The sequence below is a fragment of the Ziziphus jujuba genome, chromosome 12 (assembly GCF_031755915.1).
Source record: "Ziziphus jujuba cultivar Dongzao chromosome 12, ASM3175591v1".
Taxonomy (NCBI): Eukaryota; Viridiplantae; Streptophyta; class Magnoliopsida; order Rosales; family Rhamnaceae; genus Ziziphus; species Ziziphus jujuba.
Window position 1 is genome coordinate 14,530,918 of NC_083390.1, and position 72,089 is coordinate 14,603,006.

General features: G+C 31.5%; 2 protein-coding genes across 2 annotated transcripts; one reads left to right on the top strand and one right to left on the bottom strand.

Moving 5' to 3' along the window:
* The first annotated feature begins 26,952 nt into the window (after positions 1-26,952).
* Positions 26,953-28,441, top strand: LOC107407075 (uncharacterized). The gene has a single exon (XM_016014305.4). It carries the CDS (start codon positions 27,201-27,203, stop codon positions 28,227-28,229), a length of 1,029 nt encoding a protein of 342 aa, XP_015869791.2. The 5' UTR covers positions 26,953-27,200; the 3' UTR covers positions 28,230-28,441.
* A 1,639-nt stretch (positions 28,442-30,080) lies between these two features.
* On the bottom strand, positions 30,081-36,459 carry LOC107407081 (probable protein S-acyltransferase 22). The gene is made up of 9 exons (XM_016014313.4): positions 35,725-36,459; positions 35,519-35,632; positions 33,914-34,318; positions 33,473-33,541; positions 33,318-33,389; positions 32,384-32,512; positions 32,142-32,222; positions 31,600-31,788; positions 30,081-31,205 (listed from the first exon to the last, which is right to left on the bottom strand). Exons 1-9 carry the CDS (start codon positions 35,764-35,766, stop codon positions 30,426-30,428), a joined length of 1,881 nt encoding a protein of 626 aa, XP_015869799.3. The 5' UTR covers positions 35,767-36,459; the 3' UTR covers positions 30,081-30,425.
* Between the last annotated feature and the right edge of the window lie 35,630 nt (positions 36,460-72,089).

Genomic DNA, 72,089 nt, shown 5'->3' on the forward strand with positions numbered 1-72,089 from the left:
GCCTCCCACTGGTTGACCTTCCTTGGAGTGCAAAAATATCATCAAACTCCTCCTCTAGATTGTCTCCAAACTTACCTTCCTTAAATCCTACCCTACAACGTCCACGGCCTCCTCGACCTTGTCCTTGGCCTCCATTGAAATCCACCCTAGGATTTGGCCCACCTTAAGAGTTTTCAAATCTGTTCATTCTTTGATCTAGGTGATCAAAATGAGCATTCATCCTTTGTAGTTTTTCTAAAATCACCATCATGTCGGTCGGTTCACCTCTACTTCCCGTTGCTCGAGAATCGCCCTTGAACCTTACGGATTCCTCTTCATTAATTCTTGATGAGCCATCTCCTCTTCTCATTCTTGAATGTTCCATATTAGTATAAATAACATAAAAATTCTTACCAATATCACTCCCTCACATGTTTCACTCAAATAAGGTTTCGACACTGGTGTTTGCATACTAGTTTCAGCTTTTAACCATCTTTTAAGCTCACACTCTCTTGCATTTTCCCACTCAAAGAATTATCTCAAAGTTATAATTAAAACACACATAAAATAGAAACTAGATCACAAGTATACTTGATTAAACTTATCAACAAAATAGCAACCAAAACAAACAAATACCGAGTGAATTGACAAAACCTAGTCTCAACCTAACTAACCAAAAATAAGGTAAATTAACAAGCAATTTTTGAAATTAATAAGGAACAGGCTAGAATATCAAGGAATCAAAAATTCAAGGATAAAATTTAGTAAAGAAATTCAAACAACGAACAAGAACAATTAAAAACCAAAATAAAATATAGTTTCCTAAAACAAAAAGTCAAACCCAAATTAGAAAATTAGTTAACTAGTTGACAACTAAGCTGTTTTTATCAAATCTCCAGCTAGTTTAGGTGCAAATCAGCTCCCATATGCCATGTAGGATGCCAAATAGGATTAATAATGATTCCCATGCGTTGACCCATGATTAGAATAAGTCAACTTGATTGATCAATAAAAGAAGTCAAACCCAGCAACAAAATGAGCAATTTCAGCCAACAAATGAAGTCGTGCAAGAAGGTGGAATTTAAATACTTTTGCTTCTATCTTGATATGATTCCATGGCCTCTTGATGATATCAATTGAGTTCACAAAGTGTTGAATCCATTCCTTACTGTCCAGAGCAAATAGAAGCACCAAAACAACTTGCCGGGTCCATTTCGACCTTCATAACTTAGATGCACAAAGTGGGCTTCAGATCTTCAGGTATTGTCATGCCCTCTTTTGATTGAATCATTCTTTTGATGAAGCTAACCAAATTGTCCTTTAATCTCTTAGCTTGTGCCCTAGTGATTAGCCCTGTCTTCAATTGTACAGTATCAGCACCACAGTGGGTAGTCGGCTGTAATGGCACGGGCGGATTCTCATCAGTGATGGGTATTTTGATAAAGAATTGGAGAATGTTCAATTGGAAGATTCTATTACTCAAGAGACTTGAGTGTGTTCTCCTTTTGTTACACCTGAAGCACTAGAAAATTTGGCTACAAATAAAGTTATTGTGGTTCAAACCTTTAGCTATTATGGACACTTCAATGCTTCATGATTGTGAGGGAAACTAGATAATGGTTAAAAACTGCAAGTCGAAGAAGAGTAAAGAACAATAGAAAACTTGGAAGAAAGGCAAAATCTCACATGCTAAACAGAATATTCATAATCAGAAGCTTTTAGAGGAAGGATTTTCTAAACTTGTCACTTAAGCTTTTCTTAAACTTCAGGAATAATAGTTCTTTAATTGCAGAGGTCTAGGGAATAGTAAGTCATCGCATGTTCTGTTTAATTTTTATGAGACCTATAAACCAGATTTTATTGCTTTAGAAGAGCCTTTAATTGTTCATGATTCTATTGCTTTGCATTATTGGAATTTGTTCAATGTTAGGTTGCTTTCTATTAACACTAGTAATTTGGTGGTACCTACTTTATTGGTTTTGGTGTCTACTTTGATGTATTTAGTTTCAGTGGTGGATGTTTTATACCAATAAATTTTAGTTTTGGTTTTTCTAGTGCAATCTTAGTTTATGATTACTTTTATTTTATGCTATTATGTTCTATGTTTCTCATTGTTTTCTTTGGAATTCTTTATCTAAGATAGTAGATTCTTTTGATATTCATTGGCTGGTGTTAGGTGATTTTGACGCTGTTTTGGAAGCTAATGAAAAAACTGGGATTCCTTCATATAGGATTGTTTATTTAGAGGTTAGGGAAGATTTAGATCGGCTCATCTTGTTCATGCTCAAGCTCAAAGGGCCGAGTTCACTTGGGTTCATATGGGAATGAATTCTTATGTTCAAAGTAAATTGGGCGGGGCTCTTTGTAATGCTATATATCTGGATTTTTAGGACTAAGTGTGTCGTATTGTTTTATCGAAACGTCAACATGCTTACCATCCGCTCTTGGTGAACACGACTTATGATAGGTTCTTTAGACCTAGCCTTTCCATTTTAAAATGTTTTGGGTTTCTCGTCCCAATTTCCTGACTCTAGTGAAGGATATTTGGATTGCTTCTACCCTAAGGAATGCTCTAGCTAAAGTGATGGTGAAATTGAAGCATGTTAAGTTGGCTTTATGAGATTTGAATAAAGTTCATTTTGGTTCTTTAAATGTGAAGATTAAGCAAGCTCGCAGTAATTTGGAAAAGATTTAGCTTCAGTTGTACTCTGATGATTTTTCTAATGATTTGTTTCAATCGAAGGTTAATATGCATTCAATTTTACATAGTTTGTTATTGAAATAGGAGCAAATTTTAAAAGACAAGTATCGTTTTAATTGGCTTGATAATGGGGATAGGAACACTTCTTTCTTTCTTACTACTCTTTGCCTAGGAAGTCCAGCAAGGTGATTGATTCCTTGACAATTGACGGAAAGGTTATTATGGATAAATCATTATTAAGAATCATTTGGTTTTCTATTTTGAAAAATTGTTTTCCAAGAATAATTTGGACCTATCCGCTTTGGATGGTTTCAATGACTTTATCCATTCATCGGTTTTTGACCTAGAGAAAGTGCTATTTTTGCTATGAATCCAACTAGATCCCTAGGTCTGGATGGTTTTTCTGGTATTTTCTATTAGCACTGCTAGGATATTACTAATGCTGATATGGTTAAAGTAGTTCGCTACCTCATCTAGACTAGTATCCTCATTCCAGGTTTAAATTCCAATTTTTTAATTTTGATTCTTAAGACTCCTAAAGCTATTTCTATGGATCAAAATCGGCCTATTGTTTTGGACAATTTTCTTTATAAAGTCACTGCTAAGGTGTTATCTGTTTGTTTGGCTGAGATTGCTTCTAGAATTGTTCTGTTAAATCAATTTCGGTTTATCAAAGGTTGTCATATCGAGGATTGTATTATTGGTGCCTTGGAAATTGTTAATTTATTGAATCATAAGTGTTTTGGAAATAATCATGCTCTTAAAATTGATATTAGGAAAGCCTTTGATTTAATAAGATGGCCTTTTATGATTCGGGTGCTGGAAATATTTGGAGTTTCAGCTTGTTTTTGTTCTTGTATTTAGGCTATTTTTAATTTAACTAGAATTTCAATTTTATTTTATGGCTCTCTGGAAGGTTACTTTCACTATTCAAGGGGAGTGTGGCAAGGTGATCCCCTGTCTCTTTTACTTTTTGGAATTGCTGACGAATATCTTACTCATCTTCTTTCCAGCATGGATATCAATAAGAAGATTGTTCCTATTACTGCTTGTCGAGGTGTGGCTACCCCTTCTCATTACTTTTATGCTAATGATGTACTCATTTTTAACGAAGGTTTTAACTTCTAATGTGGATATGATTGTCAGGGCTTTTGTTGATTATGGTAAATTTTCTAGGGAAGAAGATAATTGGAATAAGTATTTTGTGTATCTTGGAAATTTGATGCCTTTAGCCAAAAGAACTATTATTGCCGATGGTCTTCAAGTTCTTGTTAGTGGTTTTCCTTTATCCTATTTGGAAGTTCCTCTTTTTCATGGTTGCCCTTCCATTAAGCATCTTCTTCCTTTGGCTGATAAAATTTTGTATCATTTTTTCTCTTGGCAAGGTAAAACTCATTCTTTAGTGGGAAGAGTTTGTCTTGTTAATTCGATCATTTCTTCGATGTTCATTCACTCTTTTGCTATTTAACAATTGCCTAAAATTCTTTTAAAGGAGCTTAATAAGGCGATTAGGAAATTTATTTAGATAGGATCCATTGTTATGACTAAGTTGGCTGTGGTTTCTTGTTCCGATTATTGTATTGTGGTTAAACTGGGGGTCTTGGTATTCAGATTTATCATGCTCTTAATTTTGCTTTACTAGGGAAATTTGTAATGGAACAAGCTAATTAGAGGGTTCTCTTCTTATATGAGTTCTTCTTTTTGGAGTTTTCTTAGGCATAGCCTAAATGGAATTATGGTTCATAGCCATTGGTTGGTGGGTAAGAATTCTAAAGTTAGATTTTGATAAGACAACTAGTTGGGTTCTCTGATTGTTGATTTAATTGGTGACTCTTCTCTTATTTGGGCCCTTAATGTTAAAGTGGCTTCTTTTTTAGATGGCAATGGACATTGGCAGTTGCTTTTTGACTTTCAGCCCTCTTATCTACATATACCCTCTCTCATTGAAGATGTGGCGGTTTCTCCCCATTCTAATAAATTAATTTTGATGCACTCTTCTTCAAGTATGGTTTCTTGCAAGGACTATCATAATTTTTTTATTAATTTGCAAATTACTGAATCTTTTTAGGCTCCTTTCATATGGAAAAAGTTTGTTGCTCCTTCAAGATCTATTATCTGCTTATGGATTTTTCATAATAAGATACCGACAGATGATAGGTTTCGGACAATTGGTTTTTCTTTAGCTTCATTCTTCTCTCTTTATTGGTCGGCTTGTGAAAATGCTTCCCATTTGTTTCTTCATTATCCATTTGCAAGGAGTTTATGGAATTGTTTTGCTGGTATTTTTGAAATCATTTGCTGCTGGTCAGAGCTATGTCTTTTGTCTAGGTTTCCATTAGAGAGGCTGCTTCATTTAAGATGGGTTTCATGTGTGGTTTTGGATTTAATGGTTTTGAAATGCTTAAAGGTGGTTGGGATTCCTTCAAAGGCTCCTGAAATCATTTTAGTTCCTTAGCTTGCCTCAAAGCCTGGCTAATACGGATGGTGCTGCGTTGAGTTGTCCTGGAATTGCAAGATATGGTGAAGTCTTCCATACTTCGCATGGGTTTTTTAAAGGTTGTTTCATCAAGCCTATGGGAGTTGCATTTACTCATGAAGCCAAATTACTGGTGATTAGAAGGTTCTCTTTCAGTTTGCCTTCAGATTGTATTTCAGCTCATTCTAGTTATATGTAAGGGGACAGGAATTTAGATTTCATTAAGGGTACTCTTTTTCTTTCTTGAGGTATTTTTACACAAAAAGGTTTTAATGAGGCCTGTTATGGTGGTTTTTGATTTTATATTTATTTATTTTTTTGTCTTCTACTGTACTCTTGTTTTTATTTTATTCATAATAAATTTGTTTAGGTTGGTCTCAATAATTATAGGGGTACCTACATAGTGGGGATGTCTGCTGCTATTATTCTACCTAGTCAGCTTTTTCTTATCATCATCATCATTTGCATGATTATTGTATTTATTCGAATTGATGACTTTATAGATTTGGAAGTATGTGTGTAACATTATAAAGTAGTGGAAAAATTCTTATAGTACCAGTATTAGAAATCCAAAGTTAGCATTCAGACAAGTGTATCAGCTTTCAGACAAATATTTTAGCCTTTGGATAGGTGTATCTGAAAGAATCTAGGTCGACTTGCTCCTAAACCCATATTAAATTAGCCCGGATTAAAATTAAGTTTAGATTCTAATGGCCATCTTGACCCCTAATCAACTTATGATTAAAAATCGTGGTATATGTTGAAGATGCCACAATAGGTTATGCAATGTCCTATTGATAAGTCAACCTAGAACACTAGTTTTCTAATTGGAATTTCATGTGTTCTAAGAAAACAAAGTGAAATCTTTCTCACAAGTAATTTTCTATTTGAATAATTATTTGAATATTATTGAGAAAATAAACCTTTAAATAGGTTTGAGTCACAAAAATAAAACCCTAAAGTAACTAAGTCAAATTCGGCCAACAAGGCAAAATAATAGGTAATTGCCAAATTCCCAAGTCTTTTCCTAAACTAATTTGGATTAATTAATTCCTTAATTTAGGAATTAACTAATTTACAATCAAAATATTAAAATATCAACCTTCCTAAAAAAACTTTTCCAGCAAATAATTAAATAAAAACTAAAAATAAAAGATTATTTCCTAAAACAAATGTCAAATTTCATATTTGAAAACTAGTTAACTGGTTTTCCAAATGAGCTATCTTTGTCTAATCACTCGCTAGTTTAGACTCCAAATCAGATCCAATATACCATGTAGAATGCCTAGTAGGATTAGAATTGGTCTCCACATGTTTCCATTGATTGGAATGGTCAAAGCTTGCTTGGATTACAAGATAACTCATTTCTAAGGCCAAACATGCTCGATTCGGCCAATATGGAAGCTTGGACACAAACAATGAACTTGGACGCCCTTGCTTCTATCTTGGCTTGATTCCATGGTCCCTTGGTAAGCTCAATCACCTTCATGAGCTAACAAACCCATCCCTTGCTGCACAGAGTCCTCAAATGCACCAAAACAGCTTCCTAGGTCTATTTCTACCTTTACAAATTGGATGTTCAACACGGGGCTTAGAATTTCTTTTGCCATTATGCCCTCTTGAGATTTAATAACCCCTTGTATGAAGCTAACAATATTTTTCTTAAACCTATTAGTTTGAGCTCTAGTAATTAGCTCTGTCTTCAGTTGCACAGGATTAGCATCCTAGTGTGTTGTTGGTATGGATATGGGAGGGTTATCATCATTCTCCTCCTCGTGAAAATGATTCATCCTCAAATTGAAGTCACCACCTGCAAAAAAAGGAGATAAATCAGCAACATTAAAGGTAGCACTCACGTTATACTCACCTGTCAAATCAAGCTTGTAGGCATTTTCAGTAACCCTCTACAAAACTTGAAAAGGTCCATCTTCTCGAGGCATAAGCTTTGACTTGCGTTGTTCAGGAAACCTCTCTTTTATCAAATGCAACCAAAACAATCTCCTGGTTCAAACACTACATTGATTCAGCCTTGATTAGTGACTTTAGCATATTGCTCAGTCTTTAATGTTTGCTTTATCCTTTTCATGAATCTACTTAACAAACTTAGCTTTTTGTTTTCCATCTAGATTAGCATGTTCACTTAAAGGAAAAGGTGTTAAATCTAATGGAGTTCAAGGATTAAAACCATAAACAATTTCAAATGGTAAATATTTAGTAGCAGAATGTATGGTTCTATTGTAAACAAATTTAACATGTGGTAAACATTCCTTCCAAGTTCTCAAATTTTTCCTAATTAATGCTTTCAACTATGCAGATAAAGTTCTATTCACTAGTTTGGTTTGAATATCAGTTTGTGGATGACAAGTAGTAGAAAATAAAAGTTTAGTGCCTATCTTAGCCCACAATGTTTTCCAAATATAACTTAAGAACTTAGCATCCCTATCAAAAACAATAGTCCTAGGCATACCATGAAATGTTACCACTTCCCTAAAGAACAAATTAACTACATAAGATGCATCATCAGTTTTTTACATGCAATGAAATGTGTCATCTTAGAAAATATATCAACAACTACAAAAATTGAATCCTTACCCATCCTAGACCTAGGTAAACCAAGTACAAAATCCATAAATAAATCAACCCACAGATGAAAAAGAATAGCTAGATGATTTAAATAAGCATCTCTAAACACCATGACCAGCATTAGTTTCTTACTTAAAAATGCCCTTTTAATCTCACCTTAACTAAGATAAAAAAATTTCTTTTCTTCTCTCCATATTTTCTTCTCACTCTCTAGTTTAGAACACTTACCTTGGTGATTAGGCTCGGCTTTGCCTTCTTGTATGCATGTTGAAGCCGTGGGTGGCATAATGGATTTCTCCCTTTGTCGTTCAGCCTCCTTCTTTTGTTACATTTGCATTTAATCTCTAAACACTTCTCTTAGTGTTAATAGCTCGAGTTTAATCTTTTTATCTTTAAAACGGAACACAATGGAATTTTCTCTACCATAATACATAGTATTTTTATCAAATTTTTATAGCCTCCCTAACAAAATATGTCTTGAAAATATAGGTACAACATCACACAAAACCTCATCTACATAATTATCAATTCTAAACTTTACCTTGGCTTGTTTGCGTACCTTCATCTCTCCACTCATATTAAGTCATTTAAGTCTATATGGTTGGGTATGTTTAATTGTTGTTAAACCTAATTTTTCCACAACAACATTGCTAATAACATTGGAACAACTTCCACTATCTATAATCATACTACAAATGTTACCTTGAATATCACATCGAGTATGGAAGATGTTTTCCCTTTGCACTTGATCTTCTTCTTTATACATGGTCAAATCATTTCATGCCACTAAGCTTAATTAGGCTCTTGAAGCTTTTTGAGTCATGGATTCCTCTTGTTCTTCATCTTCGGACTCTCCCACATCAAGCTCAATTTTGGCTTTAGCTTAATCACTATCGGATTTCAACTCTCCATTGTCCTTTATTACCATAATTCTTCTATTTGAACATTGGTTGGCAATGTGTTTTCAGCCCTAACACTTAAAACACACTATATCACAAGTTTTAAATGGTTTAGGATCAGCTTTACCTTTGGATTTTGTGTGTGTGTGTGTGTGTGTGTGTGTGTGTGTAGGTTTGGTCCTTGTGTCCTTCCTTGGCCGATTGGAGCTCCCTTCTTCCAGCTTCGATTTTGTCCTTGGTTCGAATGCTGGATTGCTTCTCCAATTTGATTAATTTTTCCTCCAACTATTTGAAACTCCCTCAAGCCGTGCATTTCCACCACCCCCCCCCCCCTTAAATTGGTTCCCAATTTTGATGGCAACATGCAACATCTCTTCCAATTCTACCTATTATTGTAATTCCACTTGGTTGGCAATCTCTTAGTTTAATCCTCCAAAAAACCTAGCCATTATTGTCTCACAGTCTTCATTCATGCTCAACCTCATCATGAGCATCTCCATCTCCTTATAGTAATCCTCTATTGACGTACTTCATTGTGATAAAGATTGTAATCTTTGATGCAACATCCTATGGTAATGGCTTGGTACAAATCTCTTCCTTATGGCTCCTTTCATCTGTGTCCAAGTGGTTATTAATTCATTACCTATTCTTCTTCAAGTACTTTGCTCATTATTCCACCATTGTAATGCATAATATCTAAATTCTAAAGCAACCAACTTAACATTTTTAGCTTCCGAATAGTTATGACAATCAAAGATCATCTCCATCCGTTCTTCCCATTCCAAGTAAGCCTCTGGATCACTTTTTCCTTAAAATGGTGGTATGTTGACCTTAACACTTCCAAGATCATCATCTTCTTCTTTGGTTTGTCTACCATGAGTTTGCCTTCCTTGGAGTGCAAAAATATCTCTATGCTTCTCCTCAAAATTATCTCCAAAGTCACCTTCTTTAAATTCCTCCCTAAAACATCTACAGCCTCCTCTACTCGACCACGTCCTCTTTGTGGTTCCATCCTTTGGTTTGATCTTCCTTGTGAGTTCTCAAACCTGTCCAAATTTTTATTAAATCAAGCATTCATCCTTTGCAATTGCTCCAACACCGCTTGCATGTCCGTAGGTGCCGATATACTTCCCGATGCCCTTGATTCTCCTTTGAATCCCATGAAATCCTCTCCCTTCTTTCTTATTGAGTCATCTCCTCTTCTTATTCTTGAATCTATCATGTTAATGAAATAATGCAAGAAAATCTCACCAAGTTCACTCCCTCATGTGTTTCACTCAAACAAAGTGAGCTGCTGAAGAATTTTCCAGTAAATTTGGTTTGGTGTTTCTTTTAGTTTTCAAATAGAAAACTAAGGTATTTTTCCAAGAATCAATCTGCATAATTTATTGAAGTGTTAGTACATATATAGCATGCAAAAGTGGTGTGAAAGCACACCATGATCGGTCCTATGCACAAATTTTGTTCAAGTTCTTCATGGTGAAGTAAGCACATGTGTAAAGATAACTTCATGGCATGCTTCGTAAGGTGACAAGTGTTGTTGCTTTATTGAGTACTTTATGTTGAAGTAGTCCTCATGCATGATGCTACATGTCTTCACATGTATTGGAGGAGAAGGAGGCCGAATGGTTAAGCTCCATGTCATCAAGCAGCTATCCATGTCATCATCCTTGTCACCAAGGTGCTTCCATGTCATCAAGGTGCTTAGGTTTCTTTAAACCCTAATTTGGCTAATACACATTAATTAACACATTTTGGTATCTTTGTACACCAACTTAACTAGCCTAGATTACACAAAAATTTGGCTTAAACGAAATACAAAAACAAGCTTAGAAAGCAATCTTTCGACCAAAACACCTTACTCTCGGGTTTGCTTATGTGTCATGATTATCTAACATTCCTTCTTGGTAATGTTAGGCATGATATGTAGAAGACTCCTAAGCTTTTGGAGTCTTTCTTTTGGCAATGGTTTTGTGAGAATGTTAGCCAATTGATCTTGAGTTAAGCAATGCACCAAGGTTGTTTGCTTGTTTCTTTCAGCCTCTTGGATGCTATGGTACTTCATAGGAATGTGCTTTATTCTTCTATGTTGTACTGGATTTTTGGTAATGGAAATGGCTGAAGTGTTGTCACAATAAATGGTGGTTGCATTTATTTGATTGCAACCTAAGTTAATGCTGTTGCCGCTGAAATGTATTCGGCTTCTACTATTGATTATGCCATGGTTCCTTGTTTGTGTGAACTCCATGAAAATGGACCTGAATCAAACATGAGCAAGTAGCCAAAGGTACTCTTCATGTCTTCCAGGCTACCTGCCAAATCACTATCATAATAGCCAACTAGCTCATAAATGTTTCCATTCTTGTATAGAATTCCATAATTGGACATGCCTTTCACATATCTTAGGACTCTCTTTATAGCTTGGTAATGGTTCTGAGATGGAGCACCCGTGAACCTTGATAACACACTTACAACATACATAATATCAGGTCTTTCAGCACACAAATAAAGCAAGCTTTCTATCAAACTTCTATAAACCGAACGATTCACTTTTTCACTTCCACCATTTAGTTCGAACTTGGCATTTTGAATCATTGGTGTTTCAACAAACTTGGCATTTTCTACTTGAAACTTATCAAGCAAGTTTAATCATATCTTTCTTGAAATAGAAATATAATTTTATTTGTTTGCTTGATCTTCAAACCAATGACATAATTCACTAAGCCAAAATTGGATATCTCAAAGGTTTGCTTCACTTTGTCTTTGAACTTTTGGATGGCTTCGGTATTGCAACCTGTTAAGAGCAAATCATCAACATAAAGAGAGATTACAATTTTATCTTCATGTATGTTGGCTTTCATGTAGAGGGTAGGCTCATTTTCACTTCTTGAAAAACCTTCATGAGTTAGAAAATCATCAATTCTTGCATACCAAGTTCATGGAGCTTGTTTAAGCCCGTACACAACTTTATGAAGCTTGTACACTTTCTCCTCCTTTCCCTCTTTAACAAAGCCTTTAGTTTGCTCAACATAGATTTCTTCTTCCAATATACCATTTTGAAATGTTGATTCCACATCCAAATGGTATATTATCTAGAAGTAGCCAAACAGTTTCATGTCTTGCTACCTTGCAAAAGTCTCCACGTAGTCTACTCCATATTGTTAAAAATATCCTTTCATAAACCATCTTGCTTTATGCTTTTTTAAGGCTCTATTGGGGTTTAGCTTGGTTCTAAAAACCCATTAAGCACCTATAACATGCCCATCACTAGGTTTCGGCACTAAATTCCATGTTTTGTTCTTTTCTATTATGTAAAGCTTTCCCTTCATGGTAGCTTGCCATTCTTTCTGTTGTACAGCCTCACTGTATGTTGCTAGATCAGATGTTGCCATCCTTGCTCTTTCATAAAGTTCAGTAATTGATTTTGTGCCTCTCTTCCCAACATAGTCTTCATTGGCTAGATCATCATCTTCATCATCCTTGACAATATCAAGGTCACTTTAATCCATGGAAGGAGTTCTTGATTGAATATAGGTGTTTATTTCCACTTTATACTCTTTCCAACTCCAATATAAGTTCTCATCTATGACAACATCTCTAGAGACAACAACTTGCATCTTTGACACATCATATATCCTATAGCCCTTTGAAACCAAGTTGTAGCCAACAATAATATCAATATTTGCCTTCTTGTTAGCTTGGACCTCTTGGTGTCCTGTACATGCATATAACAAATACTTCCAAAGACTTTTAAATGAGCAATTAAGGGTTTAAAGTCATACCACAATTCATTTGGAGTTTTGGAATTAATTGCCTTACATGGAAGTCAATTTAGAAGGTATACACCTTTGTTGGCAGGTTTGGTCCAAAATTTCTTTGGTAAACTCTTTCGAACAGCAACCATCTTGACATTTCTATAATGGTTCTATTCTTTCTTTCACTAACTCCATTTATGGAGTAAATGGAGTTGTAAGTTGATGTATGATGCCACTTTGCTTGCAAATATATTTGAAAGTCTTTGAAATGTACTCACCTCCATTATAGCTTTGGATTACTTTAATAGTTGTTTGAGCTTGGTTCTCCACAAGTGTTTTGAATTCTTCAAAGTGGCTACTACCTCTAATTTTTTTTATTTTTTAAGGAAGTAAATCCAAAATTTTCTTGAATAAACATCAATAAAGATGACAAAATACCTCCTCCCGGTATGAGTTATTTCATTCATCGGTCCACACAAATCCGAATGCACTAATTGTAGCTTTTCTTTTGCCTTATCGAGAGTTGTCAAAGGAAAGGGTTATCTTTTAAGCTTGGCAAGTTGACAAGTTTGCCATACAGCTTAAACTTCTTGGATTTGGTACTCATGGCCAATTGATTTTGTTAATTAAAATCAATCACAATGCTATTATCCTTCATATGGACAAGTAATACAACTTTTCCATCCTTAGATATTTCACAACATGTATCTAAGAATTTCAAAGTGTATCCTTACTTCATAAGTTATGGCACACTTAAAAAAAATTCTCAGATCAATTTAGTACATACAAAATGTTTGTGATTAGTATTGTAACTTTTGGTGTTGTAATCACCAAATCTTATTTTCCTTGTGCCTCCATCATTTGTCCATTTGCTGCCTTGATTTTTGTTGCAATTCTTGTATTGAACCTCACAAATAGGTCACAGTTGTTGCACATGTGATTAGTACAACCGCTGTCCAAAATCGAAGAATCTTTGGTTGTGCTTGCTAAGTTGCAGGTGCTGTGAAGGTATGTTCATGCTCTTCTCTTGATTCTTTGGGTTCTTGAGCTTTTCTTGCCTCTTTCCTCTAGTTCCTTTGCTTGCAAACTTTCTCCATGTGACAAATTGTTTGCAAATTTTGCACTGAGCATTCTGTCTCCACTAGCACAGCTTGGCCGTGTGTCCTTGCTTCTTGCATATTGTGAAACGACCATAGGTCATCTTGTTACCTCTTTGGTTGGTGGTCTCCTTGCCTCTATTTTTCTTTTGAACAGGCTTTGGTTTCTAGATTGATTTTCCTTCATTATTTTCTGCAAGGGTTGCTTCACTAGAGCTAGATTCCCCTTGAAGTCAAAGACTCTTTCTTTGTTCCGTGGCTTGCAAAGCATTGATCAATTCAGCAATTGTAATCTGTGAAAGATCTTTTATTTCTTCCAAAGTTGAAATCTTTGCTTCATACTTCTCTAGAAGACGTATGAGGATCTTTTCAATAATCCTTTGATACGGAGAATTTGGTTCACAATCTTCATGACTTTGTTGGTGAACTCCGTTTCATGTTCCAGAATCTTCAAATTTTTAAAATCTCTTCTAAAATTTAGCAGCTGCATTTGTTTTTCCTTGTGCTTCCTTGAAACTCTTCTTGAAGCCTTTCCCAAGCTTCTCTAGGGGTTTTACAAAGTCATAATCCTTGTAAAAATTTCATCGGTTACAGCAGCTTGTATTGCTACGAGAGTCTTGTAAGGTCTTCCATTTTCTTCACGATGAAGATTAATTTAGTTTGCTGAAGCTCCTGCCTTTAATGGTTCTACTTCATAATCAACTTCAACCAACTCCCAAAGATCATAGGCTTGAAGATAGGCTTTCATTTTGATTGCCCAAACCGCATAGTTTTGGCCATCAAACATAGGAGGTGAAGGTGCTGAAAAATGTGTATAGGCCATTGAAACAGGTTGGTGTTCTCTGAATTCTCACTTGTTCTTAGCAAAGATTGAAGAAATGAGGCTCTGATACCAATTTGAAAGATTAGGGCAAGGTATATGTTTGTTTGAAATTGATTTAGGAATTGATATACTAGGCTTAGCGTTTGAAATAGCTGCTGAAAACTTTTCCAGCAAAGCCGGTTTGGTGTTTCTTTTTGTTTTCAAATAGAAAACTAAGGTATTTTTCCAAGAATCAATCTGCATAATACAATGAAGTGTTATTATATATATAGCATACAAAATTGGTGTGAAAGCATACCATGGCCGGTCCTATGCACCAATGTTTTTTCAAGTTCTTCATGATGAAGTAAGCATATGTATAAAGGTAACTTCATGACATGCTTCATAAGGTGTTGACATATGTTGCTACTTTATTAAGTACTTCATGGTGAAGCAGTTCTCATGCATGATATCACATGTCTTCACATGTATTGAAGGAGAGGGAGATCGAATGGTTAAGCACCATGTCATCAAGCAGCTATCCATGTCATCATCCTCGTCACCAAGGTGCTTCCATGTCATCAAGGTGCTTAGGTTTCTTTAAACCTTAATTTGGCTAATACAGATTAATTAACACATTTTGGTGTCTTTGTACACCAACTTAACTAGCCTAGATTACACAAAAATTTGGCTTAAACAAAATACAAAAACAAGCTTAGAAAGCAATCCTTCGGCTAAAACACCTTACTCTTAGGTTTGCTTATGTTTTATGGCTAACAATGCCATGATTTTCTAATAGTTTTGGCTTTTCAACCCTATTATAAGCTCACACTTTCTTGCTTTTTTCTACTCAAAGATTATCTCAAATTTTTAATAAACACACTTAAAACCAGCAATTACATCACAGGTATATCCTAATTAAACGTATCAATAAAACAAAAACAAGTAGCAAGCAAATTCTGAGTGAATGATAAATCCTAGTCTCAACTTTACTAACTAAGAAAAAGAGAAAAAATAACAAAGCAATTTTTGGATTCAATAAAGGAATATACAGAATATTAAGAGACCAAAAATTCAAGGCTAAATTTAGAGAAGGATTCAACAATTAACAAGAACTCAATTCGAACAAAATTTCTCATAATTTAAGTCTATGTCACAAATCCTTAAACCAATTTTAATCCAATCAATTAACACCAATATTCAAATATCCAGCAACCAAATTTGAATGAGCAAACAACAACTTCAGCAAACATAATTGAATTTCCACACCAAACAAACTCAATTTTTCAACTCTCTCAACCCCGGCTTTAGCGTAATATTTTTTTTTTTTAATTCAGCCTTTTTTATTTTTTTTTTTTATCAAAAATTACAATAATATCAATACAAATTCCAGCAGCACAATTACCACTAAAAATCACAATTCCAATGCCAAACAACTTATCAAACCCGATTCTAATTTCAAGCAAAAAAAAATTGCACAAATTTAGGATTTGCAATATGTTTTCTTAAATTCCTTTCTTTTTTTTCTTTTCTTTTTTGAAAATATGAGTGCAACTAATTAATATTAAAACAAAAATAAAAATCAACAATAAACCACATTACTAAGAACTAATATGCAAACCAACTAACAACCTAGAAAGCAAAATTTTGACTAACAAAAAGGAAACATAATTTGGCTATGAAATTTTTTATGCAGAACATGTATGAGTAGAGAACAATGTTAACCTAATGTTAAAATTTTAGAATAACACAAAAATAAAGTAAATCAAATAAGATAGATCAAACCTGAACAGAATTCGGCTCTGATACCAAATGCTACTAACCTAGGTCGACTTGCTCCTAAACCCATATTAAATTAGCCCAGATCAAAATTAAGTTCAGATTCTAATGGCCACCTTGACCCCTAATCGACTTTTGATTAGAAACCTTGGTATATGATGAAGATGCCACAATAGGTTATGGAATATCCTATTGATAAGTCAAGCTAGAACACTAGTTCACTAATTGAAGTTCTACGTGTTCTAGGAAAACAAAGAAAAATTTTTCTCACAAGTAATTTTCTATTTCAATAATGATCCAAATATTATTGAGAAAATAAACCTTTAAATATGTTTGAGTGACAAAAATAAAATCCTAAAGTAACTAGGTCAAATTCGGCCAACTTAGCAAAATAATAGGTAATTGCCGAATTTCCAAGTCTTTCCTAAGCTAATTTGGATTAATTAATTCCTTAATTTTAAAATAGGAATTACTTAATTTTCAATCAAAATATTAAAATATCAACCTTCCTAAAGAAATTTGTCCAACAAATAATTAAATAAAAGCTAAAAATAAAAGATTATTTCCTAAAACAAAAGTCAAATTTTAGATTTGAAAAGTAGTTAACTGAATTTCTAAATAAGCTGTCTTGTCCAATCACCAGCTAGTTTAAGCTCCAAATCAGATTCAATATTCCATATAGGATTAGAACTAGTCCATACACGTTGCCATTGATTAGAATGATCAAAGCTTTCTTGGATTACAAGATAACTCCTTCCCAGCGCCAAACATGTTTAATTCGGCCAATGTGGAAGCTTGGATGCAAACGATGAACTTGGAAATACTTGCTTCTATCTTGGCTTGATTCCATTGTCCCTTGTTAAGCTCAATCACCTTCATGAGCTAACAAACCCATCCCTTACTGTATGGAGTCCTCAAATGCACCAAAACAGCTTCCCAGGTCCATTTATGCCTTTACAACTTGGATGCTCAACATGGGCTTAGGATCTTCTATCACCATTATGCCTTCTTGAGATTTAATAACTACTTATATGAAGCTAACAAGATTGTCCTTAAATATCTTAACTTGAGCTCTAGTAATTGGTCTGGTCTTCAATTGCACAGGATCAGCACTCCAACGTGTTGTTGATACGGATACGGGCAGGTTCTTATCAGTATCAGCCTACTAGCAGGTGATTCAGAACTTTTGAGGGACTATATATAACCATATTTATGTGTATATATAAATATATATATATATATATGTATGTACAAGGGTTTTGAATAATAAAGATGTTATTGGAATTATTGTTATTATTATTATTATCATTATTATGATTGTATCATTATCACTAATAGTATTATGGGTCCAGGATGATGCACATTATTTTTATATTTATATTTAGGTGTGTGAGCTGTAGTGGTATTTAATCCTATAATAGATGTGTAAGCATTATAGCCATGTCTAGTTGCACATGAAAATATATTGTAGCATGTGAGTGTTAAGATAATTGCAATCACTCTATGTAGGAACACACTTTTCGAGAGACAGTACTCTGGTTAGAGAGAGAGAGTGAGTTGTTCTTCAATAAAAGTGCATGTGGCTCTCTAATTAAAAGCAGAAGTTTGTTCTTAAGAAATCAAACGACTAGTTGTGTAAACAGAGATATGTTCTTTAGAAACTAGATGACTGGTTATGAGCTTTAACCTTCTTTCCTTTAATAAATCTATTTTTTTCTTTCGCTGGCCTGTGGATATGGGTTGTCTCTTTAATGACTGAACCACGTTATATCTAGTGTTCTTTGTATATCTTTCTCACCTATTTTTCTCATTTGTTCTAGTATGCTTGCATCGATTTTCTAGCTCATATCTAATGGTACTTACTGCTAATTATTTGATGTGTTCCTAGTTGGTTATTTAAGCAACCAAAAGTTAAACTTCTATAAGTATTAGATAGTTTGGAAATCCTCTTCAATGTAGAAAGTGGAAGGTGTAGGCAACTACAAATATGTAGAAGTGTGTTTTCTGTGTAGGATTGAATTTGGGGAAATTCACCTTACACGAGAGATATTGTCGGATTTTCTGTAGAATTTTCGATGAGGTTTCCCCTAAACAGGATCTTCCTAGAGTTCGGGGTAAGGACCATTAGAAGAGGTCTTGACAATTCAAATTATATAATCCATTTGTCTTTTAAAAATGATTGTCTATTCATCCCCACCATTTTGTATTTAAGTCCCATTTGAAAAGTGTCATTCTTTGTGTGAAATTAAGATTCCTTGCAAAAATTATTTTTTCCTACGCTTGAGTAATTTTCAAATGGTGGAAAATATGAGCTTCTGAAAATCTAATTCTTAGGATTTAAGAAAAAAAGGTGGAAATTAATTCCCAGCAAAAAGTTATAATTCTCAAATTCTCTAGAAAACATACTTTATATAGTTTATTAAAAATAAATTTATCCTTAATTTTAAAACAAAAATGAATTTAATTATTTACATGTCCTAAATTTTCTCTTACTAACTAACAAGAACATTTTTAGTATACAAAATAATTATTCCTTAAAAAATAAGAATAATTATTTATGCAAATAAAAAAGAAAAAAGGAATAATTATTCTTGCTTATATATTTGGTAAAAATATTTAATTAGAATCAAGGTTAATTAGTCTATATAAATAGCATTTTTACCAAATAATTCAAATTTTGTATACAAATTTTGGGTATATGATCTAGAAATGTTTTGGCTACATATACTTTTCATCAAGATCTCTGCTCTACACAATCTAAAAACTATTCACAAATTGATTAATGAGTTTTTGTAGACATACAATTTTTTTCCTTCCCCTGTTTTTAATATATTTTCTTAATTACCAATATAATCTCTTAATCTGATTTTCTAACCTTACTATGAAAAAAATTATTAGAAATTCAAGTTAAGCATTTTTCAATTTAAAAATTATAAATTATAAAAAACAAGATTAAACATGTTAAAATTTACATATTGGATAAATGAGAAAATTTTCATTTTTCATATTTGATTCTATATATTATCAAAATTATACATTATTTTATCAAAATCCAAATAAACGAGTGAAATTTAAAAAATTAGTAAAAAGATAGCTATGTGGTAGGATGTAAATGAATTATTTTCTTTTCAATTCATTCCACTTTATATACAAAATAATAATTGAATATTTTTTTTTTAATTATTAATATTACATAGAAGAAGGCAATGACCACTAGATAATCTTGGAGTACTAAAGTTTTTCTCCAGTTAGGAGAACGAGGCGCTACAAAAATGGCTTACAAGATTAATTCAATTGAAATTATTTCAAAAGTCTTCAAAAGTTTGGAGGTAAATAGGTGAAGAATTTTTTAAGGAATTGTTTTCAATTTTTATTTAAAAGTCAATGAAAGTCTAGAATTTTGAAAGTCAATAAAAGTCATAGACATTTTGAACATCACATGACTTTTATAGACTTTTAAAAGGTTTTAATTGAATATTTCTTTTATAGACTTTTAAAAAATATTTTAAAATTTATATTGAATATCCCAAACATTTTTAAAGTCTTTTAAAAGTTTGTATTGAATATATTCCAAAGTTTTAAATTTCAAAAATTTATATAAAAATATTTTAAAATTCTAATTGAATATGCCTCCTATAAAGGTATATCTATTTTCAAAACATACCAAATATAGAAAAACTAAATCTATATAATAGCTATTTTATTTTTTCATTTATATATATATATATATATATTAAATATGCCCTAACAAAATAAATTTCACCAATTCTTGATAAACTCATTTCCAAGAAAATCCTTCAAAACTTTGAGAGTTACAACGGGACTTTAATGTCCAAACTTTAACCAATAATTTAAAACCTTTTTCTTTCTTTTTTCTTTTTTCCTTTTTTTATTGATTCGTTGCCTCCCTCGTGTTATTATTAATAATATATTATTAACATTATTCGCTTCAGTTTTGGAATTGCTTGCTTCTTTAAAAATAATCTTTTAAGCTTTCATGAAAACAGCCATTAATTTCTTAAAATAAAAAGAATCAACAACAACCATTAATTTCTTAAAATAACTCAAAAAGAATATGAGAAGTGAAGGAGTGATTGATAGAATACAAATAGTTGAATAAAGAGATAAAGATAGATTTTTTTTTTTTTTTCGGGTAATAAAAGATCGATGATAGAGAAAGGAAAGAAAAAAGTAGTGCGCAATGGCTGGTTGGAAACCATAACCAATTTGGAGGAAAGGTTGTGGGAGAAACAATGATGTAAAAGTAAAAAACAGAAAATGCAAAAATTGCTTTTGGGAGAGGAAGAAAAGGAAAAAAATGAAAAAACAAACAAAAAAACGTGTTTTGTGTTTTTCAACTTGTCCGCGTCAAGAATTTTTTAAAATGATTTTAAAATAGTTAAAATCATTTTTAAAAAGATAAAAAGAATATTTGATAAAAAAAAATGTGCATTAAATTTTTAGTGATTTTGTAAGAGGAAGATATGAAAAAAAAAAAATGTCTTGTGTTTTTCAACTTGTCCGAGTCAAGAATTTTTTTAAAATGATTTAAGAATAGTTAAAATCAGTTTTAAAAAAGATTTAAAAATATATATAAATATATATATATATATATAGATATACAGTCCATTTATGGTGCGGACGGTTCTTATACGGACCACAGTATTGGTGACAGTTTTTCATAGTATTAGTGACGATTTTCTAAAAAACCGTCGTTAATACTATGAAAAATCATCACTAATACTGCGGTCCTCATGCGGACCGTCCTCACCATAGAATTTCCATATAGATATATATATATATATATATAGTTGACAAAAAAATGTGCATTATGTTTTTACTGATACAGATTTTGAAAAATCACATAAAGAATCACCTATTGTATAGTTGTTGAAAAACAAAATTTTAAAATGAGTAATTTCTTGAATCAATGTCAGGACTCCATCTCAAACGTACTCTTAACCCATAGTTTATGTCACGATCCCACTTCTTGGAGTATGCAAAGTGGAACGTGTGGTGTTTACTAATTCTTCGTTGGTAGTAAGCCAACCGTTAGTATTCCTCACAAGCAAACAACACACACAATATTAATATTGTGCAAGCATTAAGCAAGCAATAAAGCAAATAACAATAATCGATAGTAAAAAAGCAAGCACAAAAGGCAACAATGAAATTGAATGAAATGCACTCGTTTTATTGGGTCTCGATGGAGAGAATAGCAAAGAAGTTACAAGCACACTATTAAAAGTTCTCACCTATGTTGGTAGTCTAGCCCAACACCTCGCCGACTAGTCATCCCCTCTAAAGAGCTTATTTAACTATTTTCATCCTGATAAGAATATACATCAAAATACACAAAGAATCATAATGGCACTATTTCTTACAATGCAAAAATATAAATCTAAGCAAGTGACCATGGGTTTGACTGATGACCAATGGATGAACTTAACTTGGTGATTACAACCAAAATACAAAGGTACCTATGACTCGCACATCCTCCCCCACTCAATAAGTCGACGTCCTCGACAACACTACCACTTTAAATTCTTCAATCATTTGCTTATAGAATGTTAATTTGTCCTCTTTCTCCCAGCTGGTCTCTTCATCTCCCAGTCCCTTCCACTTGACGAAGTACTCTTGTACTGGATGTCAATGGACATATTTGACTCTGTCAGCTAGGATCTCCTCTGCTTCTTTTACCTCTTCGGTAGCTTGATGTTGACGTCAGCTCTTGCTAGGTCGTTGCATGCTGAATCTTCATTGTCTGGGAAATATGGCATGAGGCTATTGACATCAAATACTAGTTGGACCTTCATCCACTCTGGAGTCACCACCTTATACAAGGCTCTCCCAACTTTGGTGACGATTGGAATTGGCCTTTCATACTTCCTCATCAATCTGGGGTCTCTATCTTCTAGCCAATGAAACTTTTCTCATATCAACTTCACCATCACCATATCTCCCACATTGAGGGCTCCGTCCTTTATCTGCCCATTTTTTCATCCGGTTGGCCATTTTCTCCAAGTAGGATTTAACTATCTTCATGTTGCTCTTCCTTTCCTTCGTGAAGTTGAAAGCCCTTGGGTTCTTACCTTTATATTTACTTACTATATGTAGTAACAAAGGTTTCTGACTATTAACTATCTTAAATGGGCATGTACTCATGGGAGAGCCTTTTGTGCATTGAAGTAGAATTAGGGTACGTCAAAGAGTTGTGCCCAATTTTCCTAGTAGGTGCTAACAAAGTGTCGTAAGTACTCTTCCAACATGCCATTGAAACATTTCAGCTTGTCCATCTATTCACTGATGATAACAGGAGGAATGTTGAGCTAGGAGTCGTGAAGTTTGAATAGCTCCTTCTAGAAAGACCCTATGAGTTCAACATCTCAATCGCTGACAATATGTTTGGGCATTCTAATATTTGCCATAAACTTAAAAATTAGGCAAGCTATCTTCTTAGCCATGCAGTACTTTAATGTTGGGATGAAAGTAGCATATATTTTGAGAATCTATCTACAACTACCAAAATACTTTAGAGATCCCTGATCTTTGGAAGGTTGAGGATGAAGTTAAGCGACACACTCTCCCATGGAAGGATGGGGACGAGAAGTAGCTCCAACAACCCTGGTAGCTTTTGTCTTTCCACTTTGCCTTATTGACACACAAGACAAGTTCGAGTGTAATCCATAACATCATCATGCATTTATGGCCAATAGTAAACTTGCTTGATCAGTGCAAATGTTCTCTACCATCCCGGATGTCCGGCCAATAAGGTACCATGGCACTCCTACAACAGTGTCTTCCTTAAATCCCCAGATCTTGGGACAAATCATTTATCCTCCTTCATCCTCAATAGGTCATCTTCCTCCCAGAATTGGCATGTTTTCCCCTTTTTACACAATTTTAGGATGTTCTACGTGCATTAATCTCCCCCTAAGTGCTGCCTTATGAGTTCTCATATTGAAGTAGCAATAGTGCTAGCCGCCATGTTAGCTAACACCCTTAATGGTGTGAGCTCCATTTTACAAATTAATGCATCAACAGCCTGATTCTTGGTCCCCGTCTTGTGTTCGAAGTGAAAGTCAAACTCTACAATAAATTCATGCCAATGAGCCTGCTTTGGGATTAGTTTTGGTTGCGTGAGGAAGTGATTAATAGCTGAGTTATTAGTATTTACAATGAATCTTGACCCCAATAGGTAATGTCTTCACATCCTTAAGCAGTGAATCATAGCAAGCATATCTTTCTCTTAAGCAGTTTAATTCTTTTCTGCCTTTGATAGCTTTCTACATTCATAGGCTATGAGATCGTCATCTTGAAGTAGGACTCTACCCAAAGCAAAGTCTGATGCATTAATTTGGACTTCAAATGGTTTTGTGACATCCGAAAGCACCAAGACCCAATCACTCATCATAACTTCCTTTAAATCATCGAATGAACCTTGATGTTCATTGCTCCATTTCCACGGCACATCATTATTTAGCAATTCCATTAAAGGAGTTGCCTTCTTTAAGTTTCCTTTGATAAAGGGATGATAGCAATTATCCAATCCAAGAAAGGATCTAAGTTCTTTGACACTAGCAGAAGTTTTCCATTCTTGGATGGCTTTTACCTTTTCTATATCCATGTAAATCTTCAAATCTTTGATAATATGGGCCAAAAATTAAATTCGTCTCTTAGAAAAAGCACGTTTCTCTCTTTTCACAAATAATTGGTTTTCTCGAAACCTTTGAAACATCAATCAAATATGCTCAAAATGCTCCTCAATGGTAGAACTGAAAATCATAATACCATCGAGATATAGCACAACAAGCTTGTCGAGGAAGTCTCTGAATACTTAGTTCATAAGAGTGCAAAATATTTCTCCCTCATTGGTCAACCTAAATGGCATCACTAAGAACTTGAAAGCTCTGTATCACATAACATAAGTAGTTTTCTCCTCATCCCCTTCAGCCACTCTTACTTGGTAGTATTCCGATCTCAAGTCTAGTTTGTGAAGAATTTGGCACCACAAAGTTGTTCGAACAAGTCAGTAATTAAGGGGATTAAGTATTTGTTCCGCCTGGTGACCTTGTTCAATGCTCGGTAGTCCACACACAAGCATAGACTTCCATCTTTCTTCTTCTGAAATAATACTGGAGCGTTATATGGTGCCTTCAAGGGCCTAAGGAACCCTGCTTCCAAAAGTACCATCAACTGCTTCCACAGTTCCACCAGCTCTAGAGGAGTCATTCCATATGGTGTTTTGCTGGGGGTTTCTCTCTAAGCATCAGTTCAATTTTTTGGTCGATGTCTCGTCGATGGGCAGGTTCCTCAGTAATTTAGCTAGTATTACGTCGTCAAAGGATTTAAAGCTTCTATCACCACAGAGGGGTTGGTTCATCACACTTATCTTCCTTTCCCACTATTAGTGCTACGTAATAAGGTTCTTTGTGTTTCAACCCTTTCTTAAATTTGAGTGCTTATAAGAATTCGGAGTCATTCAATTGCTTTCTCTACACTAGGATCACTCAAGTTTGCTCTCCTATCATCAATAAGCTATTGGCAATGGGAATGGGGATTGCTTTCTTCTCCATTAGAAAGTCCATTCCTAAGATGACATTAAATTATCCACCGAAACCACAATCAAATCCACATGGCCCTTCCAAGATCCCAATTTGAAAGGCACTTGTCTCGCCCACCATGGGTAAGGATTTGGAGTTAACAACCTTCACTTGCCTTGCATCTCTATGCAAGCTTAAGCCTAGTCTCTTAGCCTCATTTTTTAAACATAAATTATAGGTGGCACCCATGTCCACCATCACACTCTTTGTGGCCTTCCCATTAATTACCACATTCACAAATATGAGACCTTTCTTATTGGTCTCTTGGTCAAAATGACCTGCTTCTTAAGGATGTTCAAAAATCTTAATGTGCCCACTTGGACAATGTCTTCCCTCTCTTCTACTGTCTCCTCTCACAATTCTATTGGCTCATGTGCATGAAAAGAAGCTTGGAAGGTATTGAGGGCAATTATATGAGGACACTCGGCAACCCCATGTGGATGATTACATAACAAGCACGCCATACATCTAGGTTTATTCCCAAAGGCATTGAATGTCTGAGATGAAGTATCTCTCGGATTCGGAGGTTTTATGTTATCGCCTCCCCCTAATTTTGTGAAATTGGAGGCGTAAAGAACCTACCGCTATTGGTGTTCGAAAGGGGATGCTGGGGTTTCCTGTTGCAAGGGCTTTACAACACGTAGTCCATTAAGCATTTTGTTGCCCCTAGCGTCAATGGTAGATCCTACACCCATTGTCATTGAAGTTCCATCCTGGTCCAAAGTTTCAGATCTTCTGGGAAGTAAAAGAGTTTATCCTTTTCTAACATGTCACGGATATCTGGCATGAATGCCAAGAAAGCTTTCACATAATCCCTGACATTACCAGCTTGTCTCAACTTTTTCAAATGTCAGTGGACAATGTAGTTCACATTTTTGGGAAGAAATTGGTTATTGAATTTCTTCTACAAATGGTCTCATGTGACAATGACACATATATTGTTCTTAATGTCCTCATACTTGGACTGCCACCACAATTTCACATAGTTTGTTAGGTACATTATGACCATTTTCACCTTCATTTCCTCCAAATGTGGCCTTACCACTTGAAAGAATCGTTCCATATCAAATAGAAAGTTTTTGAGCTCTTTTGTATCATGCACACCTCCATATGCTCGAGTATCGGGCACTTTGAGTCATGCGTACTGTACTCCCATTGAGGGTGGCAAGCTGGTTCTCCATTGCCTGCACAGTTTGAGTGAGCTTGGTATTCATCTACCCTAACTCGATTTTGAATGCCTCTATGGTGGCTCGAAAGTCTTCCATCAAATCATTCATAATAGCCAATAGGCTTGCTATTACTTCCTTCGCGGCTGCGTTTTGCTCGCCTACAGTTGAGCTCAAAAGGCCGACAACCACCACTGGCTTTGTTTCCTTTCGAGTGCTCTCACTCAACTCGTCAAATCGTCGATCATCTCCACCTTTTCAAAGACCTCACACCAATCGTGGCCTTTGACATATGCCTCCATCATCCCAGCGAGCTCGGATCGATAGCATCAAATCGCATCTCATTCGTCATTTTTTGTATCTGTGTGTTACGGTCCCACTCTTTAGTGTATGCAAATTGGACAGTGCTATGCTTACTAGCCCCTCGTGAGTAATAAGCCAACCGTTAATGTTCCTCACAAACAAACTATCCACACGATATTAGTATTATGCAAATATCAAGCAGGCAATAAAGCAAGTGACAATAATCGAAAATAAAAAGGCAAGCACATAAGGCAACAACAAAATTGAATGACATACACTCGTTTTATTGGATCTCGGTGGAGAAAACATCATAGAGGTTACAAGCACGTTATTAAAAATTTGCACCTAAGCTGGTGGTCTAGTTCAACACCTCATCAACTAACTATCCCACTATAAGAATCTTATTTAGCTATTTTAATCCTGAGAGGAATATATATTAAAATATATAAAATCTCAAATGATATTTTTTTTTATAATGTAAAAATATAAATTTAAATAAATGATCATAGACTTGATTAATAATCCTGAATGAACTTATCTTGGTGATTATAGTTAAAATACAAAGAAATATATGACTCTCACACTTTACATGGGTATACATAAAGTTCCTTTTTCTAACTATTTGTATATCTTGGTCATTTGCATTCCATCAAAATTTACATCAAAATATGGAGTTACTGCGACTTTTTACTACTGTCTTAGCCTAATTTATATACCAAACACGGATTGATCTTTATTTAAATTGGAAGCCCAAAAAAAAAAAACAAAAACAAAAGAAACTTAAATAAATATTTGGTGATCAGAAATCAGAATCCTCTTGGACCTTTGCTTAAGAGTTGGGACGTGAAAAAAGGAACAGCAGCCAGGTCCAAAGAACTGAAACCCACAGAGGTCCCAGAAGACTTCCATTTCCGTACGCTATCTTCCTATCCTTACCCCGAAAAATAAATAAAATAAAATAAAATAAAAATAATTTTCTTGTCTTCTTCTTCTCCTCCAACCCTCTCATTCCATCTCTGTTTGTCTCCATTCCCATCATATCTTCTTTTGCCTTCCCATGGCGACCTCACCATCGCCATCGCGACCACCAGTTCTCGACGTGTGCACAGTCTTCTCCGAAACAAAGCGCATAATCAACGCTCACTCTCGTCACTTCCTCGCTCTCTCCGTCCTCTTCATCCTTCCACTCAGCTTCTCCTTCGTCGTCTTCCCAACTCTCCAGGACCTCCTCATCGATCCCATCCCCAACAACTCTCAAATCTTCACGGCTCTTACTGATTTCGTTCCTCAACTAGAATTACAAGACCAACCCACTGTCTCCGCCAAGACCCTTTTCCTTGCTTTGGCTTATTCCGTCCTCACCTTCGTCTTCTCTCTCTGTGCCATCGGATCGATCACTTACAGTGTCTTCCATGGCTTCTATGGCCGACCCGTCAAGCTCGTCTCCGCTATCAAATCCATCTTCTTCTCCTTCTTCCCTCTTTTGGGTACCCTTATTGTTGCCCAGATCATCGTTTTTGCGATCGCAATTCTTTTCGCCATCTTCTTGTTCCTGGTGATTACAGGAATCGATTTTTTGGGGTTTGAGACTGATTTATCTTCGCCTTATGTACTTGTATTGTTTGTGATTCTTATGATTGTTCTGATTTCGGTGTTGTTGTATCTGCAAACGATTTGGAACCTGGCGTTTGTGGTCGTGGTGCTGGAATCGAGCTGGGGTCTGCAACCGTTGAGGCGGAGTGGGAATTTGCTTAAAGGGATGAGAAGGGTCGCTTTTTCGATGATGTTGTTTTTCGTATCTTTCGCAGCGATTTCCCTTTTAGCTTCGTTTTCGACTGTCCGTGTGGTTGGTGTTTCCGATGGGTGGAAGAGTTGGCAATTTGTTGTGGAAATCGTTGGGACTTCGAGCTTTCTGACTTTGGTTATGCTTTATAATTTCGCTGCGAATACGGTGCTTTACATGTACTGCAAAGCCATTCAAGGGGAGCTTGCTTTTGAGATCGTTGAGGAGTTTGCAAGAGAATATGTTTGCTTGCCCTTTGATGATGAGAAAGTTCCTCATGTTGTCTCTGTTGTGTATACTTGATCATGAGTATATGAGGTTAGTCAAACTCTGTAATGCTCAGCCAACTATCTTCTCCTTTAGTTGTTCTGGTGGTTCTTTTATCTTTGTTGTCACTTGTTTGTGTTGTTTATATTAGAAAACTGTTAAATGTATGAAAAGAAAAAAGGGACAAAGTTTTCATGAATGTTATGTATGAAAATTTGTGAATATAAAGATTTCTTTTTCTTTTTTAATAGTGTTAGTGTTTTGTATGATTGGAATCTGTAATAGACAAAGCCCTGCAAGAAAATTATAGCTTCAAACCCCGCACCAAAGAAAATTTGGAAGTTTTCCGACAAAAATAAGACCTTTACGGATTTAGGAACCATTTAGAACTAGCAGGAAGATTTTTACATTGTAATGGGTTTTTTTATATAATTGAATCAATGAAGGCTTGGAAATTAGATGGTACGGATGTTGGTGGTGTTGAAATGTAAGTGTGGTTAGAGATGTTGTGAGGATGATTTTTGGGTTGGAAAAAATTCCTTTCTTCTTCTTCTATCGGATGCTGTACTTGTTAAAGGTGGGTTATACAACACCAAATTGATGTATCAAATTTTGGATACAGAATTTTAGTTCACCTTTCTTCCAAACTTGGATAAACAAGTTATCGATTAACAAAATTGATGACTAGTATATTTGATTCAAAGCTTTCACTGTCTTTTTAAGTACACATTGTCTTTAAATGATAAAACAAACCAAAGGGAAATAAAGTGTAAGATTATAAAAAGGGAGACTCGCGAAGAATTGGTCGCGATGTATTACTAGCTGTACTGGTGTTGATCTAGGTGGATCGGAAACTACAAGTCAGAGTTAGAAGCCAAGATTAATTTTTGCGGAAAAAGACTTTGGAAGTCATTGATTGACTATTTATTTAATGTTGATGACGTCTGTCGTGCTGTGTGAGTCGCTTGATTTCTTTTGGAGGATTCTGCTAAGGGTTTTTGATCAACCGCAAGGACATGGAGTTTTTCTATTTTGTGTGGATGAGGTATGAGTTGAGTTGGAAGATAGATTTTTTTTGTGGATGGGGATTTTTGGTAAAAGCTATTTTACAATCACATTCAGCAATATTGATCCTCTACTACATTCGCTTGTAATCCGTCATGTTTGGGCCATCCAAACAAAAATCCCCAAGTCTAAATAACAAAAACTGGTTTAGCCCAACCTTTGAAATTGAATTGACACTAGAAAAAAAAGTATCATATTTTTTTTTTAGATCACTTTAAAATCAATTGTGTTATGTCATCCATGTATTTTACAACAATCACGTGCAACATAAACCAAATAATTAGCAACATAAACTGAATAATTTATTATTTCATGCGACACCAAAATAAAAAATCTGAGTTCTACTAATTAAACTTTTTCTTTAATGCTACAAAACAATTTTTGAGTGGTTGATTATGGATGGTTTGTCATACCATGCCAACCAATGTAACAGTTGCATATAAAAAAATTTGCATTTAGAGTTAAAAAGAAAAAGGGAAAAAATTAAAATACAAATAATGAATGAATCGGGAAAGAGGTTGGAAAATAAAAATTAAAAAGAAAATTTGTAATGCTGCAAGATTATTGGACTTTTGTAGGATTTGATATAAAATTTCATCTATAAATGAATCGAGTATGCAAACCTAAACCCAGTATAGGGGTCACTGCCCATGGATTTCAAAATCCACCAAAACAGGAAACCATCTATTTTTTGTCACCAGTCCTCTTTGAAATAATGTTAGAGATTATCCTTTATGGAATTGACATAAAAGAATTAAACGAAAGCCATTCATGGGGAAACCACTTTCAATTTCACCCAAAAAAAAATAAAAGAAATAAATAGACAGACAAAAATGAAGAAACCATTTTCAACAAAACCCTCCAGGGTCCACCAGGAGGACAACTTTTAGCAGTACAGCGGCAAACTTGCTCATCTTGTCAAGTCTTGTGAACACACCAGAGGCCGCAAAAGAAGTCTAAGCAAAAATACAAAGTATGTGCATTGCATCTCAGTTAAAATTTCCAATTCTAAAATTCTATACAGCCACTGTCTGTCTTACCCATTGAAGCCTGAGTTTTCGAAAACCCACAACCCAATCACCTTGGATCACAAATGAAAGAATTTTGAACTATTTTCCCTTGATAGAATTGCAAGACCTAAAACTTTCATGAATCACAATTTTTTGATCATAACTTTCTATTGTTAGTCTGGCTAGAAGATGATGCTTTCAGGTTCACCATCCTATCGTCATGATCAGAGCCAAAGAGAATGTTACTCCAGTTCGTCGATCTTTGTACGATCCTAGAAGGAACCCTATCACTGTCTTCTCCACCAGAGGCTTCATATCCATCACTAGTTGACCTTGACAGTGGGATTCCGCTTTGAGCAGCTATACCAGTTGCAGATAGACCTGTGAGCCGCCTGGCCTCTTCAGGACCCGATGAGGACACCCGGAAAGGGTGGATGTCTGGAGAGTCTAAACTGCTCTCAGGAGAAGAAGCAACAATCCCTGTGGAGCTTGACATAGCTCGGCTTGTTTGGAAAGCACTCCTTGCTTCAAGCTGAAGAGGCGCCAAACTAGTTGATGTCTCAGTGAAACCTTTGTCAACAGCTTTAGCTGAAGTCTTTGTAAGCGGCTCCATTGGCAGCTCAGCAGGAAGGCGCACCCGCTTATTAGCTCGCCTTCTATTATTCTCTGGCCTAAAAACCATTCTGCGGCCACTGCTGCCAAAGCTACTGTCAGTTTCTAGCCCAAAAGAAGCATCACGTCTCACCACAGGCTGCAGGATTTTGGACCTTTTTCTTGCTTCAGCAGCAGCCTTTGAGACCTCTTCTGCATTCAATCTTGCAAGAGTCCATGGACTAATCTTCACTGCTCCCAGATTCTTCTTCTTAATTGGTTCATCTCCCCCCATCTTTTTGCCTAATGAACTAACAGATCCAGTCTCTGGCGGTACAACATCAAACTGGAAGGAGTGCACAGCAGCATTAACATATTAAGCAATTTGGTTAAGTTCATTGTGACTTAAAATCTCATGATCCCTATACCATTCTCATGTTGGAAACAAAAGGATGTAAAAATCAGTCCCAAATTGAATAACTAATGATAAGCAAGTAATTATATGCATGTTGCATAGCTTCAAGAACAACCTTTCAAGAAGGGGAAGGAATAGTTGAACAACAGAAAACACAATGATCAACATCCAATTACTTCTTTTCACGAAATCTTTTTACATGGATCTGTTGCAGCTTCAGCTAGAATCCTAGTCACTATTAACTCTCAGAGGAATTTGCCATATCTACACACAAAAAAATAAAAACAAAAAAACTGAACACGAAGCATGCTAATGTTAAAATTACCTGATCTTCTAGAAACAGCCGTGGGGGCGTGCACCAAGCACCCCGGTGGAAAGTAGTAAATGAGCTTGCACTGCTTAATCCAGTAAGTGAGCTCGCAGGAGACATTTGGGGACTGTGCTGACCTCCAACTCCTTGTTGCTCTTGTTCCTGCTCCCTCAAAGCTATGATATAGTCATATGTGCTGATTCCCTGCATCACATCCAGATGTAATCATTAACATTTTTACAGTGATACACCACACAAAATATATACAATATCATATGAAAATTATAGTTCTCAGACAAGTTTCTCTATAAACAAATTGAAAATAACAAACACTACTATCGACCATGAACTGCATTTCCAGACAGATGAAAATTTTCTTCTCTAACATTTTCTACATTCCTATTGGTAAAAAACTATGAAAAGAAAAAACACAGTGGAGGCATTAAATACATCATTAAGATGCGGTAAAAGAAAGGTAGGTGAACCTTGAAGATTTCGATAAGATTCCATTCATATGATTAAGCAACTGTTTATGACAAGATACTGTCAAAGCTTACCTTCTTGATAAGGAGGATGTGAAAGAAGAAAAGCTGTGCAAGTGGTAGGGTCGCAATCATTGCCAAAAATGTGCATAACACCTGTAAATTTAACTTACAATTCGTTAGTCTGTGTAGAGGCCATGCTCAATTAACAAATCAAATGAATTAACAGGGAATCACTATACTGAGACAAAACTTATAGAAAATCAGTCAGAATAGACAACATATTTAAAAGTAGAGTCTTGTGAAAAAAAACACACCACAACAATAACGAATGGCACTAAAGAGAAACTGCTTCCCAACTTCGCAGATATATCTACAGCGAACTGCTTCCTCTCAACAAAACAGCAGATAAGCACAAGAATCCCAGTTGACCATTGTAGAATAAGCTGCAATCTCAAGCCCAAGGTGCACAAACCATGTACATACCTGTCAATAATCAATTAAAATGAAAATGACTTGAAAATAAAATTCTTACTCTGAGGTGATCTTCAGATTCTGGCTACTTGTGGGAATCATGGCAGCAAATTCAGGATATGGTAACCGTAAAGATCAGGGACAGGTCTAAGTTTTGGCTATGAGCAAGGGCAGATTAAAAAGTTGAATAAGTCAAAATTGTGAAGAAAGTTAAATTAGAATTGCCTTTCGAAGGACCCTTGGAGATGTAAGTCACTAACCAGGAATTTTTAGTTCTACAGTACAGTTACTCAGAGGGCAGTTACTGAATTATGAAATGACAGACAACAAACCGCCATCAGACATTATGCAAAGAATATGACCTTGAATAGGGATGAACACCAAAATGCGACCAAATAAGCTCAAAGCAGCTGTAAGCAGACTACTTGAGTAGAGGCAATAAACATTATTGTAAAAATCAACTGCAGTATGTTGAACATTTTTCTTTCATAATGAAGAAGATTGTGAATAAGACACTCTTCTTCCACAACAGTGGGAATTATGGATACTCTATTTTTCTCCAAAAAGAATTTTGGATACTCTTATATTCAGTTTGACATGGGTAAGAAGGATTGTTCTTTTCCCATTTCTCTCTTGATGAAAATCAAGGTAATGAAGAACAGATCAAACTCAAAAGGGCTAGCTGGAGTTTTAAGGTTTAAGGGAAACATGTGGAGAGTTGTGGGTTTACTATCTGAAGATTCCCGAGCAAGGATAACAGTAGAGGCTCATGCTTACCAATAGGAGAGCAGTAACCATGAGGGTGAAAAACTGTCTATAGTTCTTTTTTCCGATACAGTTGTTAAGCCACTACAAAGGCAAGGATATAATTGGTATTAGAACAATTACCAAACAATAAGGAAAGAACATTGAACAAATTAAATATCCTTTACCCTGCAGTGATGATCAAAGCGGTCAACACATTTGTCACAAACTCTGCAGTGTTTACTGTACTTGAAGACCTGCTTGGAAAATTTCAAATCACATAAAAAGCCTTGTAATAAACTAAAGTGCTTATTAAATGAGTGAAACACAGAGCTTGAGAACATGATAAGCTGGGCATGCCACCCTTAACAGTTTTCTTAGTAATCAAGCACAGAATGATGGTATAATGCAGTACTTCTGCATTATAAAATATCATTAGACCCCAACTATAACATGCCTGATTTCTGCATGCCACATCAGTATATACCCAACTAATCATGTTGTCTTCTAATTATAGATTACAAAATATAATTCAAGAATCATTTGAACCAAAAAAAAAAAAGAAAAGAAAAAAAAAAAAAAGAGAAACTTAAAAAGAGTTTCGTTGATTTTCAAGTGCAACTACACACCTCAACTTCACACAAACTGCAATAGAACATTCCTTCTTCACTCAATTGTTGTGTAGAGGATTCCTCACTTGAACTAGAACAATTGCACATATATGCACATGGAGAGCAAATCAGCCAGAGACAAGATGAACGTTCTGATGATGTATTTTTCATCTCAATATCTGTAGTTGAGTTTTTAGAAGTTGCATCTTTGCCCGGTTCATCCTTAAACAGAGGTTTCCCGCCAAGTGTTGTAGCATTAGCATCATGTAACGATGAAGTTGATTCCCCACCCAGTTTAGAATCCTTATGTCTAGAATGCTTTTCACAGTCTGGAATGTTAAGATACTTCTTTGACTTGAAAACTCCTGGATCTGCAGGATCAGCTGCCGCACACCAAACATATAGGCTGAAGACGCATGTAATCTGGAAAGAAAGGAAACCTTATTTATGCTTCATAAGGGGAAAAGGCACATCGATACAGTTAAATATAAATGTGATTTACTTATAAACTTACAGCAATTATTTCACATGCTACTAACCAAATGAATTGCAATTAGCTGAAAGACTAAAACATACATATTTATGCCTAGAATTAGTTAACACAAAGTACTTGCTATCCAGACATTTCTAACATGGAACTTTTAGGACTCACATATCATAATTGATTAAGAATTTCACTAGTGGCTAGTGTGCATTTTGTAGCTTAAACCCCAAATTTTCGCAAATTTTGGTTGAAGAGTGGTGTGGGTAAATTATGTATTGTAAGCAAGTAACTTCCTTGGGCATGTAATCATACACTTGATGGTACACTGAAATAATATTGCTAACCTTTGGGATTTATTTTGTAAAAACTTATCAAAGTTTCGTGTTATCGACTGATAGAAAAACTTTTTTCCATGAAGCATTTATTCAACATATCCAGATCTATTAAGTCACACTGCAAAGGTAACAAAGGGATTAGTTGATTGACACCTTTATTTAATGATCAGTTTGATATTTAAGCAATTCAAATGAAAATTTTCTTTAAGAGAAAGCTTTTTACATGCTTATATGAACTAATTGTATAGAAATATGTTCACCTTATCTACAAATATATTCTTTTAGGTGAAGGAGCCAATAAAATTCGCAATGGGTGAGAATTTTAACTTAATTCATTTAATCAGCTTATTGATTCATTTCTAAGTGTTTGGCAACAACTGCAACAAACACTTCCTCAATTACATAGATGTCCTATCTAACAGTCAATGAAAACCCAAAGTTTTTGTTCTCTCAAGAAAACCATAAACGTTCTGAACTTTCAAGACATCAAAATCAAAATTCATGTTGCTAGAGATCGGGAGCCAACTAAAAGATACAGACAAGAAAACTAACCAATTATCCCTTGCTAGCTAAAGGAACAGGTTCATAACATACATGGAAAGATCTATAGATTAGATTACCACACCATAAGAATAAAATAACACAGAAAGGGAAAGGAATCCAGTTACGAGAAAAAGATCTTACATAAACAGAATTTAACCCAGGAATGACTAACCAACAAGCAGGTAAAAAACAGATCTTAAGCACCAAAATAAAGTGCAAAAATACATATGAAAAAAGGAGGGGATACGAGAAATGACTCACAAGTGGAGTGTAGAGACCCATCACAATATACTGAAAAATCTTCTTCCCGACAAAAGGAGCAAAGAACACGTAGAAGGCAAAACCCAATGCCAGAAATACAGCAACAGCCACCACCTTTGGAAGCACAAAAACAATCATTCAAATGAAAATTAGGAAGACCAAGTTGCTCACCAAACAAATCAAAATATGAAATTCTGAATACAAACCTGGAGAGGGTGGTAAGGGAGTTGCCATCCATGCTTCCTCATTTTCTAGTCTTAATGCCTGCAGAGTTTAGAGAAAAAATAGAAGGTAACCAAAAAAAAAATGAGCGGTGGGGGGCAAGAAAATTAAAAATGAAGACTTGGGTCTATCTTTGTTTCTTCAATGTCTCCTTTATATCTTCTTTCCACTTTCCCTCATTTTCCGGAAAACATGAAAATGGCTGATTCACTGAGGAACCAACCACACAAAGCTTGCATCTTGCATTACTAAGAGGGTGTCTAGTCAGAGAGAAAGGAATTGTGGGAGGATAGGAAAAAGAGCTGGAAGGGAGAGATATCACTGGTATGGGGAAGAATGGACAAAGAAAGAAAGCTTTGTCTGGTGTCACTCAATTATGGCCCCAGGTCAAGCAAGATGAGAAAACAAACAGGGCTGGCTGGTTTTTGGTTTTCTCTTGTTTTTCTGGGGGCAAAGCTTTTTTACTTGGGCAAAGATCTATGACTGTAAGAGAGAAAATATGTAAGAGAGAGAGAGAGAGAGAGAGAAAGAGAGAGAGCTAAGAAAGAGAGAGAGCTAGAGAGAGAGTACAGGCCTGGTTTTTCTTTTCATGCCTATAATTACCTCGCAACCCACCTTTCACTTTTTTCTTGTTTCTAGCGTTACCTTTTTCCCTGGGCAAATCATGTGTCACAGGTCAGTGCAACAGACAGTTGTTTGGTTATCCTTTTTGTGATTTTGCCCACACTACCCACAGCTCCCTCCTCACTTTTATTTTCAAAACTCTCCCTACTAATTTACCAAAAAATAAAACTCTTTTATCCTTTTTTCTTTTTTTTTTTCTTTTTTTTTTACCAGAGGAAAAACAAATAGGTGGAAGAGTTATAGCCAACCTTCCAATGTGGTGGTTTATGCTTTGGCTAATTGAATTATCTCTTTTTGGTAGAAAAAGAATAATAAAAACAGTTGAAGAACAATTGGGAGGGATTGTGACCCCTCATCTAAGTCCTCCATTTCTCCTTTTAAGCTCCTGTATCTTTCATTACCTGATGAACATGCATCTCTTTTTTTCTCTTTTTTTTTTGGCATAAAAAAAAAATTTCAATTACTTTAATGTATTAAATGTTGTTCTTGGTTTTAATTATAAGGGGGTGGTTGATGCCTAGAAGAAGACGAATTCTAGATCTAATGACCGAGCCATGTGTTAAGAATCTATGCCAATTTTCAACCATCTGTAAGCTGATTTCATTTACTTTTGCAATTTGCAACTTGAAAGAACCCCAAATTCAAAGGAGTCCTGCTTTGTTTGTTTGTTTTTTTTTTTTTTCTTTACTTTTTTTATTAATGAATGCTTAATGCTTACTTTTGCTCACCATTATTTCCTGCGCAAAAATTAAAGCCAAGTGGGTCTGCCATTTTGTTTTAAAACAACACCAAATTCACACCAAACATTGAGAATGAAAAAGTTGTCTTACTCTTACCTGCTTATCATTCGTCACAATCTACATATATATATATATATATACACATCCATCCATTCCTAATTCCATCTGTTTTCAACCTTTTTTTAACTAAATGGCTCTTTATTTACACTCTTGGTTAAAAAAAAATAAATAAATAATACTTTTTTTCTGATTTTGAACAATTCAAATTCCATATCTTGTGGGGTAAAAATCTTATAGGATACAAGAAGCTAGTTGGTTATTAGCTACATTCCAATAGCAAATGGACAAAAAGGGTTGTGAAAATGTACAACTGCCTCGTATAAGGGTAACATGTGACACAAAAGCTACAAAACAAATAAAAAATTCTTTGCGTTTTCTGAAAAATTTGAACATTGCAAGTCTTGAACCTGAAATTCTCAGTAAATATCCCTCATTTTACAAGATTACAAGAACAAACTTGAAAGGCTCTTTGCCAAGTCAAAAAGGGTATTTTTCTTACAGCAATTGAGAAACCAATTAGGTGAACAAAATTAAAATGGGTTTGTGTGGGAAGCAAAAGAGTCAAACATGCAGAAAGATTCTGCTATCTCATAGAATGTGGGGTTTCTCATATTCATCCAAAAAAAAAAAAAAAAAGTGCGGGATTTCTCATTTTAACAATTTGCAGAAACAAAGAGAGTGACCCAACAATTAGAAAATGGGGGTTTTCTGTATTAGTGTATGTAGGGACCAATGGGTATTTTCTCTGAAACCTTGTGAAAATTTGCATTTGGCATTTTCTTGTCAGATTTTGGACTTGGTGAAGAAAAAAAAAATATATATATATATATAATATAAACAACATTTGGACCGGGTAACGAAGGAAAGGCTGTAATAATAATACCATAAATCACATGTGTACATTTTTGTTCAAATCAGAAACTTAAATTCCACACAAGATGTGTTTGATAAAAAATCAAAGAGTAAGCAGCACAAAAACTGGGAAGGTCCATCATACATCCTAGTAACACTGGATTTTCTCACTTTTGTCAAAAATAAATAAACTATTTTTTTAAAAGTGAAAAAAATATAATAATAATTAATAAAAAAGGTGGGGAAAGAAAAAATTAATGAGGGGTTGGAGGTTTTTACGTATAGGGTCTCTGACAAGGTGGCTCCGTAGCATTAAATAACTTTGGATCTCTATCTGTCGCGTTTCTTTAAGGGAGGGTCAGTATATATGCCTCTCTCCGGGACTCTACTTATTTCACGAATTTCGAGGCCCCACTTAGTTTCCAATTACGTTGACCCTTCAGGTTCGTCCGACCGTGGATTGCCAAGGAACGATGCTTTTTTGTTGTGCTTGATGATGGTCCTACGGTTGCTATTAGTACACGTTATATAGCTGAACCATTTTGCAAAGCTGTAGTGGATAATATCTACACGTGGCAGCTGATTATCTCTTCTACTTGCCTTATTTAAAAAAAAAAAAATTGTTGTCAAAGCTAAATGATATTAAATAACTTGTTCAACAACTTTCTTTCTTTATTTACCAAAAAAACAACTTTCTTTCTTTCTTTTTTTATAATTTTTGGATTGAGTTTAATACAGGCGTTCCAATAAAGTTTTCTACGTATGTCATTATATTATTTATTGAAATAGTCATATAATTTAATTAATTATGAATAAATAAATTTTTAAATGAATAAATATAATTAAAAATAAATCAATAAAATTACAATAATGTTGAAAGAAAATAAATAGTGCTACATGTATATTTAATAGAATAATAATATTAGGGGTACAATTCAACTTACTATTGAGATTATATGTATTATTATTTAACAGTGTGTCTTTGGTAATGTTTATCATTCTAAAAGTTAACTTATCCATTTATTTTTAATTCTATTTACATTATAAATTTTAACACCAATAATATATTTAATTACTTTTAAATTTTCAAAAATATTCTTCATTAAAAGTTCACAAATACCTTTGAGTACATAAACTAAATAAAAATAAATTGCTACATACACTATAATAGAATTCTAAAAAAAATCTTAAAAATGAAGATAATGAAGTTTAGCGATCAAGAGAAAAAAATTGAAAAAAATAATTGACAAATCATTCTTTTCAATCCTAAAATTATAAGTATTTAGCCTTCTTTTATTATTTATTTCCTTTCTTTTCATATTTTTTTTAATCTTTTTCTTTTTATTTTTGTTTAATTTTTTTCTATCTACTCTTACAACCAATTGTTTTCACATCTCAAATGGTTTGATCACATTTGGATTCTATAATTGTAAAATATCATTGTTTAAATTATTTGTGATGTCGTCAAATATACCTAACACAGATAAATTAAACATATCCAAATTATGTATACTGAATTACTTCAATTATATCCAGATTATATAATCTGGATGAAAACATAAGGACATATGAAGTTATTTGGTACACATAACTTGAATATTCAGGTTATATAATTCGGACAAACTGAAGTCGTCCAATATACATAACATGGATGACTTGTATACACCTATTTTACATATATCGAACTATGCAATTATATTTGAATTATTGTATTTCGGATGAAAGCATATCCATCAGATTACATATACCAAACTAAAATAAAAAATAAAAAATAAAAAGTAAAAGTAAAGAAAGAAATACATTTTGTAAATGAACTAATTTGAAAGAAATTATTGAAATTAGAGAATACAGAACTCAGTTAAACAGCTTTCTCCCATTTTAATTTATTACTGTTGTTGTAGAAAAATAGAGAAAGAAGAAGGAAAAAAAAAAAAAAAAGGACAAGTAGAAAACACAAGGAAATTGACTGGTGATGAATGAAAAACAAGCTGATGAGTGAACATCATGATAAATTCATATACGATGAGTGAACGTCATGATAAATTCATACATTTTTTGCTCTTACACATAAAATAAAAATAAAAATCAGGGTTTATTAAAGATGAAAGGGATTTGGGAATTAAAGCTAAATGTAATGTATGGATTTAATTTAAAAGGGAATTAGAAGTACGAAAATATGGTGTATGTATTTAATTATATTTAAGAATAAATCAGGTATAAATGATTGGTGTAACTTGTAAAAATAAAAATAAAAATTAGCATATGTACAATATAGTGAGTATCAAAATTTGTAGTGTGAATGGAATCACCCATCATATTTTTCAAGCTACACTTTTTATAAATATATTAATAAATTAGATAGTGTATGTAATATTGTTCTTAATAAATATTTTGGTAAACTGCTTGATATTTTTAGTATTATTCTTAAATTTAATACACACATAGATAATGTTTGGCATGGTTTTGGAAATAATATTTCTCATGTTTAATGTTCAAAAGTAGCCTAGAGCATTTTTAATAAGATAAGTTTTTTTTTCACAATTCTAAAAGAAATATTTACAATACCGTTTTTTATACACTACCATTTAAATATATAAAAAATATAAAATAATTTTATACCATATTTTTAATATCTAAAATACTCATAATTCATAGAATCTTAACTAAGTCAAAAAATATTCTTTTTTTTTTTTCACAAATTGCTTACAAATCAAACATCATTTCACGAAAACTTTTTTATAACGCTTTAGGATGAAATTGACAGTCATGGAAATTCCACAAATTTTCTTTCCAGTTAGAACATTTTTAGGCAACGTAAAGATATATTCGTTGGAGTGTTCGGTTTCAAAATTATAAATGTCTCTAAAGATGCTCGATCATATAGTTTTGTACAAATTTGATATATTAAATTATATATTTCTGAATATATTTGAGATGTTCATGTTTGAAAACGTTTAATCGCATATTTCTGAATACATTTAAGATATTTAATCGCATACTTATAAACACTGAGATATTTATATTTAAAAAAGCTTAATCTCATACTTTTAAACATATTTAAAGTGTTTAATTACATATTTTCGAATATATTTGAAACGTTCAATCAACTCTGAACATAAATATATTTAATTAATAAATATTCTTAATAGTAATTTTAAATAGGGGTAAAAATATAAATTTTGTAAAGTTTGTTTGGTAATGCAACTAGAACTTCACTTTTGATAATTCTAGGGATTGCTAATTTTTTTATTTTTGGTACATTAGAAATATATGCGTAGATAGTCCATTAAAAAAATAACAAAAAATCTTTAATGAAATTGTTCAAGAATTCTGTGAAGCTAATGTGATAAAAAAAAAACAAATACAGTATGAGGGTTACTATTTACTTTTAAAAAGTTTTTTAAATAGTATAACTCAACAAAAAATTAAAAACAATACTGATTAAGAATATAATCTTCTTTCAAAATGAAAAAATAAATTAACACATAAGCAAATGCCACATTAGTAACAATATTTTAAATTTATAATGTTCAAAAGTGTAGCATTCTCAAAAAATTATAGATCTCCAAAAAATTTTAAAACTAAAATCAGTGATATATATGATATATATATATATATATAGCTTTTTATGAAACTCTTCTAAAAAAACTGAAGCAGATTTTAAAGTTATCCCAAAAAAAATATATATATATCTAATGTTTTCTTGTTAGGTGAAAATAAATAAATTAAAGAATCAAATGGAAGGATGGATGAACCATTTGGATAATATTTCAATATTCACGTTTTATCATGTTCTATTAAATAATAATTTATTAATTAAAAGTTTGTGGATTTAGTACCAGAGGTTAATTGAACTCCTATTAAATTATTGTATATATAATTAAGTCCAAGTAATATCATATATGGTTAAAATGTATTATATTTTTTAAAAACAAAAAAAAAATTAAAGAAATGTAATATAATTTGCTTGGATAATGGTTTAATTAATAGATCTTTATCTCTTGATTATTTTTTTGGTGAATAGTACCTTGCATTAAGCACAAAAAAGCCTCCAGGAAGGAGGGCTACAAACTAAAACCCATGCCCAGACTACATAGAGCACAAATGTTTAATATATCACTGGCAAGTCATCTAAATTATAATTATTTAAATAAAAAAATGCAGAGCCAAAAAAGGCTTTCTTCGTAGGTAAATCAACTAGACCGTTGGCAAATCTAGTATTCCACTTGATAAAGCAATTAAATCTTTGGAACCTTACTCGAATTTCCAACATCTTATAACAGATGAACCAACTAAAACGAAGCTGTTTGGTCTGTGATTTTCTTCACTACCAAAGCAATATCTAAGGACCATTCAATGCAGTCTTAACCTTTGTCTTCTGCGCACATCAAAGCCCATATAATTGCTTAGAACTCTGCTTCATAAGTAGAGTCACATTGAATAGATCTCGAAACTAGAAAGCAAATATTTCCATTACTATCATTGACCACAAACGCTATTCTATCCTTTCTATTTAAAAAAGCCACATCAGCATTTAGTTTCCATTGCCTTTAGCTGATGCGGACCACCTTTCTTGGAAACCTTGAAAGATCTGTATTGAACAGGACATTTCATAGGATTCATCAACTAGGTTTTCAAACTTTACCATAACTTTGTGAATGGATCTAGCTCTTTGAAAGCGAATCTCATTTTAGAGAGTCCAGTTAGCATAGAACAATGACGGTAAAAATATAGTGATAAGCTATTTGTCCATCCCACTAAAATAATTATTTGCTTTTGGCTCAATGCAAAACTCCACCATATCTTGAACGGAATTAACATTTCACAGGTCAATCTTACAACCCCATTTGCTGGCAAAGGCCAATATTCTAACCCTTTGGAAATTCTTAAACACATGAAAAGCTTAATCTACTTCAACTCCACATAAATCGTAGGATAGACCTTCACCTCTAAGTCTGGCAGTCGACAACTCCTTAGAAGGAATTATATTTGAGAGTATCTTCCATAAGAAAAGTTTAAGTCTTTCATGAATTTTAAGCTGCCATGGCTTTTTCTAACAATTAGAATTTCCCGAAGGAGGATAATTCCTAAACTTCAAATTGAAACAACTACTCATAAAGATCGATCCAAAGAAGTTTATCCTGATACGAAATCATCGATCATTCTAAATTTAAGATAGCATTAGTTGAGTATTCATCGTAAAAAGATCTAATGAGATTTTCATTCCAAAAGTTAGAATCAGGATCCCAAAATTTGTAAACTCTTTTCTAATCACTTAAAACAACTCCATCTTTGGCCATCAGGCTTTTATTAGGTAGTCCCGGAAGCCAAGAATTGCTCCAAATATTAATGGTAGCTTTATTGCCTATTTTAAAACACAATCCACTCTTAATAATGTATCTAGCACTTTAAATTCCTTACTATATCTAAAAAGCTTCTCGTTTCAGCTTACATTTAAAAAAGGAGTCTCCTTTTAGATATTTGGCAGTAAAAATTCTTATCCAAAATTTATCCTTACCAAAAGCTAAATTCCAGGTAAGTTTTACTAGAAAGGACAAATTAATGTATCTGAACCTCCAAACTCTTTGGGCTTACAGATGTCATTCCAAGCTTTGAGAGCTAGGAACCCAGTTGAATTTGGTTTAACTTCACATGAAAATTTCCTTGCCACAGCATCTAACTCATCGCAAACTCCTCTAGGGACTTTAAAGGTTACTATTGAATAAATGGGTAATGCTTGGACTATTAATTTGAACAGAGTAACTTTGCCTGCTTTTGAAAGTACCTGCTTATTCCATCCCTCCAATCTGTATCAAACACGTTCTTTAAGTTCAATGAACTCCTTCAATTTGTTCTATCCAAGTATCAAAGAGTTTCCCAAGTAAACCGAATTTGGACCCTTCTTCCTAAAACCTAGAATTCCCTTAATGGTTCTCTTGTCCCGTCTGCTCATATTCTTTGAGAAAAAGATATTTGACTTGTCTGCATGGGCCTGTTAGCCATACCACTCATAGTATTTCTTCGAACATTCATCCATTACCTTTTCCTCTTGCGGATTTGCCTTACACATTATAAGCAAGTCATCTGCATACATTAGATGAGTTACAACTAGAGTGTTTTTAGAGATTTTGATTTCGTAAATTTTTCTTTTTTCTTCATTCATTTTGAGTAACCTAATTAAGAACCCATAATAGAGAAGCAATAAAGGGTCTCATTGCTTCAACCATTTATCCAGTGTAAACAATCCATAAATTTCCCCATTAAAAAGGAGCGAGTAGTGCACCAAACAAACACAACTATGGGTTATCCTTCGGAACTCTTCAGAGAAGTCCTAGGATTTCAAACCCTATTCGAATTCCTATTCAACTCTATCGTAAGTTTTCCTTAGGTCAATCTTCATCATCATAAGGCATTTCTTCCTTTTATGAGACTTAATTTTATTCATGACTTCTTAAGCCACCACCATATATTCAGCAATCTAGTAGCCCTAAACAAAAGCCCTTTAATTGGAGAAAATTATCCTTTTCAACAAGTTACGAAACCTTCCCAACAAAATTTTTGAAACAATCTTATATGTAAAATTACAAAGGCTTATTGTCCTACAGTGATTAAAATTTAGTGGGTCTTTTTTTTTTTGGAGTAAAAATAATTAAAGTTGAGTTAACACTCAAAGGAATATTTAAAGTCCTAAAACATTCCTGAATGAAGCTAATCACTCTCTCCTTTACTATGTTCTTTTTAAAGAAAATTCTAGAAAAGCCATTTAGAATCGGGCTTTTTAATGGGTGTAGACTCTAGACCATTTCTTTAATCTCGTTGGCTGATGGATTCTAACAAAGGCAACATTATCTGCTTCTAAAATAAAATGGTCACCTAATGGTTGAATTTCTTCTAAGTCTGTAGCATGTGAAAAAAACATTAAATTTTTATCACCTTCTTTCAGCCATATGTCTTTACATTTCTGTCGCACTATGGATTCCCAACGTGATCTTTGAATTATCAAATCTTTTAGCACTAATTTTTTTTTGAAGTTGTCTCCTTATTGTTGAGCTTCATTTATCTCCTCCTCAAGAGATTTAATACGAAGATGTGCATACCCAAAATATTTTTTGTTCCATCTCTGAAGGGCCCTGGAAGTATTCCTCAAACTCCTCTTTTACTTGTGACATCTCATACATGGCTTCCACTTCTCATTCTAGACTTCTTCACCACTTTATGGCTTGTCTGATTAGAGATCCAAGCTTTAAAAAATCTAAAAGGCCTATTACATCTATTCTCAACTCCTTCAGAGTGAATTACAATCAGGTAATAATCCGACTCCTCAAAGTTAAGGTGTTCCGTAGTGGCAAGGGAGTTCACTTCCATCCAATATTCATTTACAATGGCTCGATCTAACCTTTCTTTAATAGCTGCTTAGCCTTTTTGACCAATAACCTAGATAAACCTTCCTCCATAAAATCCCAAGTCAACTCATCCCACAAAATCCATAAAATCCTTCAAAAGCAGCCTCCTTTCCCATATATTTTGACATTTTTTTTCATTGTTTTGTCTAAAATCTCATTGAAATCGCCGTAGATAAGCTAAGAATCCTTATTAATAGCTACAATTTGTCCACAATTCTCTCAAAAGTCCTTTTTTTCTTCGAGATAAGGAGTCTTATGACAAATAAACAAACTCTAAGAGGTCTCCAAGTCCTCTCCAATAATGTTTTCACAAATAATCTTCTTTGATCTCCATGTAATTTCTAAGTTGACATATTCTACCCGTATCAAACATAATCCACCCATAGAGCCATTGGCCTCCACAATCTCCATATTGAAAATACCAAGGCTCCTATAGACTCTTTCTAATTGCTTTCTCCCTCCTTTAGTCTCACAAAGGAAGACACGATTCAGTTTATACTTTCTCATCATATTTTTTTTAGACATTTAGAACTTTTAGCCGTCAAAGACCTCTATAATTCTCAGACAAATTAGTCAAGGATGCTTGAAAGGTATGATGAGGCCTCCTTCTTGGACTACTAAAAATCCAATTGGTGTCTCGAGGACGTCTCCGCCCCATCCTTAGTCCATTCCTTTTGGGCTGGTTACCTCGCTTCTCTTTTTCACGATCAAGTTTGCCTTGCCTCTTTGTTTCGACTTTAAGGGTTTGAGCTGTTTCTATGTGTTTTTGAAGTATCATTACACTTGGCTCCTTCCTAATTTAGAGATCAGAAATATTAATCTTGGCCACCTACTCTGACCATATACTCACATGCCTTTTGAGTTAGGCTAAAGAAGTCTCTTCCTTTGAACTCTACTCTTGAGATTCCTCATCTGCTTCTAAAATACTTCTTTTTGATGACCCAATCAACTCAATAGGAGCTGACCTTTTATTGGCTAGATAAGGCCTAATTTCTCTAATATGACTTGCTTTCGTACTTGAAGCCCTTTCAATAGTAACTGAACCTAAACCAAAGTGTTTAAGTATACTTTGGTCCACTAGGCTAATGTCTCATCTCTCACAAGTCTGTGAAGTTGAGATATAAGATGAAATAATTAAAGCCCATAGGACAAGGATTAATAGATCAAAATTGTTGCTTTCAACTCTTTGCCAGACTATCCATTGCAATTTTGCATCAATGATCAAATCAAAGCTTTTGAGGGTAAGACTTAGAGCTTCAAGCTTTAGGCATATGGCCTTACCTACTCTAAATTCTTTCTCCAACTTTACAGACCTACTCTTGCTAGCTCCCTGCCTCTTCTCCTCCAACGCCACTAGTCTATCATAGAGTGTCTCGTCAAGAGAAATTTTCTTGGTAATTACTCCACAATTAGCTTCAAATTGAATCTTTTCTCTAACCATCCTCGTCCTTGCATTTTTCAATTCTGGTGGATTGACAAAACAAAGACTTTCTGGGTTCTCCGACTACAACTAGGGGCCATATAACCGAGCCTCAATCCTATTGTCAGTTCTGATCATAACTGGCTTCTCAAACTGACATTTCCCGATAATATGAAAGATTAAACCGCATTTACAACAGAATTCCTCAAGCCTCTCATACTTGAATTGAACTTAAAATTTAGTGTCATTGGTACGTTCTTAAAAAAGCCTGCAGAAATTGAATTTTCCACATCAATATCCATCTTGAACCTCAAAGTCTCTGTGCTAAAACATAGCTCCAATTAATCATCTCCTTATGGACATTTTCAAGTCTTTCCCCCAATATGTTTATTATATCTTTATATAATAAACTGAGGGTAGGCCATGGACTTGCACTACAAAAGTGGAGAAATTAATGGATACCTCAAAAATTATCAACTCTACAGCCATTCTTTTAACACCAAGTGAGCACCATTTAGCGATCAAGGCCTTCCACAAAAGATGGTCTTTTTGTTTTTCAAATTACTAAAAAAGAACTTGAATATATTTTCATATATTTTCTCAATTTAGACTTTAGACCTCAGCATCCACGTTTGAGCAATAATTTCTGAAATTGTAAGCCTATGAAAACTCTTTGCCATGAGAATCTTCCCATGAAAAATCCTATTGGACACCTCTACATTTGACTTCCCTTTCGGCTTCGAAAAGAGTTATGGAGATCTAGAACTCTATTATGATCCTCTTCCATCACTTTTAAGAAGACAAACACTAAACTACCAAAAGTAAAAACCGCAAGTAAAAAAGAAAACAAACGAAAGGGAATCTGCATTAGATCCCTAGATGGCAGATTTGTCAAGGACCTAGATTGCCATGGATGCTTGTTGTTTCAGTTCCAATCTATTTGTGAAAATAGTTCTTGCCCTTCACTCATTGCTGCAAGTCCCATTTGTTTATCTCTTGACTAGATACTTTGATGATGCTCTAAGTAATATGATTTGTCAATCTAATTGTTAGAATGAATTTTTAAAGAGTATACATTTAAATACTGTTGCCTTGAGGCGAGGCAATCCAAAACTGCTTTGAAGTTAATATATATGAGACACTGGGCAATGTTTGGAAAGGAAAAGGAAAGATAAAGTAGAGAGGATTTTGATTTTTAGTACTTGGCTTATAAAAGAGATAGAAAAAAAAAAAATTTAATCGTAGTGTATTGTCCTATATTTTAATTAGATTGCATATTAGGCATTTAAATTTAAAACATTTCACATCAAATACTTGATTTATAATTTGTTTCATATTAGGCTTTCAAATGTTAAATCAATTACTAAAGACTTTAAAAATTGATAAAATTAATTAGTTTTCTCATTAATCAATTAAGTGATTTTTAAGAAATAGTCAATTTTTTCAATTTTAAAATTTGTACTGATTAATTTGGAAACTGATGGTTTAATATGGAACAAATTATAAATTAAAAGCTTATATAATGTAAAACATTTTAAACTTGAACGTCAGGCATAAGAGAATTTATTTATTTTTTTCGCACAACCATTTATAGAGCTTTCATCTTGCTAATTGGGAAGTATCTGGTAAAATTGGAAGGAGTAATGGAGTATTGTCTGACGGGGTCACTGACTTTCAGGCCCGTCCCCCTTCTCGACAAGCACGCTTTTTTACCTTTTTTTTTTAATGAGTATTCATTTGAATCATCTTGTTTTACAATTCAGAATCATTATTTGTAAACTAGGATCCATGCTGTACTTTAAATTTTTTTAAATATTTAATATTATTTATGTATTAATTATCTACTTGTTTTAATAATTGTACAGATATTATATAGTTTTAAAATATTATATTTAAAACTCAAAAAGTCAATGTTAACTTGTATACATTGTGATTACGCCTAATCTTTCTTAGGAAAAAAAATTGTCCGACCTTAATCTTTTGCTTACATCTATTTCAACTTCTTGGTTCTTGTATGTCATTTTTCTTCTGTTGTTTTGTTTTGTCTCTTCTTTTTGTCTTTTAAAAGGACTTTTCTTTTATATATTACAAAATAAATAAAAGAACTTACTGCCCTTTGATTATTACTATTATTATTTTTTTTTTAACAAAAACTTATTAACCTTTTTTGGTTATATGTATAGAAAAAAAAAATTTGAGATGGTGCAAAAATAAATGTCATGTATAATTATGTTAATATGAAAATCCAGCATTGGATTTATATATTGGATTTTCCTTTAGGTTAATTTTCTTTTATATATTTATAGGAGTACTCCAAAATGTGTGTAAACCTTCATATTCATATTCAAGTTGTTTGAATATCGAAAAAAAAAAAAAAAAAAGCAACTTGTTTGGATATTTAGATTCTAGATAACATGCGCATTTTTCAAAACCAGACAAAAAGCCTCTTCGTTTTTCAAACGTTTTCTTGGAAAAGGAAGCCATAAATCTCCAAACTATACGTTGACAAAAGCAACAGTTTTATAGTAATAAGATAATAAGTTTTAAGAGAAGAATATGAAAGTTGCATATTGGTACAAGAGAAAGACAACAGAGGGAAATTTCACCCCCAAAAACAAAAAAAACAAAAAAAAACAACAGCAAGAGGGAAATTAATAAAGAATACTGAGGGTTAAGGGCCAGTTAATCCAAACTTTTAGCTCTTGTTTTTTGGGGCTAAGAAATGGATTCCATTGAAATTAAAAGGAGGCCTAACTGAAAAAAGACAGTAGGCACCAAAATAATAATAATAATAATAAAACAAAAACAAAGTTCAAGGATCATAATGAAGATCCTGAAGAATACAAAGGGTTAAGAGGCAAATTTGCCATAATGGAATCAAAATCAGTTCTACCAATAATTCGAGAATCTAATCCCCACTTAGGCTACGTTTTTTGTAGATCTAGGAACCCAACTAAAGCAAGAATTAAAAGCAAGTCTAAGTTCATGAATACTTATAATACTTATAGTATAGGCCTTCCCAAAGCCAAACCTTTAGCTTTGAGATCAATTATATTATAGTATATATTCTATTAATATTATTATTTTTTATGCATTTATATTATATACATAAATTGATCGTTAAGAGATATCTTCAGCTTATTCTGAAATTCTAGGAAACAAATGGACACATTCGTTAAGAAGGAGATCTGCATGTTTTTATGTAATGTAATTGACTATTTCTAGGATTCACTTTTCTATACAATTTATATTTCTAAAATTGAAAAAAACAAAAAAAGATTTAATATGCAAAAACCAAATGGGTTGTACAACAAATAAATAAAAATCAGTTTATTAATGATTTGGACACCCACATTAATATTATTATGTTTTTCAGAATAAACTGCAAAGATATCAATTTTTTTTTAAAATAAAAATAAATAATATATATATATATATATATACATAGAGTAGTGCTTTTGAGGGTCAATTCATTGAATGTGTATGCAGATTTTTAAATTTGCATGTCAAATACGAAAGCAAAGGTCATCTCCAAATAAAAAACAAGAAGGTCTTAATTTTTCTTTTTTTGATTGGACTAAATACCCGATGAAATTTTGCGTTTTTCGCACCTTGCTCCTTAATTTTTTTTTTTTTTCTTGGCATTTAACCACTTAACCCCTTAAACTTGAATACGTGTTGTACTGTAAAAACCTTAATTATTTTCCATCAATTTCTTGACGAAAAACGCATGTATAAGGTACGTGGAGGGGTATGATTGTCATTTTATTGTGCGGGCTTAATTAATGGAAGAGGTCAAAGTTCAAAATTTATATAGTCTAAAAGGGTGACAATGTCAAAATTTCAAAAAATATGTATCTAAATTAAAATTGATGGTAAAAAAAAATAATAAAAATAGTTCCTATTGATACTAAAAAAAAAAACAAAAAAAAAACTACAAAAGTAAATTCTTCTTCATAAAGAATTATATGTTTACAAATAAATATATAATAAATTCTTCTTCATAAAGAATTGGGAAAATCGAATCAATAATAAAACAAATATAAAAAATAATTCGTTGACATTAATTTGTATAAAAAGTCAAATAAACAATTTAAAAATATAAAAATATAATTTACCAACGCATAAAAAATATAAAATTTAAAATGTGAGAGAGAATATAATATTTAAATCTTAGAAATTCCATATTATAATGAACTTAAATTTATAAAGTTATCACTGACAAATAAAATAGTACTAATATATATATATATATATGGACAAAAATAGAAGGAAATTTGTTTGATTTCTATTAATATTTAAGACATAGTTGGTGTTATTATACTTAACAAGATAAAACAAATATGAAGACTAAAATTTTTCTTCCCATCTTAGAGGGATTTTTGAGTAGCCGGCTATTAAAAAAAATAAAAAATCAAATGTATGTATTTTAACATTTTTAAAAAGCTAAGTATCTGTATTATATTTTTTCAGTTACAATTATTTTAAAATTTCTCTTACTTTTAGAATAGGTATATTGTACTTGTTTCTTAAATATTTATACAGCTTTTATAAAGAAATATAATTTTTTTTAAAAATCAAATTTTGTACATATTTTTCAATTCTAGTTAGTTTTATTCAATATTGTTTTCTATTCTTTTATTACTTTGTTTTGAAATTATATTTTTCTTATTACTAGTAAATATTTTAAATAATTATTTGTGCAGCTTTTTTAAGTTTCAACACTCAATATTTTTTAATTTATAGGTTTTTTTTTTTTTGACAAATGTTGATGTACATTTTTTAAATTTTAGCACGATTGCTTCCTAAATTATGTAAAATTTGCATTTTGGTTCCCTTAGCAGTTTTCATAATAAAATGACCATCAATGCCCCTTTATGTACCATTTATGTGTGTCTGCAGTACAGCAATTAACAAAAATAATTAAATTCTCATTGTTAAAAGTGTAAATGAGCCGAATTGAGCAAAATATTACAATTTTAAAGCTCTGGTCCATAATTTTTGAAGTGATCAAACTCAGCTCAAGTATATTAAATTTTGAAATTTGTTATTTAAATAAGTTCGTTTATAAAAAAATCGAGTTTAATTTGATTCAGCTCGTTTTAAGATAATAGTTTAAAAAATTAAATATTTAATTTATTAATTTTTCATCATTAAATTATTAACATATTTCATTTGTTTTTATTAAAGTTATTTTAACATATTCCATTTATTTTATTAAAATTACTTTTATAAAATTAACTATTAACTATATTATTTACATATTATAAGCATTTATATTATTAAATTAATAATTATTCTACATGATTAAATTAATAATATAATATATAAATATGTATATAAATATAAACTCGACTATTTACGAACTACTTAAGATCAATTTGCACATATTTAAGTTTTTAATTTTTGTTCAAGATTGCTTCATATATATATATATTTTTTTTTGCAAACCTAATTCGAACATGCTAAACTCAAGTCGATCACAAGTCAATTTCAAACAATTCAAATCTATTTATAACCTTATTTATGGTGCAATCCGTATTCAAGTTCTAGGGACTAAATGCGAAGAACAAAAGGTTTAAAACCAAAATGCTAAAACTGATAAAATTTAAGAGGCATTTGGGTCAATCATTCTTTCAAAAAAATAAAAAAATAAAAATTGAAAGCAAAGAATCAAATTTGACCCGTGAATATTGCCACTCTCATTTGCCTTTCAGTTTTTAAGGCTTCCTATTATTATTTTTTAGTAGGCTTTTGGGAGACATGTGAACATCGATGCCCGTGACTATACTGTATAAGCTTCGCATTTGTTTGTCTTCCGCCGTCTAGGTCTTTGGTATTGTCATAAAAAAATTTAAAAAAAATTAAAAAAAAAAATTTATAAGTAGACTAAAAACCCTTGAAATTATTTACAATCTATAACGAAACATTGATAAGTGCAAGACATCTACTTAGCCAGAAAAAAATAAAAAGTGTGCAAGACAACTGTAGCATCAAGTTGTTGATCTTTTGACAACTATGTTTCAAATAATAATGGAAGTTATGGTAATAATGTGGCAATTACTATTGATGGTTACCGAGCAAAAAATCACTATGAATGTTTGTCACATTTTCAATTAAATTATTAATTGAGTTATTTCTCATTATACATTTTGGTTTTTTTTTGTGTGTGTGTGTGTGTGTGTGTGTGTGTGTGTGTGTGTGTGTGTGTGAGTTTCTCATGTCAGTGACACTTGATTCATCAGTTCAATTTGGAAGACAGTGCAAGACTTTATGTGTGTAATAAATATTTATAAGACTATGAGAAATTATTTATTTAAAAAGGTTATTAATTTGTTAATAAATGAATAATTTATTATTTTATTGATTAATACATATTTATTAATTTAAAAAGAAATTTATAATACTTTTATGAAATAATTTTGCTTACTATATAATATATATTAATAAAAAAAAGATTAATTGGGCTTGACCAAATTTACAATCACGGAATTTATCACCCTTTAATCAACAAATAAAGAAAAAATAATCAATATATAGAATTTTATCATAGAAAATAATTTATAAATGGAAGGAATATTGATAAATGTAAAGAAAACTGCTGTTTAGTTGGCTAACTAGTTAACTCTCTACTCATGAAAAATTGTGGATCAACTAATAATTTTTATTTCAAATCTTTTTTTTTTCTTGTACATTTTAAAACAAACTAAAAACTTTAGATTGCACATTTTTATTACATATTATAAATGTTTATATATATTATTTATTTTTTTTACAAATTTAATTAATTATTAATTTTATATATTCAATGGATTCTAAAAGATTTTTAAAAAATTATTATCTTATGCATTTAGCATATTTATTCATTTACTATAAGGGTTCAAGTTGGAATTAAATAATTTTATTTATTTAAAAAGATTATTCGTTTAACAAAGATTCATTTATCAAGGTTTTACTTTTTGTATACACACAAAATGTGAGAATTTTGTGAGGAACAATTTAAAGGTAATCCTATATGAGTCTTACATGTCAACCCACATTATCTAAACAATGATGTATCATTTAAAATTTTTTATTTTTATAAAATAAAACCTAGATAAAGGAAAACATCCTATAAATATGTGTGGGATTCACTATTAACTCTTATTAATGATTGATCAACTTTTTAAATTTAGATAAATTTATTTTTAATTATATAGTAGTAAATATGACATGTTTCTATTCATAAATTCCTCATTAAATTTTTACCATATCAAAATTATATATATATATATATACAAAATAGACTATTTAACAATATATAAGTAACATATTAAGTGAGATTAACTCAGTTGGTAAACTATTTATATTTATGACTGAAATGTTATAGATTCAAGATATTGAATGAAGAAAAATTATTGTAAATATTAAAAAAATAAATATAATCAACATTTAGTATATAAAAATACAAAAGACACAAAATTATACATTATTGTAAATGTTAAAAAAACAAAGTATAAGCAACATCTAGTGCATAAAAATATAAAATACACAAAACTATAACTAAACATTTTAGTTTTAGTTATGATTAGACTGTGAAATTTTAAGTAACTCATATAATCTATATAAAATTATAAGTGTTATATATTTAGATAACTTAAAGAAGAGACAAGTAACTTACACTTATATATTTAGATAACTTAAAAAAAAAAGACAAGTAACTTACACTTATATATTTAAATAACTTAAAAAAAAGACAAATAACTTTTAAAAAGTATAAGGATTAATTGTCCTTTAATATCTTTAACTTTTAGAATTTTACAACTTAAGTCCTCAACAATTAGACCTTTAATTTTCCAATTTATTGCAATTTGGATCTTATTTAACTATAACTTAAAGAAGAAGAAATAAGTAACTTCTAAAATAGACACCAAAAAAAAAAAAAAAAAAAAGAATGGTTAATTGTACTTTGATGCCTTCAACTTTTTGGGTTTTACAATCTAAGCTCTCAACATTCCTACTCTGCAATTTAGGTCTTCAATTTTCTAGTTTATTATAATTTAGACCTTATTTGACTATTTTACTATGGCATTTAACTGTTTCCTTTCAAGATTAGTACCGAACTATATTAATTTTCAAATTAAAATATATTAATGTAAAAAATATTAGATATGTTTAATATTTTGCACTTTAATATCCTTTACTTTTTGTTAAAAAAAAAGAAAAAAAAAAGTTGATGAGGGTCTTCCTGATTAGTATTTAATTATATTAAATTTCAAACTAAAAAAATACTAAAAATGTAAATTTTTATAACTAGTTTAAAATTTTACATTTTAAATATTCTAATTCAAAATTTGTAAGTTTAATAATATCAATCATGTGAAATAATTGTCAAGCCCTACTAGTTTAAAGGTTTTAAATTGCAAGAAAACGAAAAATTGAGAGTTTAAATTGCTGAGTCAAAAGCATAAAAAATCTAAATTGCATTTAAGTATTAAAATGCAATTAATCCAATAAAAAGAGAAAAATTAACATTCAGTTTCGGAATTGGATCCCTAGTTGTTTGTAACACTCACCTAGAAAAGTGTAAAACCCGTCCCATTGTCTGAACCTTTTAAGTTGTTTAAAACTCTTCTCATCCTTCATCTCCAATAAAAAAGTCATTGCACAAAGAGTTTGGAGGATGTAGAGGTTGAGTTGAGTTAGTGAGGCCTCGGATGAAATGAGAATAGTGACAATTGAGTTAAAAAATCAATAATTTTCAATAAACTTTAAAAATTCTACTAAATTTTCACAATGACAGGCTAATTTCTTCATCATTCAACATAATTTAATGCCAATTTTTTCTTTTATCTTCAACCTATGTAGGTTTTGAAATATAGTTTTATAATTATGCTAATCGTTACTTTTATCTGTCTACTTTTAGACCCTTCATCTCCTTACCCTTATTTCTTTTTCTCTTAACATTATTGCTAAGTTGTAGTGTTTTATTGCCTTGTTAATTTTTAGACAAAATATAGAAAATAAGTTGATTAAAAATACATCATCTAGTCAAACTGTTCATCATTCTTTTATCAATGAATAATTGTTGGAAGCATGATGTATGAACAGGTATGTTTGAGAGCTTTTTGGTATATCAACAACATTTAAAGTATGTTTGTGAGTGTTACAGAGATTTAATATGGTAAGAATCTAACGAAGACGGATTCCTATATGACTTCAATATATTAACATACATTATCCAACCATAACACATTATTCAAGCAATAATATGTCATTTAAATAATTTTTGAATTTTTTAAAAATAAAATTTAAATAGGGAATAAGAATCCATAAAATTTGCATGGCATAAATATTGATTATTATTAGTGACTAATTCAAATTTTTTTTTTAAATATTGGTTGAAATTTTTTTTTCCTGTCTTATTTGACATAATATGTCCCTGTTGGGACATTTATTTGAAAGATAGTTCCAAAAGATGGTTTTAGTATACATACATACATACATATATATATATATATATATATTATATGAACATATATATAGCTAGTATTTTGTCAAGACATTTTGATAGATTTTCTATCAAGATATTATTTATTAGCCTTTAGATTTATGTAAGGGTTAAGATTTAAAAATTTATAAAAATTTTGACAAAGATCACTTTGCCTTTCTAGAATTTTAGTATTTTACTAGATTTATATCAATTTTTAAATGCATATTTAAATCTCAGATTTTAAAATAATCCAATAACTAGTAAAGGAAATACTGATAAAAAATTTATCAAATATCCTAGTGAGAGACTGACTTTAGACATATAATAAGGCATAAATAACCTCCCATATAATCCAATAACAGATGCTCTCATGTATATATTTACATATATTTGTGCTTTTTTACATCAATTTTGGCAATACAGAAAATACACTTTTTTGCTACAATATATATATGTTTTTTATTACAGAATAAATATTGTGACTAAATATAATTTTTGAATCAATAATATTTAAATGGTAAAAAAAAAAAGAGATAAAAAAAAGACTAGTTACACATAATGAAACTTGAACAAAGAAAATTAATTACTATCATCATGTATTTTATTATATAATTTAGAAGATACTTTTCAGAGAATAAAAATCAAAACAATAAAGTTTTAGTTATTCTAATATGTTCCACAAATGAGAAAATTAAATAGGGTGGACCCAGATAAAAATGACAAATATTGGAGATTCTTTAAACTAAACAGGAGTCAACAACATCAACAAGATCATAAACAAAGAGGTTGCTTCATATGGGTGCAAACTGCAAAGAAGAGACTGATGAAAACAAAACAGATACCAAATTCCTACCTTTTTAAATTTGCTTTAGAAATTTTGTTTCGACAATTTTATATAACCCCAAAATTTCAATAATTAAAGAAGCTATAGTCTACTAGGTGAGTGATAGCATAATAAAACAAAGTTTCTTTTCACCTTTTTTTTTTTTTTTTTGGGGAAAATTTCTTTCCGCTTGATTGGGATGTGAAACCAAAGGTGCATGCACATTCCGACCTTTGTTTTGGCACTGCACAAATATTATTATATAATTAAATTGGTCCAAAAGAGGGGGATACATGTTGTATAGCCAGCAATATATAGAAGAGATTTTTTTTTTTTTGTGGTTTTTTATGGCTTTCCAAATATTTAAGTGTATATATATATATATATACACACACACACATAGCCTTGGGGAATCCAATGGGGCAGGTTTTCGGATGCCCTTATCCTTAGAATATTAGGTAATCTTTACATGCGTAAGTGCGATAATATTTCAAGGGAAATGTTCCCTTGCGCATAGAAATGTCAATGGACGGGATGGGATTAGTTTTTAAAATTTCGTGGGAAATTTTCTATCCTATTTTTGCAATTTTCTCCGTTTCTTTATAGATGGGATGGGGACGGAAATTCCCCAATCGGAAATGGGACGGGACAGTTTTTCTGGTTTTTTTTATCATTAATATAATTTTTTTTATAAATAAAATATAAATAAAGTAATTAAAATATAACAAAAATACAATAAAATAGATCGATGTCAGTAGCCAAAGTTGGGACTAAGTGTTGGAGCTTGTAAGAAAAGAAAAAAATAATATTTTATATAAATAAAACTAGAAAAAAATATATATATATACCGGACCGAATTCGAAACAGGATGTTTATTCCCTGTCTCTGGTTCGGGTTTTAAACCTTTATTCCAAATTTGCTTTGTAATCCCGATTTTTCGAAGAAAAACTGCCTCTAACGAGGCAGTACACTGTAGGAATCAGACCGTGCGAGGTAAATTGTCATTTCTACTTGCACAGTCGTATAACCATTTTCCTTTTTACCAACAAAAAAATAAATAAATAAAATAAAAGGAATATAACGATTTTGGCTGACAGCGAGATTAGCAATTTATCATTGCATTTTTTTGGGCAATATTTGAGAGAGTGATTTTTCCGGCATTAAGGTTTAAATCGTGGATTTAAAAATGTATTTTTTGATCATTTTGATCATTTGGATTAATCAATGAATATAATTTTTTATTGATAATTTTTATCATTTGAATCAAATCTATGAATATAATTTTTTTATTGCATTTGCTTTGCTCTAACTGAGTTCTTAATTTCAAGGTTTATTCTAGCAATTAATATTTATATTTCAAATTAATTATATTAAACTGAAAGAAAACTGTTATCTCTAATCGATGATGATAAAATATCAATGAAAAATATATAATAATCTTTTTATATTCTTAACGATGGTGTGCATGGATAATTTTTTCTGGATGCAATATATACCAAAAATTTTGTAGCTTTTTTTTTTTTGGCCGTCTATGGGGTCCATTGTTTTATTAACAATTAAAAATTGTGTCATGAATTGCAATAAATTGAAAGAAATAATGTGTATTAATTCAAAATAAAAGATTTTAGTGACTAGTAGATTATTAATCCAAATTAGACAAAAATAGAGGATAGTTAATTTTAAAAATACAAGTTGAGTTCAGTCCAATCCCTTATTCCAAACAACTATTTTTCTTCTCCAAATGCCAAAACAAGGCAAGAAAAACACAAAAATAAATAATAAATAAAACAACCAAATGGTCTCCTAATAGAGCTCGTCAAATCCAACCTCGTTTCAATATGCGCTCCGTTTAGAATCAAAGACTGTTTAATTTGTTTGGAAGCCATTGTCCTTGAACTACATAATTCCAATATTGATTTTTGTCAGTCCTTGTGACCAACGACATCATGATATATATATATATATATATATATATATGCATGGAATCCAATGACTAAATCTAAAATTGTTTCACATTTTGCTTTATATATATTATATATGATATAATAAGCAGCCCATAAAAGAAATTGGGTTATAATTTCTATATAAATATAAATATATATACATATATATATATATATTTTGGGGGGTCAAATCTAGATCTTTACCTGAAGAGTCTTATCGTGGATTTTATTTAGCAAAAATGGTAGAAATATCTTTCAATCTGTATCTTTTCTTCTTCTTTTTTTTTTTTTTTTTTTTTTGGATGCTGAAATTTCAATCTTTATTTCCCACTCACACACACACAAGAGTCATAAGTAGTAGGGCCATGAGAAATTAAAAGCATGCTTTTACATGATGGGAAATTAAAGGGGCGTGGGTGGGTGTCTTTCATAATGTTACTTTAGACAAACATGTGATGCATTTAATTATGCCCTTATAACCTTCTATTGCCAAAGGTCCCACTTTATATATATATATTCTGAATTACAGTTTTAATAATTTGCTCCTCTGTTTATTTATAGTATATTCATATAATTATATTATACTAGATATATCCAATTTCTGAATAATTCTTTTGATAAAATGGAGCAGGGCTATTTTCAGAATTTGCTTGAATTCATCAAAATCTAGAAATTATTACAAGTGATCACTTTTTTTTACAAGGGATATAGTATCTAACATCACTCTGAACAATTCAACAAATTAAATAGTAAGTTTCTTTACCAATTGATGTGATAAGTAAAATTTTAATAAATTATTTATTAAAAAAAATCTAAATATGAATAAATTTTTAAATAAATAGGTGAAATCCAAAATTAATTAATTAAATATTTACAAATTATTTACCATATTACTTGTAAATAAATTTAATAAACAAGTCAGTGGTTTTTTTAGTTTACAATTCAATTTACTGAAAAACAAGAGTATATTATTGAATAATTTTATTATAAATCATGCATGTATTGCACTTTGGTGCATGACACTTGTGCATTGCGTGGTCTTTTTTAATTCTCTTTCTTTCGTTTGAACATCAACATCTGTCCATCAGGCTGTTGATTGGATCGTAAAAAAGAATCAAGGTGGTTCTCTTCCATTAAACTAACTCTGAAAGACCAACTTGGTATCTATTTTTCTCTAAATTTACTTTATTAATAAAGGAGCTTTTATTCCGTCCTTAACCAAAAAAAATAAAAAAATAAAAAAATAATGCATGTAATTCACATTTATCTTTTCATTTGCTGAAATAAAGTGAAAATGATATTCACACAAATTAAATTAAAAAATCAGTACATCTCCTTATTCACGTCTCCTTTATTCATGTTCAATTTCATTCTCTCTCTTCATTGGTGTTGATTTGCCACCAATTTATTCCATGTTATTAGGCGCCATTATTTAATTAATATATCTTTTAAATTAAGTAATTTATATATACATGTCTAAAGTCTTTATTTTTTTAATATAAGTTTTATAATAATATATTATAGAATTTAGGGGTGATAAACACTGATTGGTATAAAGCTTTCCAACTAAAAAGTATACACTACATCTAATAATTGGAAGACATCAAGTTTTTCATGCATGTTTTAATTGCTTATCGTGGTATGTTTGATAGCAACTGGAACAGCACTACACATAAATTTATTACTCAATTAATTAGTTCCCTTTATTTAAAAAAAAATAAAAATAAATAAATAAATTAGCTTCCTTAACTGTAAATGATTTAATCTATGTTAAAAGCTTTATATATCATTTTTTGTTCACCTCCAAAAAACTAGTTCATTTAACATGAAATCAATATACAGTCCCTAAAATTTAGGACTCAATATACAGTAGTCAATCCGTAATCTTTCAACAACAAGAATACTAATAATAATAATAATACAGTTCATAAAATGTACAACTTATATGTTGGCTAATATTAAAAACAATGCCAAAGTTAAATTTATTTATTAAATAATATAGTAATGATGTGATAATATTTAATTGATTTTTTTTTAATTCATCTATCTATTTAGGAATTGATTTTTATATATTTAAATTATATGAATATGTTAATAAATAATATTTTAACATAGATCACTTACTAAATAAATTTGGTAAATATTTGAATGTATTAAAAATAACTAGTTTTGTTCCACCATTTCAAAGTGCTTTAACAATCTAATTTTGGTTAAGACATTTTTGTTGAGTTTATGTGAGTGGTCGTTACTAGATTATGATATTCCTAATCCATTTTCATAACCACAAAAAAAAAAAAAAATTAAATAAATAAATGTATTTTGAAAAATTAAATTTATTTAAAAAAAAGAGGGAGGAATATGAGTAAATGACACTACATTTTTCCTACTAAAAACACAAGAGGAGGTCATTTTCACAACCAAAAATAAAAAAATAAAAAAAATAGTTGCACATCTTACGTTAGTTAGTTATTCGATAACCATCTTTGTATTTTATTTTTATTTTTTTAACATTATAAATTATTCAAATTCCTGCATTCTTATTCGAATCCATTCTTATTCGAATCCATGTTTTTATAATGTAAATAAAAATACTCAACTACGGAATCTATCATTTTCGTCACCATCTCTGTATTTAATCACAATAAATTTTGGGCTACTCTCTCTCATATAATTTAAGTACAAATAAAATTAAAAAAAAGCTCAAATTAATGTGAGATGGTAGGCCTGCACTAATTGGGCCGAGTCTATTGCGGTTACAGGGGGAACACAAGAGGGCTTAATCTGTACAAAGTCCAAAAATGGCCTGCAATTAAAAGTGACTCGGACTCTGTTCGGTAGCCCAAACGAATTGTTCGTTTGCTTTTTGCAATTTATAGGTTTCCATGTAGAGGGGTCGCTTTATCAAGAATGGTAAAATTTCAAACCAAAACGAGGAGTATTTTTGAAACGATAATGTTAAGCCCTTAAATTTACGCATCAAATTTTACTTAACAAACGATGTGATATGGTACTATTGCATTCCCTTTCTGTGAATTTTGGAATATTTTTTTATCAACCATTAGTATATAGCTATATTATTTGATAGACAAAAATTGGTGAACAAATGTGGAGGTCCTGACACATGGGAGATTTTCTGTTTTTATTTTCCATCTTCATTTTTGTCTTACTAGTAAAAAAATGCCATCTTATTTTAAAACGCAATGATTATTATTTTTTAACTTATTATTTTGTTTATTTGTTAATATTTTAAAATAAGCTGATGTTACATCAGCAGTAAATAGGAATTGAGATAAATAAATAGGATGAAAGATCCTTATCTTCTAATAATTTTCTTTTTTAAATATCTTACAGACTAATAGATTCCACCAATTTGTAGGAAATCTGACCCATGTGATGCCTTAAAATCCAAAAACAAGCTATAAATTTCAAGAACATGGGGGATTTTAATGCTTGCTCAATGGATTTGCTTCTTTATAATTTTATCTGGTTTCTGGTCTTGGCCTGAATTTTTGTCCCAAAAGATTAGGCAAGCTTTAGATATCCACTCTTCTTTTTTTAATTTATGGTTCAAAGAGCTGTATCTAGTAGCATGTATACAAATTCTATGAATTTTATATAAATGACAGAATCTTTTTAGTCAGCACTGATTTTTTACGGCCATTGTAATGGAAAGGATTAGTCAAATTTGTGATATTACCAGCAGGTCCCCATTGTCAACCTTTCTATTAATAATGTAGGTTGGGATGGTGAAGGACAGAAAATTTGCAACACTTTGTATTCAAAATCCAAATCCTCAAAACTTATTTGATTTTTTCTCCTTTGCCTATTTTCAGGTAGTCCATTCACCTTTATAAAGAAATTATTTATATATTTATTGTATTTATTATTATTATTATTATTATTTTAAATTCAACGAAGAATCTCTCATATATTGTGAAAAACGTGATCTGGGTCACCATGTGCCTCATGACAAGTCTAGGAATACATAAATATTCACAAAATGGCATGTAGAATTATATGATTTGACTTTTGATAACAATGTTTTGTTTTTGTTTTATATATTAGATATCTTGTGTGAACTAGTTTTAATAAGGTGATTCACTTATAAGATTTGTTTGCATCAGTAATAGGATTAACTTATTTATTAACTTTTTTCAGTAGAGTTCTTGAACATATATTTTTATAATATTTCAGTTAGTTTATTGGAGTAAAGGATTTAATTTTTTTAAAAGTTTCCTATTTTATTATTATATTATTATTATTCATTATATCTTATATTATTATTACTATTATTATTTTATTAATTATTTTGTGTATATATATATATATATATTGGTAAATAAGTCACTACTAAATTAATACGATATATACAATAGAGATAAGGGTTTTGAAGCATTTAGGATGCTTGTTTGGTGAAAATCTGAAAAAGAAAAGTTAGAGAGCAGTGTGTTTATTAAATACTACTCTTGTCACTTTGTTATTTGTTTTGCAGATTAAAGAATTTTATATTGATTCAACGACTGCATCTAAAAAATTAATAATTTAATTAATTACAGTTCTATAATTATGTGTACGTAGATCTGGGAGTACAGTGCTGTAATTAATACATGTTCAATTGTTTATGTTATGAAAGAATTAACAATTAATATTGAAACCATGCACGCAGATTCACCATTGCATTTTATGTGATTTATTTTGTGGGAGAATTGGATTGTATTATTGATGTTAGTAAACTGGTTTTACTAAACAGTTATATTAATTGATGTTTTTCGATCCTCTTTTTTTTTCTTTTTCTTGTTTGAAGCCTTTTAGCTATATATATATATATATATATATACTTGTTACATGATTAGTAGTATCGTTTTTTTCTTTAATAAAAAAATTGGGAAAATTGTTTTTTGGCATGAATTGAGATTAGGCATTGTGGGCAATTGATTTTCGTTTTGAATGGAATTTGTTTTGGAGTTCCATTTGTTTTGAAACCATTTGAAAATCTAGCAAAATGTTGAAATCCATGATCGATACTTGTCGGTATTGGGTGTTGTATTTTTAGCATGGTAAGGCTGAATTGATGCTGGGAAATGGTTTTCGGCATTAAGATGAAGAGAAATCTGGTGGTTATGCTGGAAATAGAGGCCGGTACGGCTAAAAATTTTCGGGTTATTCATACGGGTCCAAGATTCGTTTGTTTGGAAAATGGGTCAAACTCGACCTACCTGTAGCATGAAGAAGACCTAAATGATTGGTCGTGTTGTGTCATCTACTGACTTTAGCACGATGTGTCATCTGATAGCCAAATTAAAAAAAAAAACTTATTTATCTCGTATATGATTTTATTCATTTGTTTATTTATTGTTATTTTATGTGAAATTATCTTCATTCCCAATTTATTTAATTAAAACATCCAAGGATAAAATTGAATTTTCTTATAATTAAATTGCCACTGCTTTATGCTATGTTTGACATAGTGATTAGAATTAACTAAGTGCTTATTTATTGCAAGACTACGTATGTCCAAAACCATGTATTATCATGAGGCTTAGTTCCAAGTTGGCATAGTGGTGTGGTTTTAATTACTCACATGTCGTGAGACTTAACTTGTCAATATCATTAACTTGTTAATGTAATAAAATTTGACATAGTAAATGTAATTTTATGTACTCACCTATAGTGATATCTAATTTGTTTAATTTATGGTGTCAACTTGTAATTAACATAGTAGATAGGATGCTAAAAATATACCTGTTGTAAAACTTAGCTTGCCTATTTCATGAAATTGTCAATATAACTCGTTTTTTCCCACTTATGAATTAGGATCTATACGGGTGATTAGGTTATCCTGTTGATGGTTTAATTACTTGGTAGGATGGTTAGAATGGTAATGGAAATCGATTAAATACTATAAATCACAGGTTTTGAGTTACCCTATCAGTGACTTAGTTTAATGCATTTGATTGTGGTGATTAGGTTGGCTGTCCTTGGCCTGTGTATGGATATCCTTTATGCTACGAGGGCCCTGGCGATATAATGTGATTTTGATATGATTAAGGGGTTTGGGAAGATAGCATTTGCATAGTTCCTATGATGTGATGCATTTTTGTTATTTGCTATTTACATAGCTGGAAGTACTCTTAATACTTTGTCTATGAATGCTATAGTAAAATAGAATAAACTAATTATCAGAAACTACTAAAGATTTTGAAAAATGTTTGACTCTTGTAAAGTTAGATTCAGCTTTAGATTTTGGTCCATATGAGATACCAGATAATTATAGTACTGTCAAGGTTAAATGTTGTATAGGGACACAAAACACTTGTATAAGTGTTATATGATGGTCATGGAAAATCACATGCATGATTATATATTTTTAGGTATTATGCTCAATGAATACTATTACTAAGCTCTTTGTGATAAGTAGAAAATTTATCAATTTTGATAAATTGAGAAACACCACTGTTTAGATTTATTGAAAACTATTATGTATGATAGAGCTAGCGGTGTGAATGAGCATTTCTTAAAATTTTCCTCTTATAATATCAATCTTATGGACCTTGATAAAGATTTTGGTAACGAGTATCTTTTACCATAATGAGGAGCTTTTCATCTTTTTCAACAATACTGGGTCAAGCCTTATTACATTAGGAACTTTAGATGTATTTTGAAGGAATTAATTGCTATTCTTTTCAATGAATAGGATGACATCAAGCTGAATAAGCTTAAGTCTTTTGTTACGGTGATCAATTAAAAGGACAAATATAAAAAAGGTTTTTGCAATGATGGAGAAAATATAAAGCCCAATGAGAATAAGGGATTTGTTGCCAAATTTTTATTGGCGTTTGTCATCAGTAGGTGGAAAGAAAGAATCCATTCTTGAATGATGCAACTTTTGGCTACAATTTGGTCAATTGTTGGATATTGATTGCTTAATAGGAGATGACAAGGAATGGTAAGTCACTTGAGATTTTATGTGGCATTTTGTGGTAATTTCGTTTATAAGTTGTTGATTATATTAATTCCTTTGTCTTGTTGTTGTTACTCTTATAGTTGCATCAGTATATGCCAAAATTTGTAATAATTCTTTATGTTATGACATTTATCTAATTTTTTGTAAACAACCTGCTTTGAGAGGCTATAGATATTTTATTACCTATACTGATAACTTCTTTTATTATGGATATGTTGAGATTATTAGTGAGAAGTTAGAGTTCTTGGTTGTCTTTAAGGAGTTCGAGGTGAAAATGAAGTTTTGGAAGAATAAGAAGTTGAAGACTATGAAGTTTGACAGGGTGATGAATACTAATGAAATTGGACAGAACCCAGTGTCATTCATAATTCATTTAAGTGAGTGCAGCATTAATGCATAGTTTACAATAACTGGCATAATTGAGAGGAGGAACCGCATTTTTTATGGATATAATGCAATGTATTGGCAAATTTTAATTTGTTATTTTTTTTATGGGTGACAAGTTATGCCTAATGTACACCTTTTCTTGTGTATGGGGTTGTAAAGTTGAAGTTATGATGTATAATTTTGATATTAAGAAGTTGAAGGGGTTCTGGTTTTTATTGTCCACCTTACACCATCAGGATCCTTAAGCCAACTATGACTATTTATTTTGAGGATATTTCAATTTTGGTGAGAGCAAATGTCTAAAAGTTCTTGTTTTTCAGATAGAAAAGTGTCTTAATTCCCACTGTTTATGTTCCTACCAAATATACTGTTGATATGATAGTTATGCAACTACTAGTCAATTATGATTGAACTTATTAAAATAGAATAAGATATTTTGGTTGCAGCGGTTGCTGATATGTGTCTTTTAAAAAGCTCATAGAAGGTTCGAAGATCTATTATACTTGATAACTATGAGGTTTATTTATAGGAACATGAGTTTGACATAAGTGATGAGTCGGATCTAATCATTTATGAGGAAGTCATAAGTAGTTCAGTATCTAATTTTTTGGCTAGATGCAATAGAAGATGTTATGACATCCATGCATCAAATGATGTGTGAGATTCAGATTACTACCTAAAGATAGCTATCATAATGGTTGTAAATAGATTGATAAGACTAAGAGATAGACTCCAATGGTCAAGTGAACAGGTATAAAGCTAGATTTGTTATTAAAAGATTTAGTCAGAAAGGAGTAAATTGACAATAAAGAGACATTTTCTTATGTATTGACAAAGAATTCTTTTAGAATCATTAAGGCGATTATGGCTAATTATGATTTGGAATTGCATTATATGAATGTCATAACTGCTTTCTTTAATGGAATTTTATATTCAAATATGTATATATATATATATATATATAGTCCAACCAGTTGGCTTTCAAGCAGTGGAGAATGAGAATTTATTTTGTAAGCTTAAGAGATCTATTTATGGTCTTTAGTAGGTCTTGGAACAGTGGTATCTCAATTTTTGATGAAATTGTCATCTAAAATTGTTTTGAAGAGAATGTTGTTGATCTTTGCCTATGTTTGAGGGTTATGGGAGCAATTTAATATTTATAGGATTGTATGTTGAAGACATATTGTTAGCTTCCATTGATACTGACCTATTGACTAAGACAAAATTGTTGTTGTGTAGCCATTTTGATATAAAGGATCTTAAAGAGATTTAATTGGTAGTAGAAACAAAGATTTTTTTAGGTAAGACTAATTGTGTATTGTAATTGTCTTAGCTAGAGTCTATGTTGACAAGATTGTGTTGAGTTTTAATATGTACAATATTCTCCAAATATGATATCAGTGATAAGCTCTTTAGGGATTTGTATCCTAAGAATGAGAGAGTGATAAAATGGACATATAATAATAGTCTAGTATTCTCTTACATTTTGGCAGTTTGTTGTTCACTCAAAATTACATATCATCGGATATTATTTATGTTGTAGGTATGTTCTAGTAAATACTTGAGTAGTCCCGATTATGTATACTATAAAAAACAAATTTGTTTTCAGTTTAGTGCACCATTATTTTGGTGCAGTGGGGTTTTTATAATCTAATTATAGTGGCTATATATATGTTTAAATGTTTAACTTTAGGAATGTTATTTATCATGGTAGTAGTAGTTATTTAATGAATTAGTGTTGGATAAACACTTACAGCTTCATTGATTATAAAGGTAGAGTATATGGCGTGTTTTAAGATTATGATACATGCTTTTGGGTGCACTTTTATTGTATGACTTATAATATTGTTTTATGGTAATTCCGTAGCTGTATCATTTTGATGAGAGTTTCATTTTGTTGTTTACGCGCCATTTACAATATGATGACGAACAATTAACAAAGGCTAGCTTATAGACTTGCTGAAGAAGTATGTGTCACTGTATGGGATTATGGAGCAATTGATACTGCTACAGATTAGTGGGAGTTTTGTAATCTGTAATAATGTCCATGTTGTATATAATATATGATTGAATATTGCCTTATGGGTAATACATGTATATACGTGGATCATTATAATGTCATGTTTATTACATATTGTTGTTCCTTATGCTAGCAGACCTTTTAAGACTTTAGTCTCTGTGTATATGTATATATTGATCCACAAGTACCATGATAAGTTCCTATTACTTAGTTTAAGTATGTTATTGTACCATATCGGTACACAATATGCTTGAATGAAATGATATCATGTGTTGGGGATTGCACGTGATAAAGTAAATCTGTATTACCTAAACTGAGTTTATGGTATGCGGAATGCTCAGTTGAATGATATTTAGTTTTTGGAAGATTTATTGACTACTTAGTCTTGTTTATTGTTATGCCATGTCAGCATGTTATATACTTAGATGAAATAATATTTTCATTTGAGAGATTTTGTAGTAAGTGAGTTTGTTATTGTTTGTAATGATTATGCAATCCAACTAGGAGATTGTTAGATATTTTGTGTGAACTAATCATAATTATGTGACTCACTTATAGAATTTATTTTTACAAGTAACGGGACTGATTTGTTTATTGACCTTTTTCAGTAGAGCCCTTGGGCATACACTCTCTATAATACTTCAGTTGGCCAATTGAACTGAATGATTTATTCTTTCCAAAAACCCAATTAACTTATATCCTATTTTATTACTATATTATTATTATTCATTATATATTATATTATTATTATTGCTAATATTATTTAATTAATTATTTTGTATATACATATATATAGATAAATTGGGGAATAAGTTGTTGGTTTAAATTAATATGATACATATAATAGATTAGGGTTTTGAGGCATCTATGATGCCTGATTAGTGAAAATCTAAGATAAAGGTTAGAAAGCAGTATTGATTACGCACCACTCCTATCACTTTGTTATTTATTTTGCAAATCAAAATTTTTTATGTTGATTCAATGATTGCTTTTAAAATATTACTAATTTAATTAAATATAGTTCTGTAATTATGTATGTGTAGATCTTAAGAATATAGTGCTATAATTAATACATATTTAATCGTTTATGTTATGATAGCAAAGTAGAAGAGAGAAATAATAAAAAAAAAATTGAACTTGGTTTGATAAATATTCATATATATTCACAAGATCACACTAAATATAGAAGGCTATATTTTCATTATACAGTAATATTATGGTTTGTAATACATGAATAAATACCTCAATTCATTGCTGTAAGTATATAAATAAAAGAAATAACCAAGCATATTTTAGTTTGATTGTTACAGAAAATAATATAATTTTATTTATTTATTACAATATGGAGGAGAAGATATTTTTTTATCTAGATCAAGAATTGAAGCTTAAATCTAGAGATATACTTTTTGTTAAAGAAAAATATAAATGAAATGAAAGTTCACATTCTATTAGTATCAATGGTTATTCAATATGGTATCAGAGTCAGAAATCTAAAAGGTTTTAGATTCAAAACTCAATAATTCTATCCAAAGAATTAAAAAACACAAGCCAAAAAATTAAAAACACATATAATGATCCAGAAAAACACCTAAAAGAAATAGGCCTATATGTGAAAAAGAAGCCCAGAAGGAAACCCAAAAGAAGTAGACCCATATACAAGGAAGAGTGTTAGATAAAAATATATATGAAATAAAAATCTATCTTCCATTAGCTTAAACTTTTGAAATTAATGATAATTTAATACTCTCAAATCTATAAATATAGTAAATAATATGATTACTCAAAAAAAAAAAAAAAAAAAAAGAAAAGAAAAAAAGAAATCATAAAATAAGATTATTCTCTTTCAACATGACCTTTGCATTCTACAATAATTCAATAAAGTGTAAAAAATCAATATCTCTTCGAATTCAAAAAACCACAGCATCTGAATCCATTTCAACAACAAAGCTTTAAGCCTTATTAAAGATCCCAAATACATCCAAGCACTTTCTTGTTTTTCTTCAAACTCTTTTTCTTGGCGAATAGTGTTTTCATGAATCTCTTATGCTATGGTCATAAAAGCATCCAACCCGATCATGGAGAATATATCACATGTATCATCATTGTTATTTCATTCCATACCATTTTTGTGCGTGCATAAAATTAAATTGAATAATATATAATTATCTGCACCATCAAAGTAAAAAATATAAATTTTATAAAGTAACTGTTGAATGTTAAAATATAAGTAATCTATGACACCTCATCATCCATATCCCATGAATAAACATTTTCCGCTGTATTATTATTTATGGATATATTAATCCAAACACATAAAACTAGAAAGTAAATGGCAATTATCTTGTAATTGACTGACCATTTTTTTTTTTAAAACTTTTTGTTTTTGCTTTTTCTTAGTCATATAATATTATGTAATAATATATTCCAAAAGGCAATTTGATTAATTTCTAATCAAACTTACAAAAGCTTTGCTTCTCCTGCAAATCTGATTACTGGTTAATTATGACTGGTTTCTTGAGTTTGATGAAGTGGGAGAGGTTTTGGGCTGCAAGAAAACACAACCAGGACCGTGTTATTTGTAGCTGTTTGCCACAACACAATAATTTGGTTGGTGATAGGAAAATTAACATCTTGTATTTTGTCTGGTTTCTGCGAGCCAAAGTAATTAAATTAATATTTAGTTAGTGGGTTCTCACTCCTAAGATGAACCAACCACTTTCTTATTTAAAACAAGATTTAAGAATTTGAGAAGAGCGAAAGTCTAAGGACTTGGTCTAGAAATTCTACCAAATTCTTTAATAACAAGATTAAAATAATATTATTAGATTCTTCTCCTGATTTTGATGTAGTTGTTTGAAATTCTTTATCCTTCTTAGTGTGTTTGCACCTAAAAAGGACTGTATTTGCTTAACCCTTTTTTTTTTTTTATATCAGATATTCCTTTTTCTTGGTTGTTAGATTTTATTAGCCTAAAGAAAATGATCAAGGGGGCTTGACAAACGCAGGCAAAATCAAGAAGATGATTTTTGGAAACGATGACATTTGAATTCGATGTCATTTTAAAAAACAAACATTTGAGGGCAGCTTTTCTTCCTTGAAAGTATATACAAAAACTAAGTGGCATCCACTTTCATAAGTATTTAGTAATTAATAACAACAATGCTATTAATATGGTGTAAAAATTTCTTTTATTATTAATTAACCTTCAAAAATCATTTTTTATTCCATAAGTTTTAATACTTTAATAATGCTATAAACTATGAAATTTGTCTTATCAATTTTTATTTATCAAATAACATGACTAAATATTATTTATGCTAAACTTTTCCTTCCCTATTCATCTAAAAAGGGGAAAAAAAAAAAAATACAAAACTAGTCTTGTAAGTTGTAAAATGGTTCCACTTGTTCTTGAGTGGCTTTCACTTTCTCAAGTCTGCAACAAGACGTAGTTCACAAAATCCCATTTCACATATATAATATATACATACATCCTTTCTGAACCCAAAACTAATTTGAAAACGATTTTAATTGAGTTGTGTCTGCAACCTACTAAAATTTTTCATTACCTAATCTAGGTTCTTATGAGGCATCAACGTCTAGTTTTTCGTTGTTATTTTATTTATTTATTAATAAATCCCTCC

Excerpts from the sequence above, each read along its gene's own strand:
- LOC107407075 (XM_016014305.4), top strand. The coding sequence starts at position 27,201 with ATGGCGACCTCACCATCGCCATCGCGACCACCAGTTCTCGACGTGTGC.
- LOC107407081 (XM_016014313.4), bottom strand. The coding sequence starts at position 35,766 with ATGAGGAAGCATGGATGGCAACTCCCTTACCACCCTCTCCAG. Across the intron at positions 33,390-33,472 it reads GCTTTGATCATCACTGCAGG|TGGCTTAACAACTGTATCGG; the intron begins GTAAAGGATATT and ends TTGCCTTTGTAG. Across the intron at positions 31,206-31,599 it reads GGCTGTTTCTAGAAGATCAG|TTTGATGTTGTACCGCCAGA; the intron begins GTAATTTTAACA and ends CACTCCTTCCAG.